Genomic DNA, 72,089 nt, shown 5'->3' with positions numbered 1-72,089 from the left:
TAAACTGGAATTTAAAATTTGACTTCACCGTAAGTTGTGATTTTAAATTGCGTGTTCAAAGACACTAAACTTCTCAATTGGGAATTACACTTAAAAGATGTAATAAACAATTGCTAATGTTATCCACCTGGTGGAGCTAGGCCTTGCAGTAGTGAAACACGAAATTGTGAGTTTTTCACTTCCAAGGCATGTAAACTTACAGTACATGTCCTGCCCTGTGGGTAGACAGGGTCTAGTTTAAGGACGACTTATATGTATGAAAAGGACAGGTTTAGGCCTGGCATGAGGGTTATCTGTCCAGATCAAGATGGCAATTTGAAGCTGCACCTACAGGCTCTGCAATGGCAGGCCAGAGCCATGGTTAGAGGGCTACCTAAGTGGGTGGCTCAACAAGTGCTTCAGGCCCACTAGCAAAAACAACAGTTGATGGACAGAATGCAGAACAATGTCATACATTCACCCCAGTACAGAGATCTGGGCCTAAATCCATCGTTTTTTTGCTCACCATGCCATTCCAATTTGAACCCAGCCATATGCAAATCAGTCTTGACCCTGTGCCCCATGGGAACAGTCCAGCCCGAACTACCAAGCCAGGTCCTCCCAGGACTGGAAAAAAGCATCCTAGGAACGGTTTTGGGCTTTCAGCCCTCATCAGCCAGGATAGCTTGAATCCAGTAGCATGGAGAGCATGGGACTCACGTCTGAGCATACCCGTCCCATTCGGGGTGACAAATGCAAAAACAACAGTTGATGGACAGAATGCAGAACAATGTCATACATTCACCCCAGTACAGAGATCTGGGACGAATTCCACAGTTTTTTTGCTCACCATGCCATTCCAGTTCGAACCCAGCCATATACAAATCAGTCTTGAACCTGTGCCCCATGGGAACAGTCCAGCCCAAACTGCCAAGCCATGTCCTCCCTGGACTGGAAGCAAGCATCCTAGGACCGGTTTCGGGCTTTCAACCCTCATCAGCCAGGATAGCTTGATTCCAGTGGCATGGAGAGCACGGGACTCACGTCTGAGCATACCTGTCCCACTCGGGGTGACAAATGCAAAAACAACAGTTGATGGACAGAATGAAGAACAATACCATACATTTACCCCAGTACAGTGATCTGGGCCTAAATCCATCGTTGTTTTGCTCACCATGCCACTAGTAGCATTTAATTTATGGGCAGGCACATGTAGTGCTCTTTACTAGGGACGTATAAGTAAATTAAATATGCCAATTGGGTTTAAGCCAATGTTACCTTGTTTAGGGGAGAGAGCTCAAGCACCTTAGCACTGGTCAGCGGTGGTAAAGTGTGCAGAGTCCTAAAACCAGCGAAAACGATTTCAGAAAAATTGAGGGGCACAGGCAAAAAGTTGGGGGAAGACCACCCCAAGGCTGTGATGTGTAATAAGAATGAGTGTACAATAGCATATTAGTCTATCATGGCAATCTAATCCCTCTAACATTTAGGCAATTGGTGATTGTGATTGAGTCAAGTGATGGTCAAGCCACCTGCACTCATGGGTATTGCCAATTATAGTCAGGTTACCACTACTAGTGGGTCATTCATAACACTGGCCATTTTACCTCACTATCTGAATGGTTCACCTCAAACAAAACAAGCAGCGGAGGAAGTGCTTACATTATGGCAGCGTATTCTGCTGCAGTGTTGACTGATGAAGATTTTGATTGCTTAAATGGTCTGACCCAACTAAATATGATCATCTGCACCCCACATTGCACATATCACATCACTACTCTTGCATGTAATGTGCTTTCAACGTGTGCCAGATATGACACTATTGGACAAAGTCTTGGTATTGGAGGTGAATTGGTACGATGTGCAAGTCCTACCTTAGTGAGGTTCTGTGCTCTTTTTTATGCAAAAAGTGCTTTCTTAAAGCCAACTGCTCATGAAGAAACCAAATGCCCATCTATATTATTTACTTATGAAAATACTTAACAGGGTAATGTAGACACACATTTCAGTTGTTAGGCTTGGGTAGCCCCTTACTCATATTTTGGAATAGAAGTCTCTAAAAGTCATCCTTTTGTTTGCCATTGCAGTGATCGGGCAAAAACTGTTCAGAGATTAAGCTGTTGTGTGAGGCTGCTAAATGGTGCTTTTAGTATTGACAACGGTAATTCCCCTTGGTAGGGTTTGTATACAGGACAATGCTGAGTTTGTCTCCCATATTTATGATACTTTGATATAAACAATTATTGGATTGATTGTTCATTTTATGAGTGAAATAGAGGTCACTGATAGTATAAAGTCACAACGTAAAATTGCATACAGTAGAGTTTAGTGCCTTACCAGAGCAGAATATGTCCTTGATTTTGTTACTCCATACTTTGATGTTTCAGAGAAAGTGGATGCTGTTTTGGGTGATACATTTAAATTTGAAGCTGGTCTTGACTACCCTAGCCTGTATGAGTGTAAGTCTGACTAACAAAGAGGTACCTTTCTTTCATTTGTTTGGTCATAATAATCTTGGATCAGACTGTAATAACCTTAGTGGAACAAAGATGAGTCTCATTTAGAGTCTCAATAATTAATTTCCGGACCTCTTTCTGGGGGCACTGGGTGGGTAGGATATCAGCCTGGAGTTTAAAGTTGAAACTCTCTGTTACTTCAATCAGATGGGTACTGACTCGTGCATAGTTTGTACAGACAACATTCTTGATAACAACATCTTAACACTAACGTTGTATTTACATGGAGGTTCAAAAGATGAACCACGTTCACAGATGGCAGATCTTCCTGGAGGGCCTCTAGAGGTTTTCTTTGGGAAGTGTATACACAGTGAGGGGCATATTAACAAGCCCCTTATCGCCGTGTTATTGGCAGTTTTCTGCCGAAAACGTGGCAATATCTACATCACCCTATTATCAAGGCAGCGTTAAGTCAATTAACGTGGCTTAAAGCCACGTTAATTTACTTAACGCTGCCTTGGTAATAGGGCCCCTTTCACGATAAACTCATCGTGAAAGGGGGCGTGCAGTGGGTGTTGCAGTGGGCGTTCCACCGCAACACCCATTAACTTTGACACTGCCACCTATTATCAAGCTTGGCGATAATAGATGGCAGCGCCGAATTTAAGAACAGGTCAGACCTGTTCTTAAGGTGGCGAAACAAGGAGAAATGCTTAATTTCTCCTCGTTTTTGCTTTTTCAATGTGTGCTGCCTTGTGCAGCACACATGGAAAAAGCAAAATGCCAAGGTCTGTTTATGTACAGGAAGGTGTCCCTTCCTGTACATAAACAAACCTCTTTTTAAAAATGCCAATTTGTAACTTACATGTGTGCTGCATAAAGCACCGCCCACCGCAATGCTAAGATGCTGGATGCGCCCAACACTGTGGCGAGCGCATCCTAATGTCCCCCACGGGACCCCCGCCCTTATGGCGGGCGGTCCCTTTTTGCGTCGGGATGGCGGGCGGACTAATGTGCCCCAAAGTGTTTGGCCTTCGTAAGTGATATTCGTGTTTTGCCAGAGAGAGGCTTGGGTAGAGAGTTTTCGTGACGGTAGTTTCTTATTTATGTTTAATAAGGTATTTTTGGTGTTGTAATATGTGTTTGTAGCTCGTGAGTTGTTTGCAATTCCTTGTGAGTAGAGTTAGAGGTTTCAAATTATTCAATATAGCTCTCTCAACCTCCAACCACACAGGGGTATAGTTGTCTGGAGTCTGAAACTAGTCAGTACTTTGTTTCCTAAGAAAGTCATCTGATAATCCCTGAAACTGGTACAAAAGGGGGTGGTGATGGACGAAGCATCTGAACCAATCAAACACTCACACCCAGTCAACAGATCTGGGTTTAATCCATCACCGTTCTTTAGCCCACTCTGCCACCCCAGTTCAGACATGGCCGTATGCAAATCAGTCTGACCCTGTGTCTCATGGAAACAGTCCAGCCCGAACTGCCAAGCCATGCCTTCCCTGGACCGGAAACAAGCTTCCTAGGACCGGTTTCTGGCATTCAGCCGTCTTCAGCCAGGCTTGCTTGAATCCAGTGGCAAAGTGAGCAAGGGACTCACGTCTGAGCATACCCTGCCAACGTATGGCGAACAAAGCGGTACAAAAGGGGGTGGTGATGGACGGAGCATCTGAACCAATCAAACACAGGGTCAGACTGAATTGGGGTGGCAGAGTGGGCTAAAGAACGGTGATGGATTAAACCCAGATCTGTTGATTGGGTGTGAGTGTTTGATTGGTTCAGATGCTCCGTCCATCACCACCCCCTAATGTGTTTTCAAGGAAAAGGTTTTTTTTGTGCTACTCTTGCTTTTTTATCTTGCCAAATGAATTGTGAGAGCATTGTATCTAATTTGTGGTGGCAGTCATCTGAGAGTAGTAGGGGAGCATACTTCTCTTTCATACTTCTGATGTAGCAGTCCCCATTGTCTGTACATAGGATTCTGTATATTAAGTACAATATAGATTGTGTAGTACTAACAGTCTTTGCTGTGTGTGTGTGTGTGTGTGTGTGTGTGTGTGTGTGTGTGTGTGTGTGTGTGTGGCTATAACAAGCACATGACACAAAGCACATACAGCCTCATGTATACCTCCCTATTTGGTGCAAAACACGCGGTGATAAGAAGGGGAAAATGCGGATTGGAATTGCATTTTCTTTCTCATATTCATACCTTGTCCGCTACTGCCCTAAAAGTGTGGTCTTTTTGAACTAAAACATAAGGAAATATTGCGGGAAAATGGCGCTAATGTACTGTGAAAAATGGGATCTTGTCACTGCAGTGTCTCCACACATTATCTATCCCCTTTCCATCGATTTATGGAAGCTGGATTGGCTTCCACTGAGTTGTGGGTCCGCTTCTGCAAATATCATCTTTGAGCTGGCCGGTTCAACATGGAAAAGTATATTTTGTAGCGGAAAATGTCAAGAAGTTTCATTATATTGATGTCTTTTCCTATTAAATGCAATCAGGCGTGTGCATATTCCAAGCTGACTAGGATACCAGCTATTAATAAATTATATTTTTTCATTGCATACCCCTCCCTTCCGCCATGCACAATTGTAGAAGTTCATTAAACACGTACTTAAGTAGTAATTTATTCACATTACTGTATCACCTCTGGACGCTTCTCGCTTTTCGGCTCTCCTGCCCTCAAAATCATTATCACAGTGTCCTCCTCCTGGCCTTGGCTGTGAGCAGTGAGGCGTGGGGGTCACACCGTCAATATTTCGACGCGTTTGAATCGCCAGTGAAAATCTTGCTGGAACAATACTACGTAATGTTGTCTGCCTTGTTTATCGTTCCATCAGTTCCGGTGTTTCAGCATTGGAAGAGTGCACGCGCTCTTTTGCTACCAAACAGCAGAGCAGGGACCAGAGGAGGGAGGAGTGCACATGTGCAAAGTGTGTGTGTGTATGTGTATGGCGGGTGGGGGGGAGGGGGTAGATGCAAATAAATTAAAACAAAATAAAAGTGAAAAATGGTAGAAAGAATTAGGGGGTCAGGTGCACCAAATGGCACGGGAATAGAGGTCAGGGGGGTAGCCACATATGGTGCAGCAGGTGCAGTGGCACTGAGACCCTGTGGTTGAAGGGAGTAAGTGCATACCAACTACTGTTGTCTTGCAAGTAAAGGTGGAGGAGGCATTATCCTTGCTTGCAGAAGGGCCCTAGCAGAGGAATCAAATATCTCATATTCACTACGTTTGTTTTAATATTCCAATTCATCTATACACATGTACAACTCACCTGTTCAAAGCGAGGGACAGGTGCAGCAAAAGATGTTTAGATTTGTATGACAGGTGCCCATGAAATAGGCAGGAAAAGGATGTATGCGCAATGCTTCTCTAATGCCACAAGCGCTGTTGGCATTAGGCAGCCGAATACTGTTATGCGCATTGATGTATCGTCCTTCCAACCACAAAAAAAATATCATGGGCGGCGCGAAGGGAAGTACAGAAGCATAGCTATGCTTCCTCATTCCACGCAATAAGAAAAACCTAGAAGATGCACATGCGCACATGGCCACATGCATGCGAATTGTCAAAGCGCAAATTGCGGTAATTATCCGGCAGCTCAACACGCCGATGTGAGGCGGGAAAAACCGAAAGAAGATCGCATGTTTCCGAACACGTGGTTTTCTTTAAATACGACGGCAAACCGTTATGCACTCATGCGGAATAGTTAGTTCCTCATGAGAGCACAATGAGTGGAAAATTCCGCAATGTGTGCTCAAGTATAACTGAAGGTGACAGTGTGCACAATAACATATTTATTCTTTTGCACTCAGCCGCCTTTGCTTGTAGTTATAAGATAGAGTCCACATGGATTTTGCATACAAAGAAGTGGCTGGAATATCATTATATAATATAATATTACATAATATTATTTTATATTATATTATATATACAGTTTTAAAATAAAAATATAGCCTTATCGTTGTATGTGTTTCCATGAAACCTAAAAAAAAATCCACCTTATAACAAGTGCAAACTATTGCATGTCAACCCACTTAAAAAACACTCCCACCTCAAGGATACTGCATTGCACTGGTCAGGACATTATTTTTATGAATAGACGGAGACTGTATACAGTATCAGTAGTGTATATGACATCCTTTTACATTTTTATGATGTAACCTCTGTTTTTTAGATGAACTTTTAGTTTAGTGTGCAGCCTTCATTGTACAGTTCACGTTCATTTAGGATGGGTGATGCTGTGCCTTAGTTTTGTTAAGAGTTATTTTTTAACACGATTTAGAAGGAACCAGCAGGAGACAAATAGGTCATAATGTCCTGTGCTCTTGCCATCAGAAAAATAAGGCAATAATTGCAAGACCTTAAATGATACCTCTTGCTAAGATTGACAGTTTACTTTCTGTTATCTGGATTTTCACTGAGCCATATACCGCCTGCCTGGCCTGGACTAGTACATTACTGATTGGTCAATACTTTTTGACTCTGGTGAGATTTCTCTTTTGTTTTCTTTACCTGGACCTTTTACTGCCTGTCTATATTTGCGTTTTAGCGCTAATTATTCTTTTTTATTTACATCTCCATCTTATTTTTCCCTTTGCCCTTACCCACTAGGAAGTCCCTTGTGTAGGATATAACATACATCCTCTGTTGAAAGGGACATATGTATATAATTAGAACTGGAACTAGAATATACCAATGAAATTAGTTAAATTTGTCTTTTTAACTGTAGTTTTACCTCATGGTCTGTCTAAAAGTCTTTTTATATATTTTGTGTCTGTTTTTGTATTTTTCAAATGCCATCATTGAAAATTCTTGTACAAATGGGTTGTCTTTTGATTATGTATTCATTGTCAGTTTATGTTTCTCAACGTAATTTTGTTATATTAATGTATATATATGTTTCACGTTCTTTTCAGCCCTGACGAAGCTCCCAAGGTGGGGAGCGAAACGCGTTGGCTGTCCTGTGCACTTTTAAAATAAAAAGATTAATAAAAAGAAGACTATATTTTCACAACATTTTGCTCCTGCGAATTACTTTATAATTGGTGCTGCCTCTACGTCTTTTCAAGCTTCTATCTGGGAACCCAGTGAGACCGAACCACAGCAGGTCTTGGAGGTTTAACAGCACATGACATTGAACATTTTAAGGGACTATTGAAGTTTGAGGTGCTAATTGTTTGGTCCGCTGTGGAGATCCTCTTTTGTTGTTTCAATTGGACTTTTTGAGCACTCTCTTCCCCGTGACAAGACCTACATAACATTATGCCTAAATACAATGATGGACGTGAGGAGATGGCATTGAATCTTTTTGGCCCAAGTAACCCTAGGGCAGCCGCAGCGCCGGAGCAAGCCGGCAAAACCAGCCTCAAGACTCTGTTTTTGAGACTGGAGAGACTACGCAAACAGGAACTCAGTAGTTGGTGGGATGGTGTGACACTAAATCAATACTTGGAAAATGATGAAGTCCCTAGGGGACTTAGGATTCTTATTTTTCCCACCTTCGAGGACCTGAGCGAGAATTTCCTAAAGGAATGGGAGGGCAACCTAGAGGGAGCCTCACGTATTATGATGGAGATTCTAGTAAAGCACTCTATGGAAAAAGGTGAAAAACTACAAGAGGAAATTGAGCAGGTAGAGAAGGAAATCAAGGAAATAGGGGAAAAGGATCTAGTTGAAAAAACTTTGCTATCTTAAAACAAGTTATGGATAACCATCAAATCTAGCTAAAAGAAAAAATTTGAGGAAAATTAAAAGGGACGACCGCATCTACACCTTCGCTAAAAAATTTGACAACCTGTCCATACCAGAAGACAAAAAAAGAAGTAGGGAGGTGTGACGGGGAGGCGGACTCTGGGGATGTCAATGCTGATGTGCCCGCGGACTGGTGGTCCGCTATGCCGCTGACCCCCCTTTCTGTCATCCCTGCACAGACTGATGCCACTGGACTAGGGGACTGGTGTGAGACGGAGGTCAACAGTGTGTGGAACTACCCTCCGGAAAAAGAGCACGGTCCCTTTAACCCGGGACTACAGTTCGGCGAGGCCCCACCCCCGGAGAGCGTGGGAGGGTCAAAAGCCGGAAGAGCGACAGAGACGGCGGATGGCGTTTCCCTGGAGGCGGAAGGCGTATTGGAGTGGAGACGGAGAGCGGTGAAGCCTGGTGTCGGAGGAGAAGAGTACGGAGAGAGCCCAGCTGAGATCGTCAAGCCAGGAGGCCACCGGTTCGGCGCTTCGCCCTGCCACGGTCCCACGGGAGGAGCGTGGCTGGACAAGGTACGGGGTGCATTTGCGGGCTGGGTGGGACGGAGTGACCCGTTGAAACCTCGAGACCCTGTGTAAATTTTGTATAGTAGAGTTCCCTTCCCCTCACGAGCACTACGGACGGCTATATTTGATTGTACACTTGGTTTCCCTCACTCCCCGGGCCCTTGCAAGTCCTGTTCGGACACCCCAGTGACTGTTTCCTTTCTTTCCTTTACTTTCCGGGATTCCTCCGGACGGAGTCACGAGCCAGTGCTTCAGCGGGCCACCATCCCTTTGCCTCACGACCGGAGAGAGCGGATCTACTGGTCTACAGCCCTGCTTCATTCTGGCTAGCTCAGGATTCACAAGAGGAGTCAGAACGGAGACCTCTGACTTTGCAAGACTGAGAGTGACTACCAAAAGACGAAAAGCCTATCTTAAAATAAAACCTTCACTTAGAGCGCTATTTCCTGACTCTGTCTCATTAGATACCGTACCCCTTGGTTCAGACTCGCCATCCTCTGAGTTCCCCGACCCTGCCCCCTCACAGGAGGATAGGGATGATGGTGAAGACAATCGATCTGTTAGTAATGTCTCCATCTCATCCACTAGTAGTGTTGCCTCCTCTGTTACACTACAGGACATCCCTTTAGGCGAAGGAGCTTTGTCATTCCAAAAAGAATTAGCGAAACTAAGAATGTCAAGTTGTCTACAACAAAAAAGGGAACAACCAAAACTAGGAGGGGGGGTAGGAGGTGGAAAGGCAGTAATCAAAACAGGAAAAACCGAGATGGTAGCAAAAGTAAAGAAGACCTAACTGCATTTTTGACTAATAATGATAATTTGGAAAATGTGAATGACAATATACGCGATCTAAAAATTGTTAACTTGTCTAATAAAGTTCTTGAGCCTGTGGAAATCAATGTTTTGAGTAAGGGTCTTAATTTTTGCCCCACCCAGAAGGGTGATTTCGCTGATATCCAAGTGGACCTGTTTAAATTCACTGGGTTACTCAAGTTGAAAGATTTCTTTGCCAATAGAGGTTTAAATAAGGAACAATCAGTGGAGAAAAGAGGAGAAAGCTTACATACTGTTGCATCCATCCGTGCAGTTGACTGTCTGATGACTCTTGATGAGGAAGAACAGACAGAGATATCGGCCCTTGAAGAAGAAGTGGCTATTAACCAGGACATTTCAGATGATAGTGGCTTACGCCCTAGGTCTAAATTCATTCCTACATTTGGTAACCATCCAAACATCGATGCCTTCCATAAAAAGGTCACAGAGGAACTTTATAAACTAGAAACCCCCAGCTCAGGAACCAAGGCAAATCTCACCCATTATGAAAGAGAAGCCCTTAAAAAACTTAGGGAAGATCCCAATATTGTTATACCGTAAGCCGATAAGGGTGGGAGCGTGGTCATTATGAATCGTGATGATTACTTCAATGAAATACAACGTCAACTTAATGATTGCCAAAACTATAGAGAGGTCAGGGGCAACCCGATATCTGATGTTATGAATGAGATAAATAGCAGACTCTGTGAATGGAAAGACTCATGCCTGATAACGGAGGATGAATTCAGATTTTTGTACGTAGCCCACCCATTGTTTCCGTGTATCTACGTCCTCCCGAAGATACACAAAGGAGGTGAAGGCTTTCCACCAGGCAGGCCCATTATTTCAGGGGTGGGCTCACCCACTGAGGGCCTGTCACACTATGTAGATCTTAAACTACAAAAGCATGTACTTAGCCTTCCCTCCTATATTCGAGATGGCAAAGATATACTGGTTAAGCTGAAGGATTTCGAGTGGTCGGATGACCTAACTTTTGTGACGTTGAACGTTGCCAGGCTATATACCTGCATTGACAGGAAATATGGACTAATGGCAGCCCAGTCCTTTCTGGATAGAGAGGATGCTGAACTTTTTTTCCAAAATGAGATGGTCATGCAAATGATCGATCTAATATTGCTCAACAACTTTTTTCTTTTTGAGGGTCGCTGGTACCAACAGATCAGTGGTACCGCAATGGGTTCCAGGTTTGCCCCCTTGTATGCCTGCCTCTTTATGGGGTGGTACGAGAGGGAGCACGCCTGGGCTCCCCTTGGACCAATAACATCGTTTTTGGGGGAGGTACATCGATGATGTTATCTGTCTCTGGTCGGGAACCCTAGAAGATCTTGAGCATTACTTCTCATATCTCAATGATAACATCTTTAATGTTAAATTCACAATTTTTATTTCATAAGAGTAGTATCAACTTTTTGGATATTAAATTCTATATAGAGAATGGCCGCATACAAAGTAAACTCTATTGTAAGGAGACTTCTTGCAACTCAGTCTTGCATGCGTCTAGTGCGCATGCTGGCTCAGTTGTTAGAAATAATCCTTTTGGAGAACTTACAAGAGTACAAAGGATCTGTAGTGAAGAAAACATCTTTAGGGAAAATGTGGTCGAGACCAGACAAAGATTTTTGAAACGCGGCTACGATCATAAAACCTTAGACAGAGCAATTTCTAGGGTTGGGTCATTGGATAGGGACTCAACGTTGAGTGACAATGCTAAAAGAAATGTAAAGGACAAAAACTCTAACAAATTGAGATTTATCACCCAATATACTACGCAGAGTGATAAAATATTTACTGTGTTCTGTAGAAATTGGCATCTACTAACCGGAATTGTGGGCATTAAAGACCATATAGGTGAGAGGCCATCCGTTACATATAGGAGGGGCGTATCTTTACGTAACCAACTGTGCCCCAGTTATGTTACCACGCCCACAAACAGAGACGCGTGGCTGCCTTCAAAACCTGCAGGCTTTTTCACGTGTGGGATGTGCATTATTTGTGATATGGGTAAGAACAAAATCACCACTTTTTCATACAATGGTGATCAGAAATTCAAAATAACTCAATTCTGCAATTGCAACACTCTATTTACTGTTTATGTCCTTGGTTGCCCTTGTGGTCGTATATATGTTGGAAGCAGCATACGACCATTAAAATTACGTATACAAGAGCATCGCCGGGCAATCATAAATAGGGACGTAAGATATCCACTTACCGATCATTACAACTCTGAACATCAAAATGATAACACCTTCTGGTTTCATGCAATCCAACATATACCCGTTAATAAGAGAGGTGGTAATAGGGAGCTATTGCTAAGGAGGGAGGAAGCGAAGTGGATTTGTCGCCTTTGGGCTATTGATTGTGGACACAACTCTGACAATGAAATGCACCATTTCCTGTGACCGATTCGCCTCCTTTAGGTACCCCTACAGAGCTTTGATGCTTATTAGAGATTTTTGTATTACTACCTTATGGTTAGATTTGTTTCTTTTGAGTAAGATGCTTGCCTTATCTAAAAAGATTGCCTATCAGGATGTCTTTGTTTCCAAAGTCCCAGGTAGTTATATTCAATGTTCTTAATTCCCGTAATGCCCAATATACCTAAATCTTTCACTTACTTTTTGTATTTCTTTCTTTTTATCTGTTTTGTATCTTTCTGTCTTAATTTATCTGTTTATTCATGAAATGTATGTGTTTTAATTTATGCTGAAAGTAGCTACCAGATTTATATTGATTTATTTGCTGTATTGACATTTTGTGTCTCATTTTCGAATTGCATACACGGCCAATTGGTTTGGTCATGTACTTAAATCATTTCGTTTGATAAATTTGCAGGGCGGCTACCGACTTTGGGACGCCTAAGATGGCGCCCGTCTAGGACCCCGCTTCATTACTTAGACACATCGTCATATGTACTGATATCATTTCCCTTGCAAAATTTGCCGGGCTGCTATAGACATTTGGACGTCCAACATGGCGCCCGTCTTTCTCGCTGATGGTTAGGGGTTTTCCCTGTGGACAGCGCATGTGACAATTGGGTAAATTTTAGGTGACTAAATTATGTGACTCTTTTCATTATTTAATATAATCAAGTCACCTTCCTTCAAAACATCCGCTTACTATCTTGCTCTTCCCTTTATCGATCGTCGGGATTGGCTTTTAGGTAGTCTAATATGGCGCCCGCTTTCCCCCTCCGTTACTGCTTGCACACTGCCCGTATAATCCGTTGGCAACTATCAGGTGACTATCAGGTGACTTACACACATGACTGCGCCAAGGTTTAAAACTCACTGACTCGTATCAACATGGCGTTGGCGTCTCACATGGGACTTTCATTCTGGACGATATACGTCTTTGAGGTAAGCGCTAAGCTTTGTTAGGCCACCTTATTTCTCTTAATCCGGTCGTGTTCTGAACATTGGTCCGTGTTTGACACTCTGCACCAAAGGATGTAGATATACCTGTTTTATGTTGTTCATATGAATGTATTATCCACGTGGGGGTGGCTTTGTACTTGAAATGCACGACCTTTGGGTCATTTGCCCTCGCCTTATTTTTATTTTCCTAAACCATGGTACAAGAACGTACAACCCACATGATATTTTATAACTACCTTGGCTTTTTCGAACACAATTTGTCCCACTTCGGGCATTTTTTAGTAAAGTGGGGTTTGTAACTTAGCATACCTGTTGTTCCATCCATAAGACACTGTCTAGTTCAGGTATGTTCTGAACCTATGTTGTTGGCATTTCAATTTGGGCGTCTCTAGGGTGGTTTGTTTCATTTAGTATACAAGTGTTTTGCTGCAATCAATAGATGGTCTGTTTCATTCTAGAATGAGTCGGTTTGGCAGCTTATCAAGGCCTGTCAACCTCTAAAGAAAGATCTCATATCTGCAATTCACCCAAGTACTTTACACTTATGTGAGTCACGGTTATATATACTTTCTATACTATGTTATCTATGATGTACGCCTAATTAGTTTCAGATGTACACACTTTGTTTCAATTATACGTCTGACTTGGAACTTTCCAGATTGACTTTTGGTTTTTAATAAATTCTGTTTAAATCTTGCGAAAACATTACTTTGTCTAAAATCCCTTATGGCTGTCTTCAGACACTCTATATGTCTCTCAATACTTGAGTTTAGACTATTATATTATAGCTACCTGTGTGTTTTTCACACCCAGTCAATTTTCTATTTGGTGATATATTCTTCACCATTTCATCTGACAAAACTTTATTTAATTGACTGTGTTCTTGTATACAGATTGCCTCAATACATTCTAACAGATTTGGAACCTTATCCTACGCCAATTGGTCCTCACGGCGCATAGTTCTGCACGAATTACAGTGCAACTCTTTTGACTTTGGTGAGATTTTGCTTTCTCTCACTTTTGTGTGTTGTGTTTTGTAATTGGTGATCTTTGGTTAAATCATTATATACTTGTTTTTCCAAATATTTCCTTCCCTTTCTCTTGCAAAGATGGTGTTTTGTGATTGTTGGCCTTTGGCCAAATCACTACATATTCATCATTCTTTCAATTATTTCTTTTTCTTTCTCTCTTGCTAAGATTGACAGTTTACTTTCTGTTATCTGGATTTTCACTGAGCCATATACCGCCTGCCTGGCCTGGACTAGTACATTACTGATTATGCAATACTTTTTGACTCTGGTGAGATTTCTCTTTTGTTTTCTTTACCTGAACCTTTTACTGCCTGTCTACATTTGCGGTTTAGTGCTAATTATTCTTTTTTATTTACATCTCCATCTTATTTTTCCCTTTGCCCTTACCCACTAGGAAGTCCCTTGTGTAGGATATAACATCCATCCTCTCTTGAAAGGGACATATGTATATAATTAGAACTGGAACTAGAATATACCAATGAAATTAGTTACATTTGTCTTTTTAACTGTGGTTTTACCTCATTGTCTGTGTAAAAGTCTTTTTATATATTTTGTGTCTGTTTTTGTATTTTTCAAATGCCATCATTGAAAATTCTTGTACAAATGGGTTGTCTTTTGATTATGTATTCATTGTCAGTTTATGTTTCTCAACGTAATTTTGTTATATTAATGTATATATATGTTTCACGTTGTTTTCAGCCCTGACAAAGCTCCCAAGGAGGGTAGCGAAACGCGTTGGCTGTCCTGTGCACTTTTAAAACAAAAAGATTAATAAAAAGAAGAATATATTTTCACAACATTTTGCTCCTGCGAATTACTTTATAATTGGTGCTGCCTCTACGTCTTTTCAAGCTTCTATCTGGGAACCCAGTGAGACCGAACCACAGCAGGTCTTGGAGGTTTAACAGCACATGACATTGAACATTTTAAGGGACTATTGAAGTTTGAGGTGCTAATTGTTTGGTCCGCTGTGGAGGTCCTCTTTTGTTATTTTTTTAATACAATTTAGAAGGAACCAGCAGGAGAAAGATGGGTCATAATGTCCTGTGCTCTTGCCATCAGAAAAATAAGGCAATAATTGCAAGACCTTAAATGATACCCTTGTGGGGATGGAGGTGACAACTTTTAGACCAATGCATTAAGACCAGGTGTTTAATTAGTCAGAGGATTATGAGGTAGCCCCTTAACAGGTGCTAGTGATCAAGGGGGAGTCCCAAGACTCAGTGGTTAACAAGAAACACCAGAATGATAGAAGCAATGCTTGAATGAATCTCAGACACTGGTGATCGCTTGAAGTTGCATTCCTGTCCATCGTTTTTTTAACCTTCTGTGCTACTCCAGACAGAGACCTGCAATATGCAAATCAGCCTTGGTCCTACTCCTATAGGAAGAGTCCAGCCCAAACTGCCAGACCAGGTCTCCTCTAAAAAGGAACACAAGCAAATCTATGCCAGTTTTGGCCTCCTTAGGCTCATCAGTGAAGCATAGCTTCAGTCTTATGGCACATTGAGCCTGTGTCTCACGTCTGGACATACCCATCACATTTATGGCACTTACTGCAACAATGTGATGGGAGGAATGCTTGAATTAATTTCAGTCAGTGGAAATCACCTGGTATGCATTTCTGTATACCAGAATCTTAACATTCAGTATGGCATGGACACTGTTTTACTGATGCGAGCATCCACACCAAGGGCTATATCAGATGTCCACTAATGAAATATGGAAAGATGTAAGCTTTTACTTAAAAGAGAAAATCCCAGTCAAAGTCTTTCATTCGGCCTTATGGTCGTGGTTGCTTTTTTTAATATATATATATTTTTCTATTGCTTTTTTGGGAGAAGACAAACATACATTGATAACATTTTCTTGTCTAATATAGGATTTCATGGTGCTGCCTTGTTTAAATGGCTCCCTACTAATACATAGTTCTGATATTTGTAAGTTGTAAATAGAAGCACGGCAGCAAACAGTTGTAGAAAACCCAACAACTTCATACAAATCTTCAAATCCCAGGAAAAGGGGAGACAAGGGAGGTATGGGGAGGGTAGATATGTAGGCTCTCAGAAGTGGTCAGTTTGATTAGCAATGCAGTTATGTCATGAGTTGGTGCAGAGTTTGAGTGCATCTAGTCCTGTATGAGAAGTCCGTATACAGTGGTGCTGCGAAACATGGAGGACTGGCAGTTGGAAGTGGGGAGGGAGGGTCATGGATGGGGGGTCTGCGCTGTGCTTTTGAGTGTGAGTAGATGAAGGCGTACGGGAGCCAAGTTGGAAGGTGGGTAGGTAGATTTGGTGTACATGCTGGATATCCTTGGGATGGGACGTGGGTGATTGCTGTGTAGAGTACATCTCAGTTTGCATGTCACAGTAGGAGATGCTCGGGAGCCACGCCTCCTCAGTGGGGTGGATCCGATCTTCCAAATGTATTGCAATTTCCCTCTTTGCTAGAAATAGGGCTATAGCTACAAATCTGCGGAAGCAGACCAGAATATCTGAGACAAACAAAGCCCAGTAGGGGCAGCATGGGTGATGGTACAAGAGGTATGGATATCATGCTTGATAATGCTCGGAACACCTATGCCCAATATATGGAGATTTAGGGGCAGGTCCACGCCATGTGGGTAAGGTCCACCCCAGGGGAGTGGCACTTGGGGCACTGCGAGGATTTGGATAGATCATACATTCGCTAGTTCCACAGGGGTGTCATAGGATCTATGTACAAATCGGAAATAGAATAGCTTGTGACGATGATTTGGTGACACTAATTTTATTTGTGCGCCGCTTTGGGCCCAGTCATTGTCCGATAATGGGTGTCCCAGGTCTTCCTCCCATTGGTGGCGGGTCCCCCAATTGTGCACCTGTTTCAGAGCTGTGCAGGAGCTGAAGAGTTTGGTGATCAGATGAGAGCCCTCTGGATCCAGTATGAGAAGTGTGAGAGGGGGGAATTCCATGGTCGACAGCGGATAGGATAGCATTACTGTTCACAAATTGCTGTGCAATCTTGTAAGGATGAATCTGTCCATATACGATAATTCTATGTCTTGATAAATGTCAAACAGTGTCCTAATGAAGCCGTCTTGGAAAAGGTCCCTAAAGGTATTTAGAAGTAGTTTTTGCAGAGTGTGTAACGTTAATTTCTCGGATCTTAGGGGTATCCATGGATTCTGAGGTAGGGGTAGCTTGGGGGAGTATAGAGAGTCAAAGCCCAGTAATCTGCCAAGCTTTCGCCAGGCCCAGCATGTAGTGGACAGCGTTTGGACATCCGTAAGGTCCAGCCGAATGCCGTGTGGCATTATGGCTTTGAGGTTATGTGGAGTCTGCTAAATCCTGTTCAGGCTTGTTGTATGGTATACGGGCATCTGGATGTAACCAATAATGGGCAAACTGAACTTGCTCCGTAGGGTATCCCACGCGATGCGTGGCAGTCAACCTGCCCACACCAGGAGTATCAACAAGCAAAGGAGCTGCAGGAAGAACGCATTCATCAGGGGGGTGGGTATGTTTATATAGAGATATAAAAAGCAGGGGAGAACAATCATTTTGATTAGAACTATGCGCCCAGCCATGGAGAGTGGCAAGGGGATCCAACGGTTCACTTGGGTAGCAAGTTTATCCAGGACAGGGCCATAATTGAGGCAGATAATCTGGTCTCTGTTTCTATAGAGTGTGATCCCCAGGTATCTAGTGGTATCAGCTTCCCATCAAAGGGGGCATTGACTGATCTGGGGAGTTAGTGAGTCTGTCAAGGGAAATAGCTCAGATTTACCCCAATTTATGTGCAAGCCCGACATATTTCCGAATCGGACGATTTCTTTCACTAAGGGTTTAGGTTTTCGGAGGGGTGCCTAATGAATAGTAAAATGTCGTCTGCGTACACTGGGGCCGATACACAGAACTAATCGGAGAGAAATTCCTAAACTTACTACTTTTGGTATTCGAAGAAGGCATTTAGTAGTAGTAAAGTTAGGACTGCTTACTTTACTACTACTAAACTGAGACAAAATCCTAACATTACGACTTTCGGTATTCACAAAAGGCATTTAGTAGTAGTAAAGTTACCTTTACTACAACTAAATGCCTTTTGTGAATACCAAAAGTCATAAAGTTAGGATTTTGTCTCAGTTTAGAAGTAGTAAATTTAGCAGTCCTACCTTTACTACTCCTAAATGTCTTCTGTGAATACCAAAAGTAGTACGTTTAGGATTTTATCTCACATTAGTCTGTGAATCAGCCCCTTTGATATCAAAAGAGGGCCGGGGAGGAACCGGAGGCCCCGATGCATATGTTTTTCCTGGAGGTGTCGGGCCAAGGGGTCCATCTCTATAATGAACAGCAATGGTGATAGCGGGCCACCCTGCCGGGAAAGGGATCTGAGAGAGACATTGAATCGCTGCCGAGCTATGGATGAGGGGTATAGGAGTGAGATTGGCACGTTAAAATTGTTGGGTATGCTGAGTTTGCGAAGCGCTGCGTTAAGGAAGGACCATTCAAATGAGTCATATGCCTTCTCTGCATCCAGAAGTGCCACCGCTGCAGGGGTTATGGGGGACACCCTGGTCAACACCGAGAACACGGTCCTAAGGTTGAGCGTAGTTGACCTGTGTGGTATGAAGCTTGTTTTGATCGGCGAGAGGAACTGATCTAAGAACAATGACAGTCTGTTTGGCAGTGCTTTAGCCAATATCTAGTTGTCGAAGTTTAGGAGTGACAGGGGTCTGTAGGAAGTGCATTTGGTGGGATCTTTTCTAGGCTTCAGCAACAGTGTGATCGCATCTTCCCTCAATGTTGGGGATAGCATACCGTTTTCTAATGATTCCGAGTAAACTTCCAATAAGTAAGGCACTAGCATCTGTTTGAATGTTTTGTAGAAGGTGCCAGATTGGCCATCTACACCAGGGTCTTTTGAGCCATCAAGCAAGTTTATTGCCTATATAATTTCTTCAGGCGTAAAAGACTCACTGAGAAATTGGACCTGGCCAGTGGACAGGCCCAGTGGCTGATGAAGAATGTATCGGGATCGTATCAGTCAAGAAAAGCGGTAAGTGCCGTAAAGAAGGACGGGTTGTCTGTGTTCGGGGTATAAATATTTAAAAACAGGGTCTTTTTACCTAGGAATGTTCCCGCTACCAGTACATACCTTCCTTGATCGTCTGCAATGGTTATATGATGTGTGAATGGGAGACTGTAATGTATGAGTGTACATACCCCTCTAGAGTAATGAAATGAAATGAAATGAAATTTGATTTATAAAGCGCATGGCTGCCCAAGAGCGTACCAGCGCTAACAGAAAAGAACAAAGAACAAAGAACAAACTGAAGAGGGTACCGTTACTTAGGGGTCCTTAGGAAAAAGAAATGTTTTAAGAGACTTTCGAAACTTGAGATAGCAAGGTTCGGTACGGATCTGGCTAGGGAGGGAATTCCAAATCTTTGCCGCATTGACCGAGAAACGGCGTCCCCCTGTGCGCACCTTACTAACTCTGGGAACCTTGACCAGGTTTCCGAAATCCGACCGGAGAGCCCGGGAAGACTTATAGGGGCAGATCAAGCTCCTGAGAGTATGTACTGTACCCAGCAAAGTATCTATTAGGTCCTCAAGAAGAAGCGAATGGAGGTGAGGTCTGTACTGGAAGATGCATTTCCTGGAGGAAGGCTTTCTTGATATGGTGTTTATGTAGATAGGCTCTGACTAACTTACAATTCTGGGTGTTGTTAAATCCTCGGACATTCCAAGTTAGTAGGCATATCTCAATTGCTGGTTTATGGGCTACCATCTCTTCTACTTCGGAATGTTACTGACTCCTTATCTAGTGTTGTGTGGGGTGTATGTTGGGGATGGAAGTGCCAGACAAGAGGAAAGACCAAGGGAAAAGTGGGACACGGGATGGGGGTAAGTTCAATGAAATCCCAGTTAACCCACCCTTCGCCCAAAACAAACGGGGAAAGCCTGGTGAATTCCGATTGCCCGGATCCCAAAAACCAAAACCCCAACAAGGAAACATCCGGGAGGTGGGCAATGCATCGGTTCCCAACGCTCAAACTGTACGGATCAAATTGTACATTTACACTAATTGAAAGTAGCGGGTACACAACATTTACAGAACTATGAGCCGGCATCAGCAAAATTATTAGTCTCTGTGTATCCAGTTGATGTCTGCATCATGCCCACAGGTATCGCCGAGTTACGTAGGAGGGAGAAGCGTTAATCAGTGGAGAAGAGTTCTGCACTGGCCATTAATTGTCTGTATGGTGATGAATGGCCGGTGAGGAGCAGGTGCTATGGTGGTCATTGTTCTTCAAATTGTTACAGAAAGTAAGGGCGTCTGCAGGTGAATCAAATAACGTTGGCTTATCGTCCACTGTTACACCCAGTTTGGCTGGATATATAATGTTGTATTTAAGGCTAAGTTTTCAAAGTTGCGCCTTCACCTCTGTGTATTTCGCTTTGCCTCTTGGATAATCAGGATAAATGGAGAGTGTGGCACCCTGAAATTGCAGTGGGGAGTTCCCCTGGGCTAATCAGAGGATAGTGTCCTCTTTCCTATAGTTCGGGAGGTTGGCCACAATGGAACACGGAGGGGCCCTCGGTGGAGAGTGGGGGCCCAAAGATCTGTGCGCCCTCTCAAATATGAATGCCTTGGAGGAATGCCGTGTTCCAAACAAGTCGGAGAGGTGGGTCTCTATGAACAGTTCTGGGTGTTCCATGTTGGTCGACTCTGCCAAACCAGGAATCCACACGTTGTTTCTACAGGAACGTGCTTCTAAGTCTTCATTTTCAAGCGCAACTGCCTTCAGGAGTTGTTCTGCTTTTTCCAGTCGCCTTGCCATTGCATTGGACTGGTCCTCTTGTGTGGACATTCGCTTCTTCACTGATTCCAGCCGGACACCATGTCCATTTAGCTGCTCCCCCATCCTGTCCAGCCGGGTAGCTAAGGTGTCGAACCTGGCATCAATGGCCCGGTGAGTTCAGCCAAGATAGCTGCTGTGCCCTCAAGGTGGTGTGGGGTGGCGTGCATTCCTTGGTCATCATCCAGATCCTATGCCTGCCTGGGGCTGACGGCTGCCTCAGCTCTTTCGAAGGTGAGACACTCTTGTTTGGGGTACCGTGGCCCATGAATGCACTAAGGATGCTCCAGATAGCAGTAATTGAACACCTGGGTATGAGAGCCCATCCAGGGTCCAACTTGAGGAACGGAAAGTGATCAGGAGGGTGCTCCTTGTGTAGGTGAGTGGGGCAGTAGCTTCAGATGTATTATTCCAGAGTGTGGTGAGAGGGGGAGTACAGCTCACGTGGTGAAGCAACAGCTTCTCTGAGCATTTGGCAGAGTAGGCCGCTGCCCCTCAGCACCCGGCAGCCGCACCAGCTCGTACAGGCCTCCAGCAAACAATCTGGCCCCAAGGTGCAGCCCCAGAGGGAGGGGGGAGCCAGCCGAGCACAGAAGCCCCTATCACCGCAGTGTCGTAAAGGGGGGCCAACCCCCTTCGGTGGGTCTTGAGTATGTTGGATTGTGGTTTCAGGTGCCCACACCACAACAGTGAGGAGTCAGTCAAGGATCGGCTTCTAATGGTATGCGGGGGCCTCCGCAGGCTCAGCAGTATTAACGGGGAGAGGGGGAGGCCAGGCATGTTAGATGTGGTACGGCCACCAGGCCATGTGCCCCTCACCTGGTGTGTATTTAAAGAAAAAGGGGTAACCCTGTGTCCCTCAGAACCTGGGTAGTTAATGGTTAATATAACAAACGGTTCTGTCGGGTGCGAAACATGAGTGATTCAAGGATTACTATTACTGTAGTTGAGGACCCCCCTCAAAAGACAACACAATTCAGAACCCCACAATTAATGACTCGGGGTCTTATTCATTTCATTCTCATATTTATATGAATTAAAGTAATTCACTTGATTATTCATGTAATACAAATAGACGACTGTCAAAATAAATTTTTGTGCAAAAAACAGTGAAAGTAGTGAATAGTGATCAAGTGGCGAAAAATGGGGATTTCAAATCTGTACAGTCAATATATACATATATACATAGTTATTTTTTCAAAGGCCATTCCTGATGGATGTCTAGAGATAATCAATTGCTTTAAGTTTTGGAATCCTAGATAACAATGGCCTGTTGTAAGATGTCGACGTTTCGACCCTTCTGCGCCTGTGTCTAAGGTCGCGGCGGGTCTTTTTCAAGACAAGGTGTGCTGCACGACAGTCTGTGGACAAAGTAACAGGTTGTGTGTCAGGGGGGGAAAGATGTCTTAAAGAAAAGTGGTTGGATAAATCTGGGTGTTGTTAAATCCTCGGACATTCCATTTAGTAGGCATATCCCAATTGCTGGTTTATGGGCTACCATCTCTTCTACTTCGGAATGTTACTGACTCCTTATCTAGTGTTGTGTGGGGTGTATGTTGGGGATGGAAGTGCCAGACAAGAGGAAAGACCAAGGGAAAAGGGGGACACGGTATGGGGGTAAGTTCAATGAAATCCCAGTTAACCCACCCTTCGCCCACAACAAACGGGGAAAGCCTGGTGAATTCCTATTGCCCGGATACCAAAAACCAAAACCCTAACAAGGAAACATCCGGGAGGTGGGCAATGCATCGGTTCCCAACGCTCAAACTGTACGGATCAAATTGTACATTTACACTAATTGAAAGTAGCGGGTACACAACATTTACAGAACTATGAGCCGGCATCAGCAAAATTATTAGTCTCTGTGTATCCAGTTGATGTCTGCATCATGCCCACAGGTATCGCCGAGTTACGTAGGAGGGAGAAGCGTTAATCAATGGAGAAGAGTTCTGCACTGGCCATTAATTGTCTGTATGGTGATGAATGCCCGGTGAGGAGCAGGTGCTGTGGTGGTGATTGTTCTTCAAATTTTTACAGAAAGTAAGGGCGTCTGCAGGTGAATCAAATAACGTTGGCTTATCATCCACTGTTACACCCAGTTTGGCTGGATATATAATGTTGTATTTAAGGCTAAGTTTTCAAAGTTGCGCCTTCACCTCTGTGTATTTTGCTTTGCCTCTTGGATAATCAGGATAAATGGAGAGTGTGGCACCCTGGAATTGCAGTGGGGAGTTCCCCTGGGCTAATCGGAGGATAGTGTCCTCTTTCCTATAGTTCGGGAGGTTGGCCACAATGGAACACGGAGGGGCCCTGGGGGGAGAGTGGGGGCCCAAAGATCTGTGCGCCCTCTCAAATATGAATGCCTTGGAGGAATGCTGTGTTCCAAACAAGTCGGAGAGGTGGGTCTCTATGAACAGTTCTGGGCGTTCCATGTTGTTCGACTCCGCCAAACCAGGAATCCACACATTGTTTCTACAGGAATGTGCTTCTAAGTCTTCATTTTCAAACGCAACTGCCTTCAGGAGTTGTTCTGCTTTTTCCAGTCGCCTTGCCATTGCATTGGACTGGTCCTCTTGTGTGGACATTCGCTTCTTCACTGATTCCAGCCGGACACCATGTCCATTTAGCTGCTCCCCCATCCTGTCCAGCCGGGTAGCTAAGGTGTCGAACCTGGCATCAATGGCCCGGTGAGTTCAGCCAAGATAGCTGCTGTGCCCTCAAGGTGGTGTGGGGGGGTGTGCATTCCTTGGTCATCATCCAGATCCTATGCCTGCCTGGGGCTGACGGCTGCCTCAGCTCTTTCGAAGGTGATACACTCTTGTTTGGGGTACTGTGGCCCATGAATGCACTAAGGATGCTCCAGATAGCAGTAATTGAGCACCTGGGTATGAGAGCCCATCCAGGGCCCAACTTGAGGAACGGAAAGTGATCAGGAGGGTGCTCCTTGTGTAGGTGAGTGGGGCAGTAGCTTCATATGTATTATTCCGGAGTGTGCTGAGAGGGGGAGTGCAGCTCACGTGGTGAAGCAACAGCTTCTCTGAGCATTTGGCAGAGTAGGCCGCTGCCCCTCAGCACCCGGCAGCCGCACCAGCTCGTACAGGCCTCCAGCAAACAATCTGGCCCCAAGGTGCAGCCCCAGAGGGAGGGGGGAGCCAGCCGAGCACAGAAGCCCCTATCACCGCAGTGTCGTAAAGGGGGGCCAACCCCCCTTCGGTGGGTCTTGAGTATGTTGGATTGTGGTTTCAGGTGCCCACACCACAACAGTGAGGAGTCAGCCAAGGATCGGCTTCTAATGGTATGTGGGGGCCTCCGCAGGCTCAGCAGTATTAACGGGGAGAGGGGGAGGCCAGGCATGTTAGATGTGGTACGGCCACCAGGCCATGTGCCCCTCACCTGGTGTGTATTTAAAGAAAAAGGGGTAACCCTGTGTCCCTCAGAACCTGGGTAGTTAATGGTTAATATAACAAACGGTTCTGTCGGGTGCGAAACATGAGTGATTCAAGGATTACTATTACTGTAGTTGAGGACCCCCCTCAAAAGACAACACAATTCAGAACCCCACAATTAATGACTCGGGGTCTTATTCATTTCATTCTCATATTTATATGAATTAAAGTCATTCACTTGATAATTTATGTAATACAAATAGACGACTGTCAAAATAAATTTTTGTGCAAAAAACAGTGACAGTAGTGAATAGTGATCAAGTGGTGAAAAATGGGGATTACAAATCTGTACAGTCAATATATACATATATACATAGTTATTTTTTCAAAGGCCATTCCTGATGGATGTCTAGAGATAATCAATTGCTTTAAGTTTTGGAATCCTAGATATCAATGGCCTGTTGTGAGATGTCGACGTTTCGACCCTTCTGCGCCTGTGTCTAAGGTCGCTGCGGATCTTTTTCAAGACAAGGTGTGCTGCACGACAGTCTGTGGACAAAGTAACAGGTTGTGTGTCAGGGGGGGAAAGATGTCTTAAAGAAAAGTGGTCGGGTAAGTCGACATGGCAATGGGACTACTTACCCACGGAAAACAGGTCGTGTTGAATCGCCTGTGAAGATTGAGGCTCAATGGCCTAGAGATCTGTGGGCGAAAAGGAGGAGTAGGTCACCTTCTCATCTTAGGCAATCTCTGGTAAATTAAAAACTATATTTAAAAATCGGGGTTAATGTTAACTAAGAGCTTGGTTTTATACATATACCCCCAGGGAATGGGGAAACCGGGGTTGGCGATTGTTAATGTAGTCGGTATATATCCAGGTGAAATTGTCATTGATAACCGTTCGTTGTGAATAAATAGTGAACGGAAGGAAGTGGCGTCCGTTAATGGTACACGTGTTCCTTAATCATTCAAACCGGAGCTGGTTAAAATTACCGGTTTCACCCCGTAGTGCATGTGCACATAAAGTCCTGCTCGTGGATGAACAAAAACCTTTTTTTGCTCGATGGTGGCGGCAGGCGGCTTTCTTTAAAGATTGCACGCATGCCGGTCACGGAATGGGGGGTGCGGGGGGGAGAGGGGAAAGTGCCCAAGATTGCAGCCCTAGTCACTCCGACCACGTCGGGTGGACTTACCCTCTTCCAAGTCGTGAAGGGATCTAATCGCTGGCTCGGAGGTCCACGTATCCGCTGCGGTGTGTCAGCTTACCGGGCTCCTCCTGTCATTCAGTGTTTTACAGCGAATCGCGAGGACGCCTGCACGTCGGTGCCCGTGCGTCGTTGCCTAGCAACCAAGAGCATCATCTATTGTATCACGCAAAAGGCGTGTGTGCTGGTGGCGCAATGGAGGGGGATTTATTAGATTCACAAATTACCCCGGATTGTAAGGATGGCGAGAAGTGCGAACTTTGGCAATGATAGATCGTTCATACATTAAATAAATCCGGTTGGGATCTTGAAGCTAATAATTGATTCTTTCCATAGGTGAATCTTAATGGGCAACATTTTGTGGAATCACACACATTACATACATTACATACTTAGGCATTTCCCAGGTGACACTTGATTGATGTAGTGCGGTAAATATCATAGATAATGGTGGATTGTTCATATATTAAACAAATCAAGTAGGGCTCTTGAAGCTACTAATTAATTCTTTTCATCGGTGACTCTCGATGGGCAACATTTTGTAGAAGCACACACATTACATACATTACGTACTTAGGCATTTGCCAGGAGACGCTTGGATGGTGTCGTTATGTAAATCTCATAGACATTGCATGCATAAGCTTTTTGAAACCGAAACCAAACTATTACATAAAGGCTTTAGCAAAACATATTGGATAGGTTTATCATGTAGAGTACTGGCTAAAACATGATATCATAGATGCCTTCTATGTGTAGTTAATTATTAAGGCCTAATAAGGTGCCGGTTGTAATGTGGATTATACCTGCAATACTTCATAACACTTGCTGGCGTATATTACCGGGCCCGCTCCTGAATGGTGCTTAAAGCAAGCCCATCTGTTTGGCAGTCTCCTCATGTTCATTCAAGCCTGTAGCCACTGAGTCTAGGATATGTATCCATTTGCATTCTTTCTTGTTTAAAGCAGCCGATATGGAGCCACCTCTTGGGTTGGGGCTGATTTTTTCCAGTATGCTCCATCTAAGGCTTTCTGGTGGATGATTGTTGTTGATGAAGTGTTCCACCATTGGTGCTCCTAATGTTTTGCATCTGATGCGGCTCATGTGTTGGAGGACTCTGGTCTTGGCCTTCTGTGTAGTCTGGCCTACATATGGTGTATTGCAGGGACACAGGATAATGTAAATAACATTGGAGGTGTTGCAGTTCGTTAGCGAAGGCAAATCGTACGTTCTGTTTCTGTGAGTTAAGGCCTGTCCCTCCAAGCATAGCGGGCAGACCTTGCATGTGCCACCTTGGAAATGGCCTAAGACTGGTGGAAGTCCGAGCAAGTCTCTCAAGCCAGGTTGCTTACGGGGTTCCAGGTATGCTTTGACAACACTGTCTTTGAGGTTACGTCCTCTTTTGAATGCGAAAAGCGGGGTTTCTTTCATATTGAGTTCTGTCGCGACTAGGCTCCAATGTTTTTTAATTATTTTCTTCACGCTGTTGCTTTTGGAGTGGAACGTAGTGACACATACCAGGTTGTTCTTGGATTCCTCTTTCTCTTTTATAGTGAGTAATTGGTCTCTCGGGTAATACCATGCCCTTTTCCTTGCTCGTTTGAGGAGGCCCAACGGGTACCCTCTTTCCCGTAGAAGCTTGGTGAGTACCTCAGTTTCTCTGAAGAAATCTACCCGTCTGGTGCAGTTTCTTCTCAACCTTAGGTATTGGCCATAAGGGAGGTTGTCTCGCAGGTTCCGAGGATGGTGCGAGGTGTATTTCAAAAGGGTATTCCTCTCGGCGGGCTTTCTGAACAGATCGCAGTAGATCAAGTTGTTCTCTACTTTGAAAGTTAGGTCCAGAAAATCTATGGAATCACTGTTGTATGTTATTGTGAGTTGTATGTCTTCACTCCTTCCATTGAGCCATGTGAAGAAGTCCCTTAGGTGGGCTTCGGAGCCTGACCAGATCATGATGACATCATCTATATAGCTCTTCCAGACAGCTATGGAATCAATATACGGGTTGTCATGTGAGTATAGATGTTCTTCCTCATAGCTGTCCATATAGATGTTGGCCAGGCTCGGTGATTATGTAGCGAGGTGTGGGAGAGGTGTGGCGCCGCGGCCAGGGCGACTGACGCTGGAATCTGGGGATCAGGGTTCGATCCCCGGCTCCGGCGGCAGGTTAGCCCAGCACCATGTGACTCTGGGCAATAGCTTGCTTAATCTTCCCGACGGCCCCCAGTGCCTAGAGACCCTTACGGGTGATTGTGCGCTTTACAAATGTGGATTATTATTATTATTAGCTCCCATGGCTACCCCTTTGCACTGGAAGTAGAACTGCTGCTTGAATATGAAGTAGGTTCTTTTCATAGCAATCTCCAGTAGATTGACTAGAAAGTCGGTTGGGACCCAGTGTGGTGAAGGGCGTTTGTTCAGTGTGACTCGGATTACTTCAATGGCTTTGTTTTGTGGTATTGAGGTATAGAGAGAACAGACGTCCAATGTTACCATGAGTTGGGTATTACCATCAAAGGGCTGATTTTCCAGTAGTTGTATGATGTGGGTTGAGTCACGTACATATGACTTAGTGTGTTGTACCACTGGTTGCAGACAATAGTCTATGTACTGGTTTACTGGTTCCAGCACTGACCCACAGCCTGATATGATCGGTCTGCCTGGGGGTTTGTCCATCCGCTTGTGCACCTTCGGGAGAGTGTATATCGTTGGGATTCGAGGCTCTTTCTTTATTAGGAATTATTTCTCTGGTATACTCAAAAATCCTTCTTGGACTCCTTCTTCAGCCAGGATTCTAATGAGTGACCCTATGAAAGACGTGGGGTCTCTGGGTGTAGTTTGATAACTGTCATGTACCCCAAGTTGTTGTTCAATCTCCTTGGTGTAATCCGTGATGTTCTGCAGCACAATTGACCCCCCTTTGTCTGCCGCCTTTACTACAATTGAGGTGTTCTCCTGTAGTTCTTTTATGGGTGTGCGTTCTTCTTTGGTCACGTTATGTCTGATGTACTGTCTCTCATCCAATGTTGCCATCACCTCTTGCATCACCACTTGCTCGAACGCCAGGATTCGTTGGCTCATGCAGTGTGCTCCCGGTGTGAACGTTGAAGGAGGTTTGAACGGTGTCGCTGTGGATTTGGGTGTATATGTGTTTCTCCCAAAATAATATTTCAATCTGACTTTCCTGAAGAATTTCTGTAGTTCCAGTTTATTCACAACGAACGGTTATCAATGACAATTTCACCTGGATATATACCGACCACATTAACAATCGCCAACCCCGGTTTCCCCATTCCCTGGGGGTATATGTATAAAACCAAGCTCTTAGTTAACATTAACCCCGATTTTTAAATATAGTTTTTAATTCACCAGAGCTTGCCTAAGATGAGAAGGTGACCTACTCCTCCTTTTCGCCCACAGATCTCTAGGCCATTGAGCCTCAATCTTCACAGGCGATTCAACACGACCTGTTTTCCGTGGGTAAGTAGTCCCATTGCCATGTCGACTTACCCGACCACTTTTCTTTAAGACATCTTTCCCCCCCCGACACACAACCTGTTACTTTGTCCACAGACTGTCGTGCAGCACACCTTGTCTTGAAAAAGACCGCCGCGACCTTAGACACAGGCGCAGAAGGGTCGAAACGTCGACATCTCACAACAGGCCATTGATATCTAGGATTCCAAAACTTAAAGCAATTGATTATCTCTAGACATCCATCAGGAATGGCCTTTGAAAAAATAACTATGTATATATGTATATATTGACTGTACAGATCTGTAATCCCCATTTTTCACCACTTGATCACTATTCACTACTGTCACTGTTTTTTGCACAAAAATTTATTTTGACAGTCGTCTATTTGTATTACATGAAATATCAAGTGAATGACTTTAATTCATATAAATATGAGAATGAAATTAATAAGACCCCGAGTCATTAATTGTGGGGTTCTGAATTGTGTTGTCTTTTGAAGGGGGTCCTCAACTACAGTAATAGTAATCCTTGAATCACTCATGTTTCGCATCCGACAGAACCGTTTGTTATATTAACCTCACCTGGTGTGGTCATGTTGAGCCATCCCAGAGCTGGTGTTCTCGTTCAGCCATCCGCGGCGCCAAGTGTGGAATTGGATGAGAGAAGGGTAGACCCAGCAGGGCACTGCATCCCTGGCCTAAGGCTAACCAGCGGCCCCTGTTGCCGTGGGGCCCCCAAGGTGGGCATGGCATCAGACATGCTGGAAATCACCTCCAGGCACTCCCACCTCAACAATGCGGGACCGGCTGGGAATTGGCTTCAGATGGTGGGCCCCCCAGATCTGATAGCACCAGAAAGGAGGGGGGCGACGACCCAGGCCTCATCCCCGCAGTTACGGTACAGCTCGCCTGCTCCAGTGTGCTCTGCGTTTCGCTGCTGGCCAGGCTGCATGCCTCCCACCGGGTGTGGAAGTGTCGGGTCACCCCGGTGTCGGGATCCCCGCTCCGCCACCAGGTGCGTTGTATGGAGGATTATGGGATGGGTGGGTAGGCCCAGCGGGGCACTGCAGCCCCGGCCTCAGGCTCACCCGCTGCCCCGGTAGCTGCAGGGCCTCCGAGGCAGGCTGGGCCGCCTCCCTCCAAAGTAGTTTCTGGCATTAGCAGATCGAACCTGCAGTACTTTCCGGCTCCCGCCGTACTCCCACACCTTGTTCATCTTGGGCCCCCGATGTTGTGATGCTGATGGCTAGATTTGTTTCGGCTACTTTCTATATTAGGGCGGTGAACTCTGTTTCACACCCACTGACAGGAGGCTGCAGAGATAAACCAATGATCAATACACGTCCATATAGAGTGCGTAGCGGAATTAAATGTGGATACAGTCCCGATTTGATCAGTTGTAGCATCTCTTGCCCATAATGAGAGTGAATGTAAATGCCAGCATTTGTAAAGCACATAGCAACCTCCGGAGAGGTGTTCCGGCGCTGAGGGCCGTTGGGAAGATTAAGCAAGTTATTGCCCAGAGTCACATGGTGCTGGGCTAACCTGCCGCCGGAGCCGGGGATCGAACTGGAAACCCTGTGGTCTGGAGTAAGGTACCCTGGCCGCTGCGCCACACATCTTCCACCATACAGTAATATGGGTGAGTTGTGACTTATGTCAATTGGATGGATTGAATTTGAAAACACATCATCAGCCCCCACCTCCAATGCATGTAAAAGAGGAATGGGTTAAAAATTTAAAAAGTCAATTTAGACATTTTTCTGTTGCAAATTAGTTTGTGTATAGCTGCAGCATTACACCTATTACAAGATGCAAACAGCTATAAAACAAGCAGATTTTGTAATGAATATTAACTCCAGCTATTTGTTGATGGTGTTCATAAGCAAAAGAAATTAGCAGACAACAGGTGTAAAAGCTGTTACATCAATCTAAATTGGCTCTAAGTCTCTATGACTGCAACATTTTATGAAAGACCATGTAAAATAAGACTAACCCTTTACATAACAGATGGAACCACCAACTATCATATGGATTCCGTGGCAAAATTTTAAAGTGCCCATATTTATTTACTGAATGTGGTATCTGTTGAACACTACGTGTCACTGAGCTCCAGTAAAGACAATTTGCAATAAATATTTCCGAAGCAAGGAAATGCAGCACAGAGCTGGGAGTCCATACATTATGCATTTCCTTTCATATTTGTGTTTGTTCCTCCTAAATCACATTAACACATGTAAATGTGACTTTCCTCTGTGGCAAAGCTGTGGACATGTAAAAATGGGTCTCTTTCCTGTGAGATAGGATAGAAAGCTTGTAAAAGTGTCTTTCTTTTGTTAGAGATGCCTACAAAAATTGGAGATGTATCTCTCCTTTATTGCAAAGTATGGAAAAAGTTGTAATGTGACTCTTCTATGGAAGAGCCTTTAGATGTTGTAAATTGTGCTCTCTTTGCTGGGGAACTGTTAAATACTTGCTTCCATTTTGTAGCAGAAAATTATCCCAAAAGATAGTCTGCTTGTCTTGGGCTAGTCACACATAGTCAGTATTTTGGCTCATGCTCCAGAGCTGCCCCTTCTGCCAGTGCCACCATCAATCACAGCAATGGCTGTTGGGTTTGCTGCACTCGTCTTGTCTTTACCGACTAGAATGTGGTGTGGTTAATTTTTGAACACCAGTTTTTCTATATCACCATATATCTTGCTTTAACTTCACAAAGAGACCCTGGAAGCACTCCACGCCCATTCTGCTAAACATACCTCACATATCACTTAAGGACTTTGTGTTGTTAGGACAAGCCTTCGTTCTATTGCTCATTGGCAGCATGAATACCATTCTGGTCCCTAAATATTTCCTTGACAACAATGTACTCCATCATCAAAGCAACCATAGATTGATGTTAGGTGTATATTAGTCTGGCCACAATATAACGGGCTAGCCTTGAGTGGCCTTTCCAGTCAAGATTGTATTTTAGACTGGATGCACCACATACAATGCTCTACACTTCAGTCAAGCAGAGTATCTGAAAGAATAACTAAACCTTGCAGTGGACCACATTTCATAGGGATCAGAGAAAAAACACCATCAGAGTGCCATCTGCTTTAAGTCAAACCTTCTACGGGTTTGCATATAGATTGGGAATTTTATTCAAGAGGATACTAGAAAGCTCCTAATTTCTTCTCCCTTACTTCACTACATTCCTGAAAATCAATGTTTTTAACTTGCTTTCATTGCTGGATTGATAATGATGTATATTAATTAACACATTGAGGGTCTCTGTTTTTAATTCAATTTGCGTCGTGTTATGGTTATTTGTATTTCTGTGCTGCTCAGTGTGAAGCATCTTGCTACCTATTGGGTGCGTTCTGCACTACAGAAGTACTTATATTATTTAAAACAAGCATTTGCAATGCAATAGGTCTCGTATTTAAGATAGTTTGAGCTATAGGCATTGTAAATGACAATGCCTTTTATTTATGTGTTGTTTTCAAAGCAGATACATAAAAGGCATTGCCATTTACAATGTCAATAGCTTAAACTCTCGGCAATGCGAGACCTATTGCATTGCAAAGGCGTGCTATACCTTTTTTTTAAAAAGCGTTAGGAGAGAGCGTGTCCTGCCTGCAAGAGCAGGCAGGACAAAGCAATTTGAGAAAAGAGTGCTTGGGCTGTAATTGAAGCCTACTGAGAAACAGCGCATGTAACGGGGGTGTCACCATGGGAGGTTACAAAATGAGACAAAGTGGTACTAAGGAGGGACTACTAACCATTATGACCAATGAACAGCCACAGTTTACAGTGGACAATGACACAAGGCAATGAAAAATATGGGCAGAGAGTGGGTGGAGCTTCAAGTCCCTACCCCAATACACCATGCCTCGCAGATCAGAGCATGCCCTGCCCAGGCTCGACCTAAAAATACATTCTGATACACATGTGGCACTGACCATTGATTACTTGCTAAGGAAATATGTCACTATATCATCCTTCATTAGAATGAGATCCATGATCAGTTGCTTTAATATGCCAGGTGCCTCCACCGCCAAATTATGCCACAAAATGGAGCTGGTGTCATGGTCGAGAATGCTGCAACAGCTGTGGGTAGTCTGTATGGCTGTTTCCATAGTCCTGGCCCCAGATGTTGATCTTGTTCTGGGGCCAGGTTATGTTTGGAGGACAACAGAAGCAACTGCATATCCCCATCAGCCGCACTGCTCACATGGAAGACTTCTTGGAAATACACTTCTTAAAACTGCAGCACACCAACAGAATTAGTTGCAATTTATGGTTGGCAGCAGATACTTAGATCTGTAGCCTTCTTTGCTTGATCTCACATATTTCCTTTCTTCAATGGAACAGCATGAGACCCTTATGAACCTCAAGCTAAACTTGTAGTTTGACGCAGCAATGGTGGGAGGGGGGCTGGCTGAGCTAGTTTAAAGTCAATTACTTCAGTAATTCCATTGTATTATAGTATTAGATAGATACTTGTATCGATGCTCTAAGACATTTACCTTTTGGGAATGCACTTCCACTTGGTTGTTCTTTGGCGGACTAGTGATCGTGGCACTCTCCTGAGACCATGAACATTTTCAGGTTAGAACATGTATGCACCAATGAAGGGATTGCACAAGCATGTGGCGGGTTGCCAAGAACTTCTACAGCTTTTCATGCATACCATTATAATATTCACACTCTTCTTTTTTGTAACATGGATGATCGCTCAAACTGCCACCTGATGGAAAAGGTAGAACTTGATCATGGTTTGAGGTGACCTTGATCTAACTAATATCAATTGTTCATCTTTCGCAGCAACTCAAATAACTGCTGGGTAGGCAATCACCAAGGTGCTCTGACAATATATGCAGGGGGGTTTCCTGGTCTGTGTGTGTTTGTGGCTATTATTTCTTTGGCCTACAAAAGAGTAGTAGTATTCTGTTTTGGGTCTTTTGAAGGCTAGTCAAAATTATTTCAATCACGTTGCCCTCTGTAATATGGTACATATTTATAATTTTATGACTGCATATGCTAGGTGCCTTGTGAGAACGCTTATGTAGAATGCAGAACTCAGTGGGCCTGGTTAGTTACGGTGAAAAACCAGCGATAAAATCTCTAGGCCTACATTGGTTCATTGTTCAAAGTTATGTAGGAAGCCGTAAATCTAATCTGTTTATTACGAAAATATACGAAAAACCCAATACGCCCTGACATATTTATTATAAAGATAATGCTAAAAGCAGGAAGTCTTTAGGGAGGAATTGTTATTACACTGCATAAAGCCTGTAGGTAGGTATTATATTACATGGATTCCCACAGATTACTGTAGTAGCAAGAGATTTGGTATTTGTTTACCATTTTGATTTCCCCTCTAATAAACCCTGCAGGTACACGATTTGAAGTTTGATAATCCTTGTCACCCTTTAAGGAAGGGTTGAATATCCTTTTGACAAATGCAATTTTTTTGTTTGCTTATTGAATTACATTATTGTTGAAGGTTGCCTTGTGGGAAAGCATTTGTAAATTTGAGTGGGCATGAGTTGGTTATGGTGACAAGCTAACAATAAAGGCTATACGCCTAACTGGTTCTTTCTGGCAAATGATGTCAGATGTCATAGTTATGATATATTTGTCACAAAATGTTATAACAAGGGTGGTAGGTCTGACTAATGTAATGTGAACTGCTATTATTGAAGGCAATAACCATTTAATCAATATTATGCTATGTGGAATCACACAGATTACCATAGTAGGCACAGGTTTTGATGTTGGTTAACTCTTCTGTATAAACAGTTGTGTTGAAAATTTGTAGTGTGATAAGTATTGTTTGGCCTTATCAGAGGGATTGCATATTGTTTAGTTAACTGTGATTTTGTGTATGTTTGTAATTTTATGACTGTATGCTGATAGTTGGTAGATTATGTGTATTACAGGAGGGCTGATTTTGTTTTGGCAACACGCCAATGATAATGGCCATTGGCCTGATTGGTAATAGTTATTTTAGATGTCATAGATTTAACCGGTTTACTATGAACAATTATGCCAAAAGTAGTAGGCCTGATTTATTTATTGTTAAATTGATATGTTGAAGCCAATAGGACTTTCAAAAGGATTATTTGGTATTGCACAATGTTGACACCCGTTGACAGGTATTGTATCATATCAAGAGCCATATGTAGGTAATCTCTATTTACCGATTCTGAAAGACCGAATTTTACCGATTCGGTATTTCAGCATCTGTAAATAGTATCTAGGTAAAAATTCAGTAAATTTTACCGATTCGGTAATATTCGGTATTACCGAATTGGTATTTACCGTTTCGGTAATACCCATCCATTCCTATGTGTCTGGAGGCCCATAGGAATGAATGGGAAGCCATTCACTATTACCGATTTGGTAAATACCGAATCGGTAATAGGGGGAACATATTCAAGGGTGGCAGGGGGTCACATTGACACCCTGTTGCGCCCCTGAATTGTGCATGTGTGCACATGTGGCGCACATACATGCCCTAAGGGCATGTATGTCTGCCACATGGCACTGAGAAAAAAGCAAAACATTGGTATTCGGTATTCGGTATTTACCACCAACTTATAGTTGGTGGTAAATAACGAATCCTTAAGGCTAAAATGCACTCACTTGAGTGCTACCTACATAGGCTTTAAGGAATAGGTAATTTACCAATTCCTTAAAATAAGGAATCAGTATTTTACCGATACCTTAAAATAACGAATCGGTAAATTACCGATTCCTTATTTGCAGCCTCCTACATCTCAAATCCTTAAATACCGGTCGGTAACGGTGAAATTTACCAAATTTCACAGTTACCGACCGGTATTACCCCACCTACATATGGCCCCAAGTAACATAAATTTGAAAGAACAGGTAAGTGATGTGATTTTGGTTACCTTTCTGATATAACCCATTTGGTAGAAGATTTTTACTGTGAGAATCCTCCATAGGGCCTGTTAGGAGGGGTTGTATATGTTTACCCCAACTGTCATTTTGACATATTTCTAATAGAATTACCTCATTGCTTTGTAGGAAAGCATAGGTCTGAGTTGATTATGCTTCTGAACAAATTACAAAGATTATAGGCCTGATTTGTTCACTAGGGAATGTTATAGCAGAGGCCATGGGTCCGATTTGTTTGTGAAAAATTGCAAGAAAAGAAACAGGCCAGACTTTTGAACTGGGAAAATCATAGGCCGCCATCAACAACCCATTAAAAGTGGAGTGTTATTTCACTGTATCACTGTTGACAGATATTTTGTCACAAGAAATTATTGTAGTAAGCAAGTATTCTGGTGTTAGCTATTTCCTTTGACAAACTCTGCAGATGCAGGATAAGCACTGTGATAATCCTTGGAATGTCTGGCAAGTGCAGTTGTCTGATTCAAAGAATAAAGGTGCGAGACACACTGTCATAACCACCAAGAGCACAGCTTGGATGTGTCAATTTCAACTTTCTTGCCCAAACGTTTTTCTAAATAATTCAACTCTTTGTATACATAAACAGATTACAAATCATCTTTTATTTCTCAGTGATTGTATATTGTCAATTTCCTTGATGATAATGGTATATTTTGTAAAAACTCTTTTGTGTTTACATTCTGTATAAAATCATTCCTTCATGACTTAATGCATTGAGCTTTACATTTCATAAACATGATCTGATTATTACATCAATTAACACAAATACACCGATGACGGTGATTGTTGATAGTTGGCCCGATGCATTTCGAGACATGTGGTCCCTTCCTCAGGGACCACTGTAAATAAAAACATTGAGGGAACAATACAATGTCGTTAGTATTGCATTTCTGCTAGATTGCGATTATGCAAAGCTACCTAAAAAGGATCGAGTCTCACAGATGTTAAAGAATGATGTTTATCTAAGAAGATAATCCACATGCATTCAAGTCAACACTATATAAACGGCGAACTAAACTGTTCTTGGGACGATAGAAGTGCAACAAAAAACGTGTGTCAATAACACTGTTACATCCTTTAAATTGTGAAAGCTGTGATCTGGCATATATAGAGCAACACAAAACACTATATGAAGACTGAAAAAGTGAACGAGACATGCTGTGAAAGGCATGCAGGAAAACTAAAGAAACTAAGAAGGATGAAAATCCGGAGCATGCAGCTAAACAAGGTTAATGTCTAAGATAGAAGTGCCGTGTGACGAAAGAAATGGAGGTGCCGGTATTACAGGTAATACTATAAGTTATACATAACGCTAACCTGTACACTAGACGGTCAATGTGGAATATCCTAACACAACTCTACACGTTGCGCAGAACATTCTGTAACATAAACAAACCATTCAGTAAACCAGCATACTCTGCATGAACTAGAAACAATACGTGGTAGTGAGAAACATAAAGAAAGAAATACCTCAGTGTATCATCTAACCACTTGAACAAATCTACAAAAAGTAAAGAGCCAATTAATTACTGTGCGCACTGGTCCATATTAACGCTAAATCGGCAGACACAAATACTCGAAGAAGCTTACCTGTTCCCAAGGAGTTCGTGAGATTGGAGAGAATACTGGGCTGCTCGAACGCTGCAGTATTTCAAAAGCGGTTACAAAGACCTCTGGCCATATATTGGCTCGAAGTCACATGGGGGTAACTGAACATAAAAACGGACATATCGGAAGACGGCATAAACATAGCGGCCAGGCTCTTAGTGAGGTTAGTAGCGAGTGAAATAAAGTTGTGATTTCATATGTACACAATGTGGGTATCTGCATAGAGAAACACTACAACCATGCTACCTAAAACTAGGAATATGTAGCTCTACTGGTAACAGTGCACTGAAGAATATTCACACTGTCAGATGTATTATCCTTTCATCTTTATACGCTGACAGTGTGAATATTCTTCAGTGCACTGTTACCAGTAGAGCTACATATTCCTACTTTTCTGTAGCATGGTTGTAGTGTTTCTCTATGCAGATACCCACATTGTGTACGTATGAGTGACTTCTCTTGAAATCACAACTTTATTTAACTCGCTACTAACCCCACTAAGATGGCCGCTATGTTCATGCTGTCTACCGATACTTCTGTTTTTTTATGTTCAGTTACTCCCATGTGACTTGAAGCCAATATATGGCCAGCGGTCTTTGTAACCACTTTTGAAATACCGCAGCAATCAAGCAGCCCAGTATTCTCTCCAATCTCAAGAACTCCTTGGGAACAGGTGAGCTTCTTAGAATATTTGTGTCTGCCGCTTAAGCGTTAATATGGACCAGTGGCGCAGTAATTAATTGGCTCTTTGCTTTTTGTTGATTCGTTCAACCGGCTAGAAGATACACGGAGGTATTTCTTTCTTTACGTTTCTCACTAGCACGTATTTTTTCTAGTTCATGCAGAGTATGCTAGTTTACTGAATGGTTTGTTTATGTTACAGAAAGCTATGCGCAACGTGTAGAGTCATCTTGGGTTAATCCACATTGACCGTCTAGTGTACAGGTTAGCGTTATGTATAACTCATTGTATTACCTGTAATACCAAAACCTCCGTATTTTTCGTCACACGGCACTTCTATCTTAGACATTAACCTTCTTTAGCCGCATGCTCTGGATTTTCATCCTTCTTAGTTTATTTAGTTTTCCCGCATGCCTTTCACAGCATGTCTCGTTCACTTTTTCAGTCCTCACATAGTGTTTTGTGTTGCTCTATATACGCCAGATCACAGGTGTCACGATTTAAAGGATGTAACAGTGTTATTGACACACATTTTTAGTTGCACTTCTATCGTCCTAAGAACAGTTTAGTTCGCCGTTTATTTAGTGTTGACTTGAATGCATGTGGATTATTATCTTAGATAAACACTATTCTTTAACATCTGTGAGACTTGATCGTTTTTAGGTGGCTTTGCATAATCGAAATCTAGCAGAAATGCAATAGTAACGACATTGTACACACTGTAATGATATTGTTCCCTCAATGTTTATATTTACAGTGGCCCCTGAGGAAGGGACAACATGTCCCGAAATGCATCGGGCCAACTATCAACAATCGCCGTCATCGGTGTATTTGTGTTAATTGATGTAATATTCATATCATGTCTGTGAAATGTAAAGCTCAATGCATGAAGTCATGAAGGAATGACTTTATTGTTGAGAATGTAAACACAAAAGAGTTTTTACAAAAGATATCATTATCATCAAGGAAATTGACAATATACAATCACTGAGAAATAAAAGATGATTTGTAATCTTTTTATGTATGCAAACAGTTGAATTATTTAGAAAAACATTTGGGAAAGAAAGTTGAAATTTACACATCCAAGCTGTGCTCTTGATCAGGTCGTGACAGTGTGTCTCGCACCTTTATTCTTTGAATCAGAAACCCTAGGGACCCTATTCAGCCCTATGACACCTAGTAGCACGCCATAGATAGAATACTTTTTGGTTTAATTACACTACAAATTAGTGAATCCTTTTTTTCAAAGGTGTGCTTGCGACTACCTTTTATAATTATTGAAGTGTAGTTGTCTGCCTGGGTCTAATAAGGGAAATCAAACACACAAAAGGTAATGGGAGGAATGCTTGCATTAAGGCAAACCATTGGCAATCACTCAATTTCAACCCATCATTCTTTTGCCCACTATGCCATCTCAATTTGGACTTAAGCCACATGCAAATCAGTCTTCACCATATCCCATAAGAACAGTCCAGGCCGAACTGCCAAGCCAGGTCCTTCCTGAACTAGAACACAGAAACCCATGACCAGTTTCGACTTGAATAGGACTCTTCCACTGAAATCAAGGTAGACTTGCCGGAACAGTCAATCAATCAATCAATCATATCACTTGTATAGCGCGCTACTCACCCGGAAGGGTCTCAAGGCGCTTGGGGGAAGGGGGCCGCTACTGCTCGAACAGCCAGGTCTTGAGTTGTCTCCTGAAGGCGAGGTGGTCCTGGGTCAGCCGAAGGTGGATGGGGAGGGAGTTCCATGTCTTGGCCTCCAGGTAGGAGAAGGATCTGCCTCCGGCGGTGGCTCTTCGGATGCGTGGTACGGCGGCGAGGGCGAGGCTGGTAGACCATAGCTGGCGGGTGGGCGTGTAGAAGGTCAGGCGGTCGTTGAGGTACTTAGGGCCCAGGTCGTGGAGAGACTTGTGTGCGTGGGTGAGGAGCCTGAACGTGATCCTCTTGTTGACGGGGAGCCAGTGCAGGTCCCCCAGGTGGCCGGAGATGTGGCTGCGTTGGGGGATGTCTAGGATGAGTCGGGCGGAGGCGTTCTGGATGCTTTGGAGTCTTTTCTGTAGCTTGGCTGTGGTTCCGGCGTAGAGGGTGTTTCCGTAGTCCAGTCGGCTGGTGACGAGGGCCTGGGTGACCGTCTTCCTGGTTTCGGTCGGGATCCATTGGAAGATCTTGCGAAGCATGCGAAGGGTGTGAAAGCATGATGAGGAGACGGCATTGACTTGTCTGGTCATCGAGAGGGAGGAGTCAAGGATGAAGCCCAGGTTGCGTGCGTGGTCTGTTGGCTTGGGGGCAGTGCCCAGGGCTGGGGGCCACCAGGAGTCGTCCCAGGCGGAGGGTGATGGTCCCAGGATGAGGACTTCCATCTTGTCTGAGTTCAGTTTCAGGCGGCTGTTCTTCATCCATTCGGCAACGTCTTTCATCCCTTCGTGTAGTCTCGTTCTGGCGGTGTCGGGGTCTCTGGTGAGGGAGAGGATCAGTTGGGTGTCGTTGGCGTAGGAGATTATGTTGAGGTTGTGCTGGCGTGCGATGGCTGCAAGAGGTCTCATGTAGACGTTGAAGAGGGTGGGGCTGAGTGATGATCCTTGCGGGACGCCGCATATGACTTCGGTGGCCTCGGATCGAAACGGGGGAGGCGGACTCTCTGTGTTCTTCCGGCGAGGAACGAGGTGATCCTCTTCAGTGCCTTCTCTTGGATGCCGGTGTTGCTGAGGCGTTGGACTAGGGTGCGGTGGCAGACTGTGTCGAATGCTGCGGAGAGGTCCAGTAGGATGAGTGCTGCTGTTTCCTCGTTGTCGAGCAGGGCTCGGATGTCGTCGGTGGCTGCGATGAGGGCGGTCTCGGTGCTGTGGTTGGCTCTGAAGCCGGACTGCGAGGGGTCGAGTGATCCGTTTGTCTCGAGGAAGGCGGCAAGCTGTCTGTTGGCGATCTTCTCGATGACTTTGGCAGGAAAAGGGAGGAGCGAGATGGGGCGGAAGTTTTTGAGGTCGGTGGGGTCCGCTGTTGGTTTCTTCAGTAAGGCGCTGAGCTCGGCGTGCTTCCAGCTCTCCGGGAAGGTGGCAGTGTTGAAGGAGGTGTTGATGACGTCCCAGAGTTGGGGTGCGATGGTGGAGTCGGCCTTGTTGAAGACGTGGTGGGGGCAGGGGTCGGTTGGAGAACCGGAGTGGATGGTGTTCATCGTGCGGGCTGTGTCTTCGGTGGTCACCGTGGTCCAGGTGCGGAGGGTGGCGGTGGGGTGCGTTGGTTCGGTGGTTGGGTGCGAGGATGGTGCGCCGAAGCTGTTGTGGATGTCGGCAATCTTGCGGTGGAAGAACGAGGCGAGGGAGTCGCAGAGGTCTTGTGACGGGGTGATGTCGTTGTTGCCGGTGCTGGGGTTGGAGAACTCCTTGACAATGCTGAAGAGTTCCTTGCTGTCGTGGGCGTTGTTGTCCAGTCGCTCCTTCAGTGATTTCTTCTTGGTTGTGCGGATGAGCTGGTGGTGCTTGCGGGTGGCGTGTTTGAGGGCGGTCATGTTGTCAGTGGTCTGGTCGAGGAGCCAGGCTTTCTCGAGGGTGCGGCAGGTCTTCTTGGAGTCCTTGAGTTCGTCGGTAAACCAGGGGGCTTTCTTGCTTCTGGGTCTGCTGGGAGGGTTCTTCAGTGGTGCGAGGTCGTCGGCGCAGGCGGTCAGCCACTGCGTGAAGTTGCGGGCTGCTTCATTGGGGTCCGATGTGCTGGCAGGTGGGTTCTGGCTGAGGGAGGTGGTGAGCTGGTCGGCGGTGATCAGTGAGCACAGCACCCATGTCTGGGCATTCCCTTGCCACTTAGGGCAGTACATCAAACACACAATATGTAATGGGAGGAATGCTTGCATTAAGTCAAACCACTGGCAATCATTCAAAGTAGCATTCCAATTCATCGTTAGTTTACCCACCATGCTACCCGAGTTGCCTATCTGTTAGACCTGGCATCCTTGGTGTAGTTTTCCACCTACCTTTTTGCCTTCAGACCTCCGGTTTTTGCTGCCTTTGTTTTTGCTGGCCTTAGAACTCTGCTCACGTTTACCACTGCTACCCAATACTAAAGTGCGGGTGCTCGGCCTTGAAAACATGTTAGATTGGCTTATATGCAATTGGCATATTTAAATTACTCATAAGTTCCTAGCAGAGTGGCACTATCTGTGCCCAGGGCCTGCAATATAAATACTGCTAGTAGGCCTGCAACACTGATTGTGCCGCCCAGTCAAGTAGCCCTTTAAACATGTTTAACTTCTGCCATTGCGGAGCCTGTGTGTACAGTTTTAAACAGCAATGTCGACCTGGCAAAATAAACCTTTTGCCAGGCCCAAGCCTTCCTTTTTAATACATATCAGTCACCCCTAGGGTAGGCCCTGGACAGCCCAGATGATAGGGTGCAATTTATCAAAAAGGTGGACATGTACTTCCACGTTTTACCTGTTCTGTTAGTCAAAAACTCTTAAATCCATGTTTCACTACTTCAAGGCTTACCCCTCCTGTAGGATAACATTGGAATTACCTTATTACATTTTATAATCATGTTTGGTGCCTCTGGGATCGCAATTTAAAATCCTAATTGATGGTGGTCAGATTTTAACTTGCAATGCTGAAAGTGCCATTTTTAGAAAGCTGTCATTATTCGCCTTAGCCATTTGGTGCCTGCAGTCGTTCTCTGAGTGATGTGACAGGGAGTGGGTGACAGTAGGGCTTTGTATATTCCTCCTAGACAGCCACACACAATGGTGAGCTTAGGTATGACTGGATAGACCATCACTGTCAGGCTGGGAGGGAGGAACCCGGCCCAGCCCCAAGTACACTTGAATTGGCTGTGTCCTATCTCCAAACAAAGGGCTGCATACCTCCTGTAGTTAGTCTGAGGCCAGGCCCACGAGGGCTGGGCACCAATGCACTTCAGAGGCAAGCCTCTAGAAGCTTCTCCACTCTTTAAAAGCACAACTTGGTATAAATACTGGACCTCAGACCCATAGACTTCAGTACACTCCTGGACCTTTGGTTACTTTGCTGGGAAAAAAGACTGCTGTGATGCTGAAAAGATTGCCACATCTGCTGGACTCCTGCTTTGAATGAAGTGCTGCCCCCTTGACAACCTGCTGCCCTTTTGCCTGGGTGAAAAGGACTGGACCTGCATATCTTGAACCCAGAACACAGAGTGACTCCAAGGAGTCTTAAAAGCATGAACATAGGAAATTAGTTAGTTTCACACTTAACCTCACAGAACAAGATAGATTAGAAACAGGAAACAACAGGGTCATCATCACATTATGATCAGAGTAGATGGATCCAGGTAAGTGAAAGAGCACGACACAAAGGAAACAGAGCTGGATTAGGGAACCAAAACCAGTCCTGGAGAAATATGCTCAACCCAGCCCGTGCCCTTTGACTCCTCATCCAACCTGTCTCTTCCATTCGGCCATTCTCTCTCTTTCCTTCTCTCCGATGACTTTATGATAACCAACCTGCTGTCACTTTCTCTCTCTCTTGAAGGCTCCCAGTGGCTGCTGCAATTAACCTTGGGGAGCTGGGCTTTCAAACACGCCTCCGAGGGCTCCTGCCCACCGAGGAAATGCCCAGTGGAATAACAGGCCTGTCCAGCCCTGAAATTAAAGCTATTTAGCAAGGAAAGTCACATATAGGGTGAGCAGACTAAAAACATATTGTATGATGAGTCAATTGAAAAAACATATTAAATGTTTTTAAGCTGAGCCCAGATTTCCTGCATGTTTTCCCATCAGTGACTCAGTTAGTGAATAAGTGTAAATTGATCAGTGAGTAACCTAAACAACACAAGTTCAGTCAATTCACACAGAGAAGATCAGTTTGCGCGCCCAAATGCGAAACACATGGACTATTTCCTGTTTTTTTTGGGTGGAAAAGATGACGAATAACCGATAGTAATAAGGCTAGCGTAGTATATTACTCAACTCGAGTTTACCAGTATCCTCTAGTTGCCAGAAAATATTTGAATAGTTTTCCGTGCTGTCTTAATATATTGCAGCCAATATAGTAAAGATACAACATACTAACAATATCTATAAAGACCATTATATCCAATTTCAATTACTCTGATAGGTTCTAAATGATCCCCACAGGCAGAAAGTAGGGGTGAATGCAACTCGTTTAAATTCATGTAGCGTAATCACGTGGAATTACCTAAGAATTCTGCAAAATTACACAGCATTACGTGAGAGAAGAGTCATTCTGTTTCTTAGCATGAAAAGTCCCCCCTCACGGCCCAAATGAATATGAGGATGCACTTTGTGCTAAGAAATAACACCAATTGCTATAGAACACGAATAGCAAGATAAATTAATTATTGGGGTAATATTTTCTGCTAACTTACTCCTGGCATCTAGAGCAATTTTCTTAGCGCAAAATGCATCCTTATATCTAAAATGGACATGAGGATGCATTTTGCGCTACAATATAGTGCTAAATGCGGCAGAATATGAATAGCAAGTGGCCCCTCACAAAATGTGCTTTTGCGGTATGATTTCCCCCCAAATTCTCTTAATTATCGGAGCAGGAGTAATCGTATTATTATCAGAAATGCTGCATCAAAGAGTAATACAGAATTACAAAAATGACTCTGATTACTAGGGCTTAGCAAAAAGTCTGTTTCCAACAGGATAAATGAGCAATCAGTTTAGCAATCATTTTTTAAGAAAAATCAATAGACATGGTTGGATTGTGCTAAGATCTGAAAAAAACATCTACAACAAAACAAACCGAGAACATATCTGACTGCATTGTTGGTGCAGCAAATGTATCTTGAAAAGACAGGATAATTCAATAAAATATTTACATTTATATGCTTGTGCCCCTAATATTGTATTCAGTTTTTACCCTACTGTTTCAACTTATTGTGGAAGGAGTAATAATATTTAATTTAAAAAAGGCAAAAAATATATTTGATCTATTCATTAATTCAGGTGATTGCTTACTGACCATGTTATTGATAATACAAGTATTAACATTTTGTAAAGGAAGGAAGATGTGATAAGGGAACCACAAAACTGTGACTCGGCAACTGCAAAAATGGAACAATAATGAAATCCCCTCTGGTAACATACTCAAAAGGAAGAAGAGAATACTGTAATGAAGTAGAAGAAGATTTGGCTGGAAGTGAGTAGTAGGTGCCAAATACCAGAAAGCTGGCACATTTTATAAAAAGCAATCAAGATGTCTGGGGACGGCTTTGTGCGCTCAAAAATGCAGGAGCACACTCTTTTGGGTTAAATTTAAATTTGTAAACTGATGAACTGCCAACTTTGCCATCTGCTTCACATATCAACCAGTTATTGCTGGTGACCCTGTATGGCTGAGAAAAGCAAGAACAAGTTCCTGGAAGTGAATTGTGGCAGGCACAGTCACCTGCACGCTGTGTGCTTATAGCTGTTTGCAAAAGCATGAAAGAAGAGAGATGTGGCAGCGGTTGCCATCATCAATCACACATCAAGGTTCTTCAATGGAAGTCAACAAACTCAGTTTGGCTTTCACTGCTCTTAAAGTGAGACTATCAATGCTATTGAAAGCTTATCACGAAAAGAGGATGATTTTGCAATATGCAATAGGTGAACTTTCTATCCTAGTCCAATTTCTTTCCCCTAACATAAAAACTGCTAAATTTCTACACCTTAACAGGACAGAAATCCTGTTATTTACCAAAACAAAAAGAATGAAATATTGCAAACCTGGCTTGATGACATGATCCTCAACGGGTCAGAACTCCAACTTTCACCAAATACCACTGTTGGATTCCCTCAAGGAACCCATTTTCAAAACAAACTCTCTCTACTTAAGAAAGTAACTATGGGGCATATTATCAAGGACAGGCGTTACATTATCGCCGCTTTTATCGGCAGGAAACTGCCGATAAAGCGGCGATAATGGCCTTGATAATATGCTCTATGAATTCCAATCGAAGCCCATGTTAGATGTGAACACATACATTATCGCCGCTTTTATCGGCAGGAAACTGCCGATAAAGCGGCGATAATGGCGTTGATAATATGCTCTATGAATTCCAATCGAAGCCCATGTTAGATGTGAACACATCTAACATGGGCTTCGATTGGAATTCATAGAGCATATTATCAAGGCCATTATCGCCGCTTTATCGGCAGTTTCCTGCCGATAAAAGCGGCGATAATGTATCGCCTGTCCTTGATAATATGCCCCACAGTTTCTTCTGAGCTTGTGATTTTAGAACTGCTATTGGAACTCTCCTGGTTCTCCTTGCTAGCCTGCACCGCCTTCAAAACCAGTTTAATCGTTTTCAGAGCCATCATGAATACCACACCTGCTTACCTTGCAGAACAGCTCGCCATCTCTGGCAACTTTCAGCACTACAACAGTCAAACCACCATCAAGCTGAAGATTAAGAAGTGTAAACGAGAAAAATCAATGCAGCAAGCCTGTTACATCTGTGCACCCAAGGTCTACAACAGCATCCTTGTATCGATAAGGACTGCCCCAACGATGCGCCAATTGAGAAAAGAGTTGAAGACATACCTCTTTAAAGAGCAATGCATCACAATTCAATAACCAGCTACCTCTTCTGTCACTCAATGACCCCTTACAACACCCTGCTGCATTTTTGGCTAGGTTCTCCTTATAGAAATAGTACATGCAAACACAACTGCAATGATACATATCTATACATACATACAAACATACTTATATACATAGTTTGCTGAGACGGATGGATAAGGCTAGGATTCATGCCAGAGTGGTCATGACCCAATGTTTCGGCTGGCACACGCCTCACAAATGGCTACCCCCAAGAGACATTGGGAAATAGGACAATCGCAATTGTGGGTGGAGGTCTGTGCCAGTTAATCAAACGCAGTACATGGAATAATAATTTCCAAATCTCATATGCTTATGTGCTTGAGTTGGTGGAAACAGGATTTCTTCCTTCTCTTTCGTTTCTTCCAGCTCCAAATAGCAGTAGCAACCTCCAGGGGCCCACACACAGTTCCATGCACCTCCTGGCAGGTCAGAACTCCCAGCAAGGAAGTTCAGGGGAACTAGGGGTGAAGTCCTTTGGTTCCTGGGACTTCAAAACAGGAGGCCAGCTCTTCTTCAGGCCCTTGTAGACTTTCTTTAAGCAGGGGACACAGCACACAGCAAAGTCTGTCTCTTTTCTTTGGCAGAAACAGCAACTGCAGGCCAACCCCAGACACACAGCAAGGGCAGTACTTCTCCTCAGTTTCTTCAGCTCCTCTACTCAGCAAAGGTTCCTCTTGATTCCAGCAATAGTCTAAAGTTCAAGGGTTTTAGTTCTAGTACTTATATCCCAAAATGTAGTTGATCCCTTTGTGCCCAGTCTGAGCCCAGTCCAACAAAGTGCACAACAAAATCCTTTGTCAGTGCGAGCGTTGGTTTCAGACGCACCACATGGGGGTGGAGCCAGCGTTGTGGAAGGCAGGAACAGCCCTATTCAGGTACCAGTGCTACTCCTCCCACCACTCCAAATGCAGATCGGACCCATTCAGCCTAGTGCTGACTCACCCAGACCGGATCCACCCCAGCCTCTGTCACTCCAAAGCCAGGGAGTCAATTCACAAACAGGCAGAGGCACACAGAAAGGTTGAACAAGAACATAGCCACTTTCTAAACACAGAATTTAAAAACCATCCTTACTGAAAGATGTGTTATTAAATTCTGAGTTCAGGTATCCCGGACTCCATTTTACTATCTTACTCCTATGGGAATATAGGCTTGTAAAATGTTACAGTACAAAAGGGGGTGGTGATGGATGGAGCATCTGAACCAATCAAACACTCACACCCAGTCAAAAGATCTGGGTTTGATCCATCACCGTTCTTTAGCCCACTCTGCCACACCAGTTCAGACATGGCTATATGCAAATCAGTCTGACCCTGTGCCTCATGGGAACAGTCCAGCCCGAACTGCCAAGCCATGCCTTCCCTGGACCGGAAACAAGCTTCCGAGGACCGGTTTCTGGCATTACAGCCGTCTTCAGCCCGGCTTGCTTGAATCCAGTGGCAAAGTGAGCAAGGGACTCACGTCTGAGCATACCCTGTCACACTTGTGGTGACCAAAGCGGTACAAAAAGGGGTGGTGATGGACGGAGCATCTGAACCAATCAAACACTCACACCCAGTCAAAAGATCTGGGTTTGATCCATCACCGTTCTTTAGCCCACTCTGCCACACCAGTTCAGACATGGCTATATGCAAATCAGTCCGACCCAGTGCCTCATGGGAACAGTCCAGCCCGAACTGCCACGCCATGCCTTCCCTGGACCGGAAACAAGCTTCCGAGGACCGGTTTCTGGCATTACAGCCGTCTTCAGCCCGGCTTGCTTGAATCCAGTGGCTAAGTGAGCAAGGGACTCACGTCTGAGCATACCCTGTCACACTTGTGGTGACCAAAGCGGTACGAAAGGGGGTGGTGATGGACGGAGCATCTGAACCAATCAAACACTCACACCCAGTCAAAAGATCTGGGTTTGATCCATCACCGTTCTTTAGCCCACTCTGCCACACCAGTTCAGACATGGATATATGCAAATCAGTCTGACCCTGTGCCTCATGGGAACAGTCCAGCACGAACTGCCAAGCCATGCCTTCCCTGGACCAGAAACAAGCTTCCGAGGTCCGGTTTCTGGCATTACAGCCGTCTTCAGCCTGGCTTGCTTGGATCCAGTGGCAAAGTGAGCAAGGGACTCACGTCTGAGCATACCCTGTCACACTTGTGGTGACCAAAGCGGTACAAAAGGGGCAAAATGTTACAGAGCATTAACCATTCTGTCCTATGGGCACGATTGCCTTTCAATAGTGAAAAATGAAATTGTCAGTATTTCACTATCAGGACATGTTACACACACCAGGACATGTCCTACCTTTCACATACACTGTACACTGCCCGGGGGGGGGGGTACCTTAGGTCTACTATAGGGGTGTCCTATGTGCAAGGAAAGGGAAGGGTAGGGCCTGGCAAGTGGATGCACTTACCAGGTCGATATTGCAGTCAACAAACTGTGTATCACAGCCTTCTTCGGCCCGGCTTGCTTGAATCCTGATGGTGCAATGAGCAAGGGACTCACGTCTGAGTATACCCTCCCACACATAGTGTGGATAAAACCGATTTTGGAAAAGGGGGGTGGTGATGGACAGAGCTTCTGAATGATGCAGAATACTCTTCCCAAGTCAAGAGATCATGGTTTTAATCCATCACCGTTTTTTAGCTCACTGCACCATCCCAGCTCAGAACCTGGCTATATGCAAATTAGTCTGTTCCTGTCCCAGTGCATGATGGGAACAGGGCAAACCAAACTACCAAGCCAATTCTTATACTGGGAAGAAGCTTCCGGGGACCGGTTTCTGGCATCACCGCCTTCTTCGGCCCGGCTTGCTTGAATCCTGATGGTGCAATGAGCAAGGGACTCACGTCTGAGTATACCCTCCCACACATAGTGTGGATAAAACCGATTTTGGAAAAGGGGGGTGGTGATGGACAGAGCTTCTGAATGATGCAGAATACTCTTACCAAGTCAAGAGATCATGGTTTTAATCCATCACCGTTTTTTAGCTCACTGCACCATCCCAGCTCAGAACCTGGCTATATGCAAATTAGTCTGTTCCTGTCCCAGTGCATGATGGGAACAGGGCAAACCAAACTACCAAGCCAATTCTTATACTGGGAAGGAAACAAGCTTCCGGGGACCGGTTTCTGGCATCACAGCCTTCTTCGGCCCGGCTTGCTTGAATCCTGATGGTGCAATGAGCAAGGGACTCACGTCTGAGTATACCCTCCCACACATAGTGTGGATAGTGTGGATAAAACCTGCGGGTCCACTCAGCCTTTCATCCATCTGAGGTTGGTAAAATGAGCACCATTGAGTTGGGTAACAATAAACATCTGTTATTTAGCCCCAAGAGACCTATGGTTGAATGTGCCCTTTACAAATACACATGTTATGTTATGTTATGAATACGTTATAAAATATGTTGAAGGAGAGAGACACACACCTGTAGTCATCAAACATAACCTATTGTCAAGCTGTGAGGTCTTGCAGTGAAAGAGACCGTGAGGATTGTGGTTTCAGTGAAACCCGTAGGCCCCTATCCAAAAGGGAGGTAAACGGAAAAATTATATGTCAAGATCAGGGCAGGACCTGAGAATTAGACGATTGGGAGTTAAACCTGAACTGGAGTGTGCGGCATATGTGTCGCGTATTAGCAGGAGGAATAGTGTATCCGATCACGAGCTGCCTGGCTGGTTGTGCAGTCAAATATGAGGGTATGCGGATAAATGCCAAGTGCTCATAGCCAAATGAAAAGTGCAAAATGGAAAATGCACTGTAGGATCAGATTCATCTTACCGAAAAGAAAGAGTGAAGCAACACGGTCTCTGCGGTCCCAGAAACGGAATTGTTCTGAGGCAGACCATAATGGATTATGTAACCTCCAGCCTGTCGTGGGATAACTACAGGTGTGGTCCTGGGGTCAAATTTGAGACGGGCATGGAAGAGTTACTTGGGAAAGGGGGTAAATGAAGCAGGGAAGGCCAGGATAAAGTCAAGGGCAATGAGTTAAATACTAATGGGAAATATAAGTATGGTAATTGTAAGTGGTAAGATGCATATGTTTGATAGGCAGTCAAATATTGCAGTGGAAAAAGAGGGGTTTCTTTGCATACACAAAGTAGAAGAGGACTCTCTAATGTCTTATTGGTTCATAAGGGCCTGATAATACAGACAGTGAACTATAGAAAGCATCTGTGATGTGGCTGGATTAGAAAAGGAAACAGGATAGGGCTTGCATATGAGTGGGTAGCAGTAAAGTGTGATTAAGGAGGAGAAGCCTAGGGTAGAAGCCTGCAAATACTCATCTGGTCTGCAATGAGTCCTGCGTATGGGGGTGGGGGGCGGGTGGGAGGAACTCCCAAAGGGCAAACCTAGGAAGAAAGTAGGTCAAAGAAATGGTAGGGCTGCACCCAATGGGAAGTGTGTCAGACGGAGTGGTGAAGGGGCATATAGTGGTGCCTAATGGTAAGAAGAAAAGGTAAGTAAAAGCCAGAAAGGTTATGAAATGCTCTAGTATTCTATTGGACCCAGAAGTAGAGGTGGTATTCCAGAAGTGGCTGGGCACCGTGTTGCATATTTGTTCAGCGTGTTAGTGACAGGTCATCATAATATCATATAATCCTAAACACAGACAGTGAGGTTAAATAGCATTAGTAGAGCCAGCAGTGCATTTCTGCATCTTTGTTGAGTCTTTGTGTGACACTGTTCATGCATATTATATATTCATGGTTACCTTATGCACTCGACCCAATATCGTCGTGGCCTTACCTCAAGCTGCCAGGGTAACCTGTGTTGCTGTCAGCAGTCTTTGGGTTCCATTCCCTCCGTACAGGTAGTGTAATTGCGATATCTCCTCTAACATAGCGCGTTAAAGTCCGAATGTCGGGTAGTCTCATGGGGCATAAATCCAATTATTAATAGTAATCTACTGTGCCGCCCAGCAGTACCCCTCAATATTGGGGAGCGTCAGCCCTCCATTGTAAGGGGAATGCTGTAGCGTCCAAAGTGGGATTCTAGGATGGCCTCCATCCCACAGCAGAGTCCTCAACTCCCCTTTAATCTTGGTGAGCACAGTCTGGGAAAAAGGGTTGTATATGTTTTCGAGCACATGTAATAAATTGGGAAGCGCAATCCTTTTAAAGACAGACGCTTGCACCATCAAGGAGAAGGGGAGCCCCTCCATCTGCCAATGTCAGCTTGAGAGTTTGTCAGCACCCATACAAGGCTACAGCTAGAGCAGAGTTCCTTTTGTGATGTCACAAAAGTTCCTGAGTACTCAAAACCACCCTCAGCCACTCAGAGTCCCTGTGGCAGCAGCAGTGTGTCTGGTGAACCCTGTGGGGTATAAACCACTGACTTGTCCCAATTAATCCTGTATCCCGAGTTGGCCCCATATTCCCCTAATATCTGGAAGAGGACCAGGATAATGGTTGCTGGGTCTTTTATGTATAGAAGTACATAGTTAGCATACAGATATATTTTCTATTCTGTCTCGTCAGTGGATGAGATTCTGAACCCTCCCACTTCGGGGTGTAATCTCACTTCACATGCAAGAGATTCTGCAGTGACAGCAAACAAATGCAAGGGGTGGGGACATCCCGGACTGGTTCCCCTACCTATTGGAAATTCATTGGACATCTTTCCATTCACCCTTACCTTCGCCTTAGGGTTTCAGTACAACACTGCCACCCATTTCCTAAACTGAGGGTCAAACAAAATTTCCATGTCCAGGGGGGAAGAAAACATGGGGTGTCTGACGGGCCTGAACCGTCTTCAGCCAATTATGTGTGCGTCGTAGGATGAGGTAGGTTGACCTGCCAGGGATGAATCCCAAATGGTCACAGTGTAGTAAGGGTCTAATAAGCTGCAGGAGACTGTAGCCAGGAAAGTAGCCAGTAGTTTTGCTTCAACATTTGGAAAGGAGATCGGATGATAAGAGTCGCACCAATCTCTGGGTTTCCTTTCTTTGGTGAGTACTTTAATGGTAGCCCTCTGAAGTTATATTCTGAACTCTATCACGAAGCATGGCCTTAAACACCTCCCACAGTACAAGTTTAGAAGCCACTGACTCTTCATTTTTGATGATGTATAATTCAATGTCAACCCACATACCCCTGTGGGGGTGAGTGGTCTGAAAGGCCCCTTGCCAAGTTTTCAGCCTGGACTACTTCCCCTAACTTCTCCCCTTGGCTCAAAAATATAATCCAGCCTTGAGTAGACCCTGCAGGCTCCTTAAAAAATAAAAGCACATTTTGTCAGAAGTTTGTAAATCTTGCCACGTGTCAAACAAGCCTATTCTGTCCGCAAACTACACTAGCGCCGTTGCGTGGAGGTGAGCTGTCTGAGTCTCAGGACGGTCGAGGTCTGTGGTCATGACATCATTAAAGTCCCGGCCTACAACATGTCATGTGAAGGTAGACTTTAGAAGGATAACCAATATTTTGGCCAGGGTGTACACTTGCAGTTGGGGCGGGGTGGGGCATATTCGCTCAACAGGGTCCGCTCAGACCGTTCCAAATGGCCCTACACACCTACATTTCTACCATTGTGATCTATCCAGGTTTTGGTTACTCGAAAGGGGTCATTTTTCCTCACTAATATAGCCATCTCTCAGGCCCCACGGGTAAATCCTATGTGTGCCAGTGTTGTGTAGGCCCACCTTCCAAAGAATCTGCAGTGCATCCCTTGTAGATGTGTCTCTTTAAGGAGAACCACATCAGGCTGTAACCGTTTAATATGTTGTACAACTAGGCCATGTTTGATTTTTTTATCAAGGTCATTGGTGTTTCAAGGCAAAATCATGAAGGGAGAGTCATCTAACTAACAGGGCTGTGCCATCCCATAAGATGTGATTTTTGTGGGTATGAGTATTGGTCTATGTGCCAGTTAAGATGAATTTGTGTTTGGGAACTTTCATAATCAACAAAGCAAACAATGATAAAACATAACACATCCCCCCACAACCACAACTCCCCCGCGCCTCATGTCTTCCTATTGCACTGACTCACAATACCTTATCCAACCTTTGCATGAAGAGAATATGAGAGGTTTGTAGCCCACCACCCTCCTTAACTCACAAACCCCAAATAACTACAGTAACCAAATAGGAAATTAAAGATGAAAGAAAAGGAAAACATACTCTGAGTTGACAGTGAATCTCTGGGGGGGGGGGGGGGTTAGGTGGTTTCCCGCAGCACAGTTGTAAGCTCGATAGCTCAGTACAACTGCCTAGGCTATACTGTCCCAAGTTCACACCTAGCTCAGGGTATTTCCTGCCCATAAGGTCTTGTTCCAGGTTGGCAACTCCCACAACCAATGGGTGGTCATCTTAAAAGTATGATGACTGGTTCCTCTCTGAAATGTCCGAAGTGGCAACCCTCTGTGTTCTATCGTGCTTCCTGCTTCGTCTTTTTGGGTCACAGATTCATTTTACCCACAGTGTTTGATAATATTCCAAACCTCTGTCCCTGCCTTTAGGCCGGCAGTGGGGTCCCCGTGCACCTCCACCCCAAGGCGCCAGGCTCTGACTTCTCATCCATGATCTTTGGGCTACGGGTTTGCCCCCTCCATAAAGCGGGCACTCAGGCTCACCCATGTCCCTGGAGGAGGTTTTGCGGTCAGCACCCTGTGGGTCCACTCTATGACAAAACAGGTTGAAAATTGTTCTGGAGGGAGGGAGAGTCTCAGCCTAATATCTAGAAAGACACCCATGTTCAAACCCTAAACCCCCTCCGGAAAGCCCAAAAAATGCAAGTTATTTCTCCTTGATCGGTTTTCCGCATCTGCTACTCTCCAGACCATTTCCTTCTGGCGCCTGACCTCTGGCACTTCTTTTTTTAAGCTCCTCAGTTGTGTCCTGCACCTCTGAGATTCTGTCTTCTGCTGTTGTGACCCTCTCAGATACGTTGCGTAGGTCTTGTCGGAGCAGAAACTTCAGAACGCACCTCTCCAATTCTCCCTTCCAGAGCCTCCCTGGAGGATTGGATTGCCATTAGATGTGCTGGGTTGTCCGGCCTAATAGGAGTGCCCTCTCACCTGTGGGTCTCCGCCAGGGGCCTGGCCAATGTGGTCTTTTGCTCTTGTGGCCCAGCCCCTACCTCAGGATCTTTGGACCCCTCAATTGGCAGTAAGGACAGCAGGAGGAGAGCACAGGCCAGTGCCGGTCCGGTGCGGCAAGTGCTCCAGAGCCCGTGATGACCCCCCTTGCCTCTGGCTGCCCTATCTTTTTACGACAGCATTGCTGTGGCCTTCAGGCTTGATGGTGAGATGGAGGGTGATCAAAGGGGGCCAGTCTGGTCACCAGAGCTGTCTCCTGCCGTTCAGAGTGAGAAACCCTGTGCATTTGCTGTGAGTCCCTCAAGGCTTGTGGGCCTTGACTAGACCTCTACATTGGTACCCTTGGTGTTGCCGCCAGCCTGCACTGGGTTTAGTTAGTCATGCAGGCATGGGGGTGGAAAGAGACCAACCTCTGCTGCCGGTGCATCCCATTCTGCTTCTCCTCCTCACGGTCAGCAGCCTCGAGTGCCACTCACCTAAGTGGCCTCTGCTAGTCTTCCGCTCGCATGGCCGGCATCTCTCCCCCTTCAGCTCTGGTGGGCTCCACAACCGATGAGGGGCACAACAGGAGAGGAGCAATTGGCTTTCTTCCCTTAGAGTTACAGCATTTTGCTTTTCCACATTAGTACATTCATCAGCGAAGTTGTCTACGCCATGCGAAGGCTGGTGAACCAATCTCTGCTTTCATGTCATATTTTTTTTTATTATTTTTGCTACGGATCTTTTTTATGTATTTATTTTTTGTGAAAACATGTGCATGAAGTCTTCAGACTACGTTTTTGTACTTTTATCACTATTCAGCTAAAAATGCCTATTGCACTTGTTGGCGAATAAATACATAAAAAGACAGGCTGGCCAATGCGAGACCTAGTGGATTTTCCAATGCTTGTTTTATTGAAATGCTGAATCTCTTTATGGTCATGGGTTATGAAATCCCTCCCCACCTCTTAAGCAAACAAACACTGTCTCAGCTACCTTCATTGATCCAGACAGACTTTTTTATTACATTTGATTGAACTTAACAGGACGTTTGTCCTATTATCATTATTATTGGAATCATTATTATTATTATTATTATTATTATTATTATTATTATTATTATTATTAATAATAATAATAATAATAATAATAATAATAATAATAATATTAATAAAATAATAATAATAATAATTTATTGAGCATGCGATTATCCAAAGGTGTCCTGGTGCTAAAGAAGGTAAAATCTGAAGGTCTGTCTAAATTATTTAAATAAAAGTGTTATTAGAGTTTTCCTTAATGTTAAATGATTTGGCTCCATCCATAACATGATAGGCAGTTTGTTCCACGCCTGTGCAGTGACCACTGAGAAGGCACGACCTCCAAATCTAACCTTCCAAAATGTGGGTACAACAAGAAAATTAAGAGAGCCTGAACATAGAGTTCTAGTAGGAGTAGATTCTTTTTTAACAAATTGGAGATGCAATTAGCACAATGCTTTTGGAAAATGGCTTTTTGACAGAGACACAGGGCCGTAACTTCTTTCCTGGACAGGAAGCCAAAGAAGTTTCCTGAGGTGGATAGATATTTTATCAAATGTACCCAGATTAATAGTCTGTCTAGCAGCTGTGTTCTAAATTAACTGCAATTTTTTAATCAAATACTTTGGAAGACCAACATGCAAAGCATTACAATAGCCCAGACTGCTTAGGATCAGGGTTTGAATCAGTAGTCACCTGTGGCGGAATAAAGGAAGAACACTTTTTAGTTTCTTCATGATTAAAAAGCTGTCAATTGTGTTTTTCTTGACCCGAGGTTTAAAAGACAATTTTGAGAGTACTGAAGAGTGTACACCGTGATATTGGTTGGAATTGTGAATAACAAAACGGGTTACTCCATGTCGGAGTTTCAACCGGAAGTAGAGAAACGGCTTTGAACAACCTTTTAGTGAGACAGCCCTGATGAAGTCGTATGTATATACTCTAGGAGACAAAACACGATTTGGCTAAAAAAGAAAACAAAAAAGAAGCGGCCAACTGGCCGAAAATAAAACATCAAAAATACATCAATGTATATGACTTTATATTGTACTATTTTGTGAATTGCGTAGTGTGTGCTTTAAAGACATATGATTTGCTTGTCAAACCTTGGATTGACGTTAGGGGAGTTGGGTGAACCTCTCCCTTTTAAGTGCACCGCAATTGAGAGACCAGACTGGTTGAGATTTTGTGTGAGTTTTCAGTGAGCGCCCAGGTCCTATCAAGTCACCCAATTCCGATAACAAATGCTAGATTTAAGTTGATAAAAAAATTTGTCTTTTCTCCACCACACCTACATGACCCCCGTAGCTTTGAGCGGTATATCTCCGCATCACACTGATGGGTGTCCTCATTGTGGCGGTGTGGGTGCGGACTTTCTGCATTTGGCCTGGGGTTGTCCGCAGGTGAGGGCTTGTTGGACTGCAGTGGTGGATAGACCTGGGCTTACCAAAGCTCTGCAGGCTGATCTTACACCACAGTTTTGTCTGCTGGTGGCGGTAAATGCCCTAAAAGTTCTTTCAGCTTGCCTTGGTGTTGGCCAGGAGGAGTAGCCATCTCCTGGATGGTGCAGGGGGCTCCTCAGTGGACCTCCGGGAAAGGGATGTGGCAGAGTGGTCAATGACGGAGGAACTGGAAATAAGTCCTACTTGAAAAGATGAGAAGCTTCAGGATGATTTGGATCCTTAGGTGGCACTGTGTGAGTGCTTTGTGACCCCTGATTTGAGTGGTGAAGGTACTGACTCGGATTCGTAGACCAGTAATAGTCCCTATAGGAATAGTCATGATTTGTATTGTTTTGCTCTGTCATAATAATGTTTTCAGATACTTATCTCATGAACACTGCTATGCTAATGTAAGGGAAATCCCTGTAAGAGGTGTTCGTTTCCAATGTTAAACGTGCTGCTATTTGTTTGTTCATTTTACAATATTGAATAAATACAGATTTTACTTACAAAATGAACATAGTGGTGTCGATTTAATACATTCAGATACTAAATGGATTGATTACAGAAATATTCTTAGCATATTTATCTTGATACAAATTTAGACGGGATAGATTTGTAGTTTTCTGAAAGGAGTCTTACATAATGCCTTGCATCGAAAAATCACCCAGCATGCTGTTTTGGTTTATAGCATCAGCTACTTGAAATATAGTAAAAGACAGAATCGGGACACACATGACTCAGATTTACTGTCTTTTCAAATTCAAATGAACCGGGGGAAATTAGGCTTTTAATTTTTTTCTAAGATATCACACAATAGAGAAAAAAAAATGTAGTGCTTTGTGAAAGGAACATTTTCTGGCTTTACAAACACACAAATCTGATATTTTAGACTTCTAATAATTCGTGAAGAACATTCGTGAATTTAAACGTAAGGCATAAGGTTAATTAACTGTTTTATAATTGAAAATATATATATTATCATGCTCTAATTCATACGCTATTTTCAATATTGAATACAATAAATCAAACTGACCATGTTTCCACATTTTTTTTATTTCAATATATTTTTTATTACAAAAGTTTTTTTCCATCAATACAAAGCTCTCTATTCACATAACTACCCTTTGAATTTCATGCAGAGCAAACTAAATCAGTGTATATTTAAGACATGTCCTATGTTACTCAACCCATTACAAAGGCTTGCCAGTTTTACATCTTCAGTGTCAGTAATGGGTCTTCAGCGTTTAAAACTTGCATTTTGAAAGGTAATGAACAATGCTGATTCAGAATATCACCCGCACTGCCCTATGTGGCCCAGGCAAGTGCAGGCTCCCAGGCCAGCTGGTGTTCTGCTTTTTACCAATGAACTCCAGTATCACAGCAACAACGGCTTAATTCAAGAAGACCATGACCCATCGGAGCTCCACTTTGTAAGTTATCTGTCCTAACACCACACTAGAACTTTACTCCATCAAACCATAGCATCAAACCTGGACACAGGCACCTATCGTGATCCACCAGTGGCTGCATTGTTTCATGAAGACAAAGGGGCATATTAGTAAGGGCTTTATCGCTGCTTTAGCAGCACTTTTTGCTGCTAAAGTGGCAATTCTTTTTATCGCCCTATCAGCAAGTTGTCGCTAACAGGCATTAGCGACAGCTTTCTGGCGATAGCAGCTGGTTTTCCTATCGCCTTGCATGCCAGCGAAGATTATCGCTAATGACATGCAAGGTAGGCGTTCCCAACTAGAAGCGACTGAAAACAGTCACTAATACAACTTCCCCCTATGAGCAACGCAGGCGAAGCGATAAAAAAAGTTGTGCTAAGCGCGATTATCTCTAGTATTTAACACCTGCTGAAACCCTGACGTACCTGTATCCTCAATGGAAGGTGGATTTTCATGCTAAGTCCACCATGGCATTAATGCGTGAATATCGCTGGATTTCCAGCGATATTCAGGCATTTCGCTGCTATTGCTGGATATTTTCTAACAGTGGAGATAATAAACATTACTAATAGCATGTTATCTCCACGAAAATATCCAGCGATAGGCGGCTAAGCTCGTTTGGCGATAAATATCGCAAGTTCTTGCTAATATCCCCCAAAGTTTTCTTGCTCCTAACCACCACCACTTTAGATAAACAAGATCATTTTTTGACCTGTGTGCACAAAGGTCTGATGAAGGGGAAGATCCAAGATGGTGATTGCTTCAGGGGAGAGGTATCTTCCCTGTAGCACCTACAGACCTTGCGCTACATGAAGAAAAGCTTCAGTGATCATAAAATGCCACCAGGCACTATGTGATAACCAACAACCCTGAATTAGACTTTGACTTTGACTTTATTACATGGGACGGGGGACCTTTTGGAATCTTTAACCACAAGGACTGATGAAGTTAAAATGATTCACATAGAGGAGCCACTACAATGACATTATGGACTGGACTGACATGTCTGTTTTGTCTGACCTTAGCCAATTCCTTCCTGTAGCCATGGTACCACCTATGCAGAGCAAATAACGCATGACAAGCAGCTTCCCTGAAGAAATGTCAGAAAGGAGGGAAACCTTGAAGGGATAACATTTCCATAGGCAGAAGAAAAAGAAATTTGGAGATGAGTATCAGGGCACATCCACCCAAAGATTAAGTTGAAAGATCAGGAAGCAGGATACTTTCAGTAGAGTCTTGCAGAAGATTCTTGAATCCAATGAAAATCCTCGGAGAAACAAATCAGGAGGGGAAGAATGTTAAATAAATATGATCCGCTTTATTGCTGTAATACTTGCCCCGAATTCAGAAGCGTCTGATACAAAACAGGCAGAAAGTGACATCACAAAAAACACAGGAGCAATCTTGGGTTGGAAAACAGTCTTAAGAATCCACTGCTCCAACCACATCTTGAGTTATAAATAATGATATAGTCGAGCTCCGCCTCTTCTTGGAGAACTATGGGACGTGGAAGATCCCAGAAAACATGAAGTAAAAATAGAGGAAGTATAGGAAACATCCAGGATTGGGAAGGAGCCAATCAATCCTCCACCCTCACCATTTTGGATTGGGGATGATGATCTAGGCTAGATACGCCTTTTTTTGGGGAACTATGGAGGGGCAGCTGCATTTAAGGGGTGACGTGGGTGTTGCCCTACTAACAGTAAACAAAAATAAAACCCACAGAGTTGTAAGTTGGTGCTTAGTTTCATGCTGCATGTAACCTGAAACTAGTTTTTAAGCACTGTGAAAGTGAAGGATGCTTTGCATGTGTTAAGCTGGGTGAGGGTTTACTCACCCTGGTGGCACAAGGCAGTAATATTTTGTTAGGATGGTGGGCGTGGCATTTATAAATGCATTAATGCTGTAAATGGTGTGTTGCTGTTTGTAAGTTTGATGTGGCAATGCCATTCGAAGTCGGTATAACAAGGCACTTGGCCTTCCTGGACATTGAAAGAGAAGTTTGCATTATAATAAGGATATGCAATTTCACCTCAGGCATCTTACTAACATTTCAATGAGGGAAGTCACACAAGTCACCCTTTTGCAGTTAACAAAAATGCCTACTCTCATGTGTCAAGTGTGCATATTTCAACTGCATAATTACTCGGTACGGACACTTTAAAGGCAACAACAGCCCCTAGAAGTGTCCGAACCTGCTTCCCGTCTTTATCGCACACTGCAATATAGAGAGGCCAGCTGCTGGAAGAAGAACAGAGAGGGTTCCTTGTTAGCCTCTCAGTGCATTAATTGTTTTAACCTTAAAAGTTCTGGTCTTCAGAAAGAAGTTATTTCTCTTAAGGTTTTCAACAGACTTAATGTGTGATTATGTATTATCAACGTTTGTATGGTTCCTGTGTGTGCTTTAAGCCTTTCTGTTATCTTTATGTATGAGTGCAGGGTGAGTGGTGTGACTGTATGAGTGCAGGGTGAGTGATGTGCCTATATGAGTGCAGGGTGAGCTGTGTACCTGTATGAGTAAAGGATGAGTAAAATTTGTAAAATATTAAGTCCAGGTTCTCTGATTTTTTTAGGAGGCCACACCCACTTCCCCCGGCTCCACCCACTTCTTCCACTGGCTCCATCCACTTAATCAATTTGTTGCAGACACATTAATATTACTTGGGTATCCCAGCAATCGGAATTGTATGGCAAGTCATTTACATAAAAACAAACATGGGCAACAAATGAGAAGTGTACTTTTGCGAGCACGTACCTCAACCATTAAACAACATACGTGCTACTCACTACAGTACTAACGTGCGAGAAGTTGGCCTGGTATATGATGTCTACTAATTAAAGTAGGCACCTTGCACCAGTCCAAACAACCCTTATGGTGATTTAGGAGGTCAAAGATAACCTTAGAAACCTATCCAAGTGGTAGCTGCTGAGAGCAGCCTTCAGGCTTAGTCTTGAAGGAATGATAAGCAGCTTGTTTTACCAGAATGCAACCGTATTGTATTGGTTAAATGAAAGGAGAACCACACAGTAGTTATAAAAATATGTATTTATTATTATAACACATTCTAAATACCTCACAGTATCTGCTACATGCAGATAAACATAAAGCACACAATACTGTAGCACAGAAACAATCATAAGCAGCACTATTACACAGCGGGCTCCAGGGGGAGACCAAACCATATACTAAAATAGTCTTATAGGAACCACGACTTGAGTCCGGACAGTGACTAGAGGATGTAGAATCACCCAAGGTGAATAAGTACGGACCCCACGGAGGACGGTTGCAGTGTGAGAACACGACTGCGTGCTACGTACAATTCAATGGGAGAATCGCGGTTGCAGTTTTAAAGTTTAAGGACCCTTCCCAGTGGATAATGAAGAAACCCTTTGGAACCTAGAAGGTTGTAGAGCCACTCCACCTGTGGATACCAGAGTACCAAAGTTACCTTTCCCAAGGGAGCCGGGTGCATTGGGCTGAAGTGGCGTTGAAAACCGCAGTTGATCTCAATGGGAGTCTTCATAGAAATGCCACTGCTGGAAAGAAGAAAAGTGTCCGGTGGAACACACAGGAGGATTCTTGATGGAAGGAATGGAAGGAACCTGAAAGCAGAGGGGACAGAGTCTGGGTCACTCAGGAGTGACCAAGGGCTCGGTAGATGAATGCCCACCGATGTCGGTGCTTCAGGTGTCTAGATGGAGACCTTGACTCTACAGCTGCAGGGACCAGGAGACGTCAAGGACAACCAGGAGCTGGATACGAGCTGTCCCAAAAAGGATGTTGAGTGCTGAGTGGTCAGTGTACGGAGGGAGCACCAACAAGCCTTGGCAGTGGCAACCCACAAAGAAGGTCAAAGAAGGCAACTCTCTGGCCCAGCAAGGACCAGGGGACTCGCCACAGCAAGGGAAGTCAGGGCAGGCCTGGAGCAACAAGGGGAGCCCAAGAAAAGCAGTATTGTCTCTCAATTGGACCCAGAGGCCTGAGGCACTGGTGCCGCAAGTGGACCTCTAGTAGTTTCACAAAGTAACAGCTTGCAGGGCACAGAGTGAGAGGAGGCCAAAGTCCTTTGTACAAAAAGTTTGCAGAGGTTGGGGCTACGCGTAGCCCAATGCACTTGTTAGGAAAACACCATTGAATTGCAAAAGTATGTGGTGTACAGGGGTTTGGGTTATGTGGTCCCCACAAAGGATATTGGCCTAGAATGTAGAAACCCACCTCCTGTGTTGCTAGAGCCTTTGGAGCCGCAGGAGCTCAGGATGAGTAGATTGGTCAGTTGCATTACGGTGCCTGCGAATGCAGGGGAGTGAATCCTTCACCCCAAGGGAGATAACTTTAGTTATATTTGATGCTCCACAGGTCCTGCACTGAACCTGTATGGTGCATGGGCACAGACGATGCTTTGGACGGAGAGGAAGATGAAGTCAAACCCAGTTAAAGCCCAGCGAAGCCCAGCGAAGTCCAGAATGTCCAGACGTTCGAAGATCACTAGTTTCTTGTTCAGAATCTTGTCCACATCGAATCTAGGGTCCTACATCCAGGTAAACCCTTAAGTACCCAAGGGAGAGGGTTGGACAGATTCAGGTGACCCTCGTAGGGGAGGGTCAGGACAGTGGGGAGGATACTTCTCTGTCATTTGTCCAGTTTCACCCAGAGCAGGAGCCAATGGCTCCCAGGACTGGTTTGAACTGGACTATGCACAGGGACACCAAGTATGCCCCTTGTGAAGAATTTCAGGCACTTTAGAAGTGTACCCACCCAGTCACAATACAATAAATCCTGTCTGGGAGGTGGTCACACCTCCCTGTGACAGGATGCCTATTGTGCTGCCTTCACCTGCTCGAGCTTGGCTCAGCATCAGGAGGGCAGAAATGGTCTCCGGTTGACAGCAACCATTTTGTGCTGCCTGGGTCAAGAAGGCTGGTACCGGGAAGACCAGGAATCCCACGAAGCTCGCTTCAGAAGGGTGGAATCATACCACACCGGTTACCGGTGTGGAGGTATGATTCCAAGGTATTTGATACCAAACACAACATGTTTTGTTGCAGCCGTTTTCGAGACAGCATTGTACACAAACATATAATGCACCTCTAGCTATATGTCTGGCTCCGTCACCTACAACCTTGGAGAATTGTCTCCGAAGTCTGCAGGGGTGCTCTGCTCATGAAGGGGCACACTCTCATGTAAAACCCAGCGCCCTGGCTTCAGGATTGTGAAGGCCTGCTTAGGGGTGACTGATTTTACGTGTAGTGACCTATAGATATAGTAAACCTATATCTAAAGTAAGTGGTGCATGCACCATCTTAGAGAGGCTGAAATGGAAGGCCCGTATTTCCATTTTGCATGACCTCCCAGGAGTGGAATAAAACATTATTCAGCCCATGGGAGGCCTCTGGGGTACCTATACCCTGGGTACATGTGTACCATATACCAGGGATTGACAAGGGTGCCCCAGTGTGAGAAGGTGGCCCGGTATATGCTGTCCACTAATTAAAGTTGGCACCCTGTACCAGTCCACACGACCCTTATGATGTATGAGGTCAAAGATAACCTTATTAGAAGCTATCCTAGTGGTAGCTAGGTAGAGCAGCCTTCAGGCTTAATCTTGAAGGAATGTGAAGCAGCATGTTTTACCAGAGTATCACTTCCTGAATGGTTAAATGAAAGGAGAACCACACAGTAGTTATATAAAAATATGTATTTATTAATATAACACTCCCTACTAGTCTATACATAAGATTAGAACACAAAGCACAGAATACTGAATCAATAGAACATTCATAAGTAGCACAATACACAGCGGGCTCCAGGGGGAGACCGAACCATATACAAAAAAAATGGTATAACAATCACGACTTGACTAGATACAGTGCCTAGAGCATGTAGAATCGCTCGTACCCCAAGGAACCACCCAAGGCAGTGACAAAGGGAGCCCACAGAGGACGGGTGCAGTGAGGAAACAGGACCGCGTGCTCCGTACATCTCTATGGGAAATTCGCAGTTGCAAAGTTATAGTGTAATGACACTTCTATGAGGACTTCAAGCAAACCCTTTGGAACATAGGAGGTTCTAGAGCCAACCCACCAGTGAGTACCGAGGTACCCCTGTTACCAATCCCAGAGGAGCCAGATGCATAGGGGTCAAGTGGTGTCAGAAACCTACGTCGTTTTCAATGTAGAGCTGCAAGGAAATACTGCTGCCGAGAAGGTGAAGAGTGTTCAGTGGAATCCAAGCCTGGATTCTAGGTGAGAGAAACCTGAAAGCAGAGGGGACAGAGTATGGGTCACTTTAGATGTCCAGGGGATCAGTAGTCAAATGCCCACTCATGTTGGGTGCCTCAGGTGCGAAGAAGAGATTATTGACTCAGTAGCCACAGGGACCAGGAGATGTCAAGAATGACCAGGATCCATAAGTGAGCTGTCCATGAAGAATGTCAAGTGCTGAGAGGTCGATGTCTGGCGGGAGCACCAACAAGCCTTGGCAAATGCAACCCACACAGGAAGGACAAACAGGTTATGGTGAGGACCAGCAAGGTCCAGGGGACTCTCCAAGCAATGGGGAGTCAGTGCACATCTAGAGAAACCAGGGAATCTCAAGAACAAACAAGGTAACCCTCGTCAGGACCCACAGGCCAACGGACCAGGGATCGCGAAGAGACCTCACGCAAGTCTACAAACCCCAGCCCATGGAACACACAGTGCAAGGAGGCCGGATTTCTTCAGTGCAAATACTGCTCAGGGTCAGGACTACTCAGAGTCCAATGCACAAGCTATGGGGTCGCCAATAAGCATATGCACTTGCAAATGTACGCGGTGCACAGGGGTTCGGGCATGCAGGCCCCAAGAGGGATACTAGTCTCAGAATCGCTGAGAGGGCAGGTCAACCTCAGGAACTTTCAGAAATCTACCTGCTGTGTTGCTGAAATCTTCTGAATCCTCAGGAGCCCCGGAGATGCAAGCAGGCCAGATGCACGTAGGTGCCTGCTAGTGCAGGGGAGTAACTCCTTTACTCCAAGGGAGATTCTTCAGTAATCCAGCATCGTGCAGACAGTCGAGGTACTTGGTTTCTTCTTAGTAGAATGTTGTCCGGGTAAAATCTAAAGTCCTGTAGCCAGGGGAAAGGGTCGGACAGATTCAGGGGACACTCCTAGGGGAGGGGCTGGACAGAGGGGGGGCTACACCCATGTCCTTTGTCCTGTTTCACTCCAGAGCAGGAGCCAATGGCTCCTAAAACTGGTTTGAGCTAGACTATGCACAGGGAAAACAAATGTGCCCCAGTGCAGACTTTCTGGCACTGTCAGACAGCACCCACCCAGCCCCAATACACTAAACCCTGTCTGGGAGGTGGTCACACCTCCCTGTGACAGGATGCCTATTGTCATGCCTTCCCCTGCTCGAGCTTGGCTCAGCAGCAGGGGAGCAGAATTGTGTATGTGACTGGCAGCATCCATTTTGTGCTGCCCGGGTTGAGAAAGCTGGTACAGGGTAGACCGGTGACCCACAGTAGTGGTTTCAGCAGGGTGGAATTATACCTCCCACACAAGTTACTGGTGTGGAGGTATGATTCCAAGATGTTTGACACAAAACACAACAAGTTTCTAAGCAGCCGTTTTAAAGTTAGCATTTTACTGCAAGGTTAAAATGCAACTTAACCTATATGTCTGGCTGCATCACAGACAACCCCGGAGAATGGTCTCCGAAGGCTGCACAGGGGCTCTGCTCATGCGGGGGCACCCTCTCACGTAAAACCCAGAACCCTGCCTTCAGGATTGATAAGGCCTGCCATAGGGGTGACTGATAGGTTTTATGTGTAGTGATTTAGGTAGGTATAGGGAACCTATATCTAAGTAAGTGGTGAAAGCACCAGCTTACTCAGGCTGCTGTGGCAGACCTGTTGTGTCATTTTGAATGGCCTCTCATGGGTGGCATAATACATGCTTCAGCCCAGGGTAGGCATCTGGGGTACCTATGCTCTGGGTACATGGTGTACCATACACTAGGGACTGCTAAGGGTACCCCAGTATCCAATCTGGAGTGTACCCAAAGTACATACGTAGCACTTTAAGGGAGAAATCAGATAGACTAGGGTCCTGGATAGCAGGATCACAGCCGGACTAGTCAAAGACCAGCAAAACACTAGGAAAAAAGTGGGGGTAACCATGCAGTCAGATCCTACCTTCCTACACCCAGTATCCAATATGGAGTGTACCTTAGTACATGGCATACATTTTAGGGAGAAAGCAGATTGACTGGGGTCCTGATTAGCATGATCCCAGTCAGACTAGTCAAAACAGTGTAACATCAAGCAAAAAGTAGTGGTAACCATAAGAAGAAGATCCTACTTTCCTACAACACGCATATTAAAATGAAATCAATACTTACTCTGACTTTTGGTTTTAATTAGAGGCCTGTTGTTGTGTGAATCAATGTGACACGCTGCTTGCTTCTTGAGTCGATTTGACTGACTATAGCTGCTGCAGCTGTGCAGTACGCTGGTGTGGGTGAAAAGGGGAGACACTGGTCAGATCTGCATTGGTCCGACTTCTCGAGAGGAGAGATGATTTAACATCAAAGAGGAATGGACGGGCCAACGTGCTCCAATTCCCTAACAGAGAAGCTGCTAATCTCCAATGGGTTGGATGGCGCCAAAGAGGCGGATTCCACTATTGTGTTAATCCCTGTTAATACATTTTGAAATCCTGGTGGACTGAGCTTCCTGCCTCTTGCCTCACTCTGACAAGCTACCTTAGTCAACACCAAGCTAGTCAGGCAGTTAGCACTTTCCTTTCTACATTTAAGTAGGCAATACTTGCATCTTCTGTGCTAACTTGCCGTATGTTACTGTTTGGCGAGCAAGACCTGCATTATACATCAGGTCGATAGGAGGTGAATGGTAACTCTAAGCGTTCTTAATTCGAATGGGACATAGCTAAGTGCCTTTCCCAAGACTGCCCCAAAATTATTGCCATATATTGATTGTTATGATATTGGCCTTTATCTAGCCCACACCTGTTGATGGAAATTTATTTAAGACATCAGCAAAATGGTTTTCGATGAATGCTAATCAATTGTTACAAAACAAATCCTTTTGTGACAAAACAAATCCGTGTGGAAAAACAAATGAAACCACGGCCATGAAAGTAAAACTGCAAAAAACATTCAAATAATTTGTAATAAATAACAATACAGACATGACAACAATAAATCAATAATGAGCAAAACACAGATTTGTAGCAAGAATGCATGATTTAGTGGCAAAAACGGCATATTGATCCAGGACTCACTCGGTTTGTGACAAATATATTTTGGTGTGTATCCGAAATCAAAACCCTTTTGACATAAAATGAACATGGGACCTGAAAATCATAATATGGAAACTATTTCAGTCAAATTATTACGGCCAAATTGACAAGATGTGGGTGCTTGGACCCTATTACAAATCATTTTCCCCCTACCAATGATTGGACATCGTAGATTAATACTAATTAAATAATATTAACCCCCCTACTAGATCATGGCTAAATATGGCCTGCTTAGCCAAAGTACTGATATACATCGAATTCTCTGCCAGAGAACAGCTCTGGGGCAATGCTGCACATGTGTGAGGAGGCAGCAGATGAACCAAAACTGCAAAGCAAATGCGGGAACTAAAATCATGACCTTTTTGGGGAAACTTAAAATATATAAAATAAAAAAAACTAGCATATTGAGGATGTGGAAATAAGGCTAAAAGCTTACATTGGCACTTTGGTGAAAGAATGCTTTTTCTCCGTATTTGCTGCTGTACCATGCAGAGGTGATAGGACCATAATAAACTCTTGCCTGTGCTACTTGCATCAGTATTACTCGGTAAGCCAGGCAATCGGGATTGTACAGCAGGTCATTTACATAAAGACAACGCGTAGCAAATGAGATGTGCACTTTTCAGGGTCACGTACTGCAGCCATTAAAACAACATACTTGCTTCACACTACCGTACTACTAGCGCATGTTCAAATGAAATGATTACTTACTTTGACTTTTGCTTTTAATGAGAGGCCTGCTGTTGCTCGAGTCATTGCGACACACCCTGCTTGCTGTTTGAGATAACTCGACTGACTAGCGCTGTTGCAGATGTGAAATACGGGATGGCGGGTGAAAAGTGAGGACACTCATCTTTCTGATCTGCATTGGTCAGGCTCCTCGAGAGAAAAGACGATTCAGCGCCAAGGAGGAACAGACGGGCCGGGCTGGGCTAATCAATTTTTCAATTGTCATTGATAGAGCACTAACGCTACTATTATTGCTGTTTGTTGTGCTTGAGGCAGGGACCTCACCAGGGCAGTTGAAGGCAGGCAGGCGCAGCTCGAAATGTAAATTTTTTATGCACAAACCATATCTGTATAGACCCAGCCCTAAGAAATAAGTGCCGGTGCTAAGCACCGGAAATTACCAGCTCAAATTAAGCACTGACTGTGCCTGTATGAGTGCAGGGTGAGCACTGTGCCTGTATCAGTGCATCGTTTGCTATGATAGTCCACTTAGTGACTGGTGTGCCTGTATAACTACAGGGTGAGTCGTTTGCCTGTATGAGCGCTGGGTGAGCAGTGTCCCTGTGCGAGCGCGGAAATCACATATAAATTTCAGAAACAGCTCCACCTCAAAATTTACTGAAATAATTTCTCATTTCCATGCCAATTTCTTCCTCAGGTCGATGAGTCTTTGCCACTGTGAGAGAATGGAGCACAGTCCAAATACATTTCTAAATCAATCATCAACTTGCAGAGCTACAATGTTTAGTCAATGATGAGAGGTTTTTGGTGAAGTTTTGCAAGTTTTATTTTCTCTTTAAGTGATTAGTCTGTCTTTTTATTCAGGTTAGTCACATAAATCTGTTTATGAAATATCGAAAACGTTTGGTAAGAATGAGCATACAAAATAACATCATGTTCCATAAAGGAATTAGTCCTTATCTATACTACTATTATAAAGAGAGAACTATGTCCTTTGAGCCAGGTAAACTCGAAAAGTACACCACCAATCAAAACACCCAAGACATCTTTGAAAACCTCAGGGCAAGCAGAAAGACATAGGCTATTAAAAATAAAAAATATATGTTGTTTAAAAAATTTCGAAATAAAAATAAAGTAGTCCCTTGCAAGTAGCGCCGGCCACGACGTCTGCGTGATGACATAATTTGCGTTTGCGCTCCCTGGCAACACTTCCTGAAATGGCGCTGAAGATCGTGAACTGCTGGGAGGACTGCCACGGCCCTGCTTGCTGCTGGGCGAAGTGGCGGCCTGTGCGGGCGGGCCGCCTGGTGCGGGACCGGCGGCTGAGGTAAGGATCAGGCTCTCCGGGACACGGGCGGGAGGGGGCCGGGGCGGGAGGGGGTCGGGAGGGGGTCGGGCCGGGGCAGGAGGGGGCGGGTGGGGGCCGAGGGTGGGAGTGCACGCAAGCCCCTTTCTGCCCAGGCAACGCTGGGGCGGGCTGCTAGTCTTAATCTAAAGACCTAACCTCTCATAGCAATAACCCCTAAATAATTATTTTGGAAAAGAGCAAGACACTTTTTGGCAACAGTCTAATAGGTATGCAAGGTTGAACTTGCCATAAAAAGTAGTTCTGGAAGCTCAGCCGAATTCCCTAACAGCTGCAGTAGCAACCATTAAAATAGGGAGAAGTAAATAATCACAGCAGTAGCTATGATCAGGATGGAGCAAGTCACCTAAAAGGAGTCAGGAAAATCACTGCTCGCAGTAGCTTAAAGCAATTCAGGTAAGAATATCACAGTCAAGTGCTTAAAGGGCATGGCAGGGGAGATGGACAAAGAATGCATGGCAAAGGTGCCTAGAATGCATTAATTCTTACTAAAAGCATGTACTATATAGATCTCTAAGTAGGAACATGTACTATATAGAAAAGCACAAAACATGTTTCAAACTCCGAATGTTGGATCATCCCTAGCCAATAGAAATGGATCTTCCGATGGTCCATCGTCTTTTCTCTCAATTCCTACAGTAATTATCCATGTCAACATGTGGTTATTTGAATGCAGCTACAGCTTATTATAAAAAGATATACCTAGGAATGTTCCCATAAGAACCTTTGCAAGCCTACTCTGTTAGCTGTTCAGTGTCCTATTGTATAACAATGGGCTGCTCTATTAAATGAAACATTAATATATACCATATCTTAGTTACATCATGAAATTCAAGTCTATAACAAGCATTTGCTTTCTTCAATATACTTCTTTATAGGCATGTGGCAGAGGAAACAATCTAAATAGGATGAAGTCCTATGGTGTAAGCAAGGAAAGAAATACATTTTGCAGCAGACAACACATTTCCCATAGATGTCAAGTTCTGTAGTTCAATAATAACATTAAATCAGCATTTACAAAAAGGCATGTATTTCATTAAAGGGAAAGGAAAGAATAAATACAATATTTAGGCGTAGCAGTGAAAAAATGTTAGAAATGGGAGCTTTCTGCAGAAATAAGCAGCATTTTTCTCTCTTTACACGTTTAATAAAGGCACATTTTCTCTAACCACTATATTGACACACATTTTCTACTTTAAAGTTAAGGCGCATTTCTACATTGTTATCAGGTAAATTTACGTCAAAATGTTCAACTTCCACAATGTAATAACAGCTGCTGGAAAGAGGAACATAGAGGGTTCCTTTATTAGCTTCAGAGCACATTCATTGATGTGGTCTTCTGAAAGAGGGTGTTTCTCTGAAGGTTATCAATGGACTTAATTAGGGATCATATATATTTACGATTTTACGGATTCCTATGTGCTTAAAGTCTTTCTGTTATCTTTATGTATGAGTGCAGGGTGAGTGGTGTGCCTGTATGAGTGTAGGGTGAGTTCTGAGAGTCCACTTGGTGACTGGTGTGCCTGTATGAGTTCAGGGTTAGCAGTGAGCCTATATAAGCACAGGATGAGCAGTGTGCCTTTATGAGTCTGGGGTGAGCGATGTGCCTGTATGAATGCAGTGTGAGCACAGTGCCTGTATGAGTGCAGAATGAGCGGTGTGCCTGTCTGAGTGCACAGTGAACTATGAGAGTCCACTTAGTGACTGGGATGCCTGCATGAGTTCAGGTTGAGTGATGAGCAGGGTGAGTACTGTGCCTGTATGAGTGCAGGGTAGTTGGTGTGCCTGTATAAGTATAGGATGAGTGTTGTGCCTATATGAGTGATAATAGTGAAGTGTGAGTGGAGTGCCTGTATGAGTGCAGAGTGAGTTATGAAAGTCCACTTGGTGACTGGTGTGCAGGTATCAGTGCAGAGTGAGCACTGTGCCTGCATGAGTGCAAGAGGAGTGTTGTGCCTGTATGGATTCAGGATGAGTGGGGTGCCTATATAAGTGTAGTGGAGTGCCTGTATGAGCGCAGGGTGTGTTATAAGAGTCCTCTTGGTGACTGGTGTGCCTGCATAAATGCAGGGTGAATGATGTGCCTCTATGACTGCGGGGTGAGTGGTGAATC

Source organism: Lissotriton helveticus, chromosome 3_1 (genome assembly GCF_964261635.1).
Source record: "Lissotriton helveticus chromosome 3_1, aLisHel1.1, whole genome shotgun sequence".
Lineage (NCBI taxonomy): Eukaryota > Metazoa > Chordata > Amphibia > Caudata > Salamandridae > Lissotriton > Lissotriton helveticus.
This window is presented reverse-complemented; position numbering follows the sequence as displayed.